The sequence below is a fragment of the Podarcis filfolensis genome, assembly GCF_964270895.1.
Source record: "Podarcis filfolensis genome assembly, chromosome: 1".
In the NCBI taxonomy this organism is placed as follows: domain Eukaryota; kingdom Metazoa; phylum Chordata; class Lepidosauria; order Squamata; family Lacertidae; genus Podarcis; species Podarcis filfolensis.
In genome coordinates, this window is record NC_139604.1 from 77,965,612 (window position 1) to 78,037,700 (window position 72,089).

General features: G+C 42.0%; 1 long non-coding RNA gene across 1 annotated transcript; it reads left to right on the forward strand.

The window, feature by feature from the left end:
* The first annotated feature begins 3,067 nt into the window (after positions 1-3,067).
* On the forward strand, positions 3,068-8,537 carry LOC310748886. Its single transcript, XR_014541404.1, has 4 exons — positions 3,068-3,328; positions 5,093-5,177; positions 6,198-6,338; positions 7,152-8,537. It is a non-coding gene; the product is annotated as an uncharacterized lncRNA (long non-coding RNA).
* Positions 8,538-72,089: the final 63,552 nt, after the last annotated feature.

The following is a 72,089-nucleotide window of genomic DNA, read 5'->3' on the forward strand; positions in this document are numbered from 1 at the left end:
CCTCATTTTCTCTGTAGAATCCTTGTTTTGTATGGTGTTTCAGCATGCGGGCATTTTTTTGTTAAGATTGTGGCCTGATGATCACTTCCTTCCTTTACAAAATTGTCTTTTTTAAAAAAAAGGAAAAAAAAGAAAATGCTTAAATAAAAGAGTAATTCTTTTCTTGCTCTTGCAGCAACAGCTCTTTCCTTCTTATGAAAAATAAAATGTCCCATAGTCAGAGATTATTTTCAAAATGCTTATTTTGGCCTCTTTACAATCCAAATACATCATCCTGCCGTAAATGCTTCTCTTCAGACTTCTAATCAGTTTAAGGTAGTCTCATTCATAGGCTATGGCTAGTACAAACCTTGCCTTCTTAATTTTTACAAAAGTGTGTTTGTCACCATGTAAACCTGTGAATGTAGTCTGAGTTCTTTCTTTCTTTCTTTCTTTCTTTCTTTCTTTCTTTCTTTCTTTCTTTCTTTCTTTCTTTCTTTCCTTAGACTACCAAGTATCTGAAATAGCTGCAATCAGAAAGTTGCTTTTGTCTGTAAGGCGATACAGTTACTTTTCACCTCCTTGACTGATTTTGTATGTTCTCAAAGGGAATGAGGAAAAATCATTCAGGTATACTGTTTTTCCAAAAAACGCAACAGAACATGCTTCCTGCTTCCTGACAGCATTCCTGGTTAACAGCTTGATCAGCCAGAACAAAGTTACATATCAGTTTTCAGTGGAGCTTGCTGAAATGGACTTTCTTTCCTTCCTCTCTGCCCTCCTTTCCATGTTCAAAGAGATCGTAAACATAATCTAGATAGACCATTAATACTAAATAAAAGATCAGAAATGGGTGGTGCATTAATTCCCTAAAGGATATTATTATTGCTATTATTATTATTATCACCCCCAACCTTCACACTAAGGTCCCAGGGCAGGTTACAACAATTTAAACCACAACATTAAAAGCAGTTTTTAAAAACTTACAATTACAGGAAAAAGCAATTACAAGAAATAGGGTAGGTCCTGAAAATATACAGGGGAGGTGTTTCACAACTTAGGGGTTGTCACAGAGAACAGCCTCTCCCACCCCACCCGCAAACTTCTGAGGGTGGTGGAACTACCAACATGACTGATTTCAACTCCCAATAGGTTGTCTTTCATGTATTTAGGACTTTAAATACCTTGAACTGGGCTTGGAAATGAACTATCAACCAATGCAGCTGTTTTAAAACGGGGGTTAGATGTGATCTAAATGGAACTCCAGCCAGTAATTTGGCTGCTATATTTTGGATCAATTGAAATCTACTTTACAGTCGAAACAGTCTCAGGCATGAGCCTGAGATGGACCAAGCAGAGGGCATGTCTGCCCCCATTTCTGGTCGGAGAGAGAGAGAGAGAGAGAAAAGGAACAGGAAATACTTCTTTGATTCTTCCTACTCACCCTAACCCTAACCCTCTCTATCAATTACATTTATATGGTCTGAGTCTCTGCCAACAGCAATACAGCTCTGTGGTCATTAGCACCGAAACATACCAAAAAGCAAGAAAATGCATTGTTGGATTTGACTATAATCTCCCACACTGGATGGGGTTGCACTCCTCTGAAGAAACAGGTATATAGGCTGGGAGTATGCCTTCATCTATCATTGCCACTGGATTGGTTTTTATCGGCTTTGGCTGGTATGCCAGCTCTGACTGTTGCTGGCTAGAGATAACTTTGCTACAGTGCCCCATGCCCTGGTCACCTTGTAATGTGAATCATTGCAATGGCATCTACAGTATGTGGGGCTCCCCTTACATTGGTTTTGGAAGTTGCAGCTACTGAAGAATGCAACCCTTTCCCATTTTGACTCCCAAATTGCTCCCTTCCCAAAATTATTTCCCCTTCCTCCTCCCCCTTTCAACACTCCCCCTTTCACCCTGTAGGTATGAGGGCAAAGAGCTGCATCTGAGGTCTCTTCTCCTCTGTCACAGCTCCTACCTTTATGGGCCAACAGCCAGGTGGACTACCTTCTGGTGCCTGCCATGTTGAAAACCAACTCTGGGTCTGAGGCCTAGTAAAATACCTCTTCAAACTCAGAACCGGTTCCAAATTAGTTTTTAGAATTCTAGTACATGGCACCTGGGCATTCTATTAAAATGTTTTATTCCATAGTCAAGTAAGTGCTAGACGTCTACTGTGAGATAATTGGCTGATTAGTTCAAATAATATTTGCCTCCCTGCCCCCCTGCTTTTTGACAGTTATACTGGCCAACCCACAACAAGAAGAATCCCTTGGCATAGTCTGGATGTAGCAATTAGTCACTCTATATCTTGACCAGCCTTCCTAGTATGCCTTTTCCCCCCCATCAAAGCATATAGCTCCCTCAACCTTAAATGCTTTGAAACTGAATGCTGTGACTCCTTCTCTGATTAGTCCCATTTTTCATTTCCAGTCCCTGCTGTCTTTTCTCTCAAGCAAGCTACTATTCCTTCATGTCCCTCTAAGTCCTTTGCCTGCTCTGTAATCTCCCTTCGACCTCCTTAATTCTAGGTTTCCTGTCCCTTAGCTTCACTACATCCCGGGACCACCTCTCAGTGCTCAGCCTCCCTTACTGGGGGACTTTAATCCCAGCCATCTTGACAGCATTCCCTTCCCTCACAGAAATAAATGGAATGAAGGCTGATGCACTTCTGAAGCAATTGAACAGTCTTTTTCACCACACCAGCTCAGAATTGATGTCACAGGTTTGACCAGCGCTCCCACACAATATGATGCAAATTTGATTAAAATGTAAGGACGATATTAAAATGAACTCTTTTTTAAATCTGGGATTGAGGGGGAAGCTACTCTTGCATAGTTTCTCCTCTAGTTTCTATCAATGCTTGCCTGTTCTCTCAGTACTTTTGTGACATTTTTCGTTGCCGAAGAGTAAGTAAGAGGCATGTGGTTTGTGTCCTTCTCGGCACAATGTAACATTGAAAGAACTTGGAGCATGCATATAATCACAAGGTCTTGAAACAGTTGTTTACTTTGTCAACATTTCAGATTTTGCCCTTTAAAGATAAAACTCCTTGATTTGGCTTTTAACAGGACTCCTCTAAAAGGCTGTATTGTTTTCACTTCATTGTACAGGGAATTGTGGGACCTTAGGTAAATACATTGAAAAGAGATGCCTTTACCTTTCCAGTCTGATAAATGTAGGAAACCTGTGATGCTAAGGGATAAGCACTGGCGATCTCTGGGTTTTTTTAATTTAAAAAATCTTTAAAAGAAAACTTCGAGACCTCTGTATTAGTCAAAAGGCCCTTGCTAGGTTTGTGTTGCTGCCTTTTCCACCCTCTCTGAATATGTGACTAATAAGAGTAAGTTAAGTATCCTATTTCCTTATTCTTTTAATTTTGTGTTAAGATATAATTTTCACCATCTTCATACGTTATTTATTTCCTATAGTGGTTAGCTTGTGGTGATGGTTAGGATGTTTTAATTGTCATTTTCTTATGAGCTGTAAGCACCCTGAAGGTAATTTAAATGAGGCGGAAAGGCAGAATGTAAATATTTCAATACAAAGACGGAAAATAAATTTGTAACACACACACACACACACACACAATTTTACGGACTAGAACCTATTGCAGTTGATACCGAACATAATCCTTGTTTACTGTTGATATTGAATGTCAGTAATTTTTGTGTGCAAATTGGAGGCCACCTAAAATGTAATTATTATTTTTCTGATTAGTTGTTCAAGTATCTTCCTCCTGATTGCAAGGTCATGAAGATCAAAAATACTGAATCTGGTTTTTTGTTTTTTTTTAAAAAAGCATATAATCAAGATACTATGACAATATATTAGTTATGAGTATATCACCATTTTTCACAGAGGTGTATACGACATACATTGACCACAGTCCCATTGTAGTCAAGGAGATCTAGTTATACATAACAACTGGTGGTCTGGAATGGGGGCGACATGCAGCCCCATTTGCATCAAAAGATGCACTCAGCCAGTTCGATAGGATAAGCATAATAATGTTCACAGTCCATCCAGATGAAGATACACATTCAAATCAGCTGTGCACGCGGATCTGCCTTACTGGATCTGGACAAAGATGTACAGCATGGGGCTTCCCATCCCATGAATCTCCCAGTGTGTGCATTTCCCATCTCATACATGGAGCTAAAATTACCATAGTATATTGGGAATATTTCTTTCTTATGGTGAAGCAGAGGAAGGATCTTCAATTCCAGAAGAGGGAGGTGTGAGGCAAAAGTCAATGCTGGACGTTAAGGTTGCAACCCTATACACTTGGGAGGAAATCCATTGTACTTAATGAGATTTTCTTCCGAGTAGACATGCATGGGACTGTGGTGCAAAAGCCATAGAATATACCCCCCCCCCAGAAAAGTAACTTGATCCATTACTGTAAAACGCTGCCTGTTATAATCCGTCCCCCAGGATAATTGTGAATAATGAGGTCAACACTGATATGTTATAAGAAGAATTTATCCTGACACAGAAATAGAGAACTAATACAATTCTCATCTGATCCCCATTAAGCACAATGTGTTTGTTGTGCATCTAGGGATCCCCTTCCCCTCAACTGGGCCACTAGCCACACAAAACAGAGGCTTAAATCGAGCCCAGAATTAAGTTTGCATAACTCTGTTGGCTTAAGTACCCTCATTCTGGGTTAGATATAGACTAAAGTGCAGCGGTTGGAATAAACCTGTTTGGTTTAATGAAGTTCACTGAACTAGTTCAAAAATCTCTGAACTACACCTGAAAATATTTCCCATTATTGCTGGATGAGTTAAAGGTGAATTAAGGTTATTTTGGGGTAGAACTTTGAATTGTTTCTAGTTAATCTTCATGTTCATTCCCCTTTTCCACCCCTTGCTTCCAGTAGGAGGCCTGGAAGCTTTCATACATTTTTTTAAAAGTGTCAGTTGAAAGTTAGAAAACAAAACATGGAGGCAACATTATGTGTCTTATGAGGCAGATATGGAGGTATTGCTGTTGCTATGGTCACTCAGTCACCAAAATCACTGTTGCTAAGCAAAGAAAGAAGGAATATGAGGCATTTCCAGTATCTTCTCTGCTGAAGAGATTCATTCTCTTCCAACAGGTGGAGCTTGCAGTGCGAAGTACAGGTAAAATAACAAAGTGAATGCTGTCTTGTGCCTGCTGTGTAGCAGGCAGAAATTAAACAGGTAAGCCTTTTCCAAGATAGAAATAGAATTATGGGGAAAGACAATTCTGTCTTTTAGATATCTTATTACTTGTGTGTAGCCCCTGATTTACTTTTGGACCCTATACTTCAACTTATCATATTCTGAATGCTGATTTCCCACCTCCAAAGAATTAGTCTTTCATGAACTAAAAAGGTCATTTGGATGAACTTGAACCAAACTAGTTTGTTTTATAAAAGTACGAGCTTTAACTTGAACTAGTTCCTTTTGGGACAGGATGAACTAGAACTTTTTATAAATGAGTTTTCTAAGTACTGCTAAAGTGTGACTAGTACTGGACTGGTGGCTATGGATTATTGTACTTCCATAAAATTGTAGTATGTATTGACTTTTTTTCTTGTATGTTACATCATTCTGAAACTTTATTGTAGAAATCTGAGTAATAAAATTGTATATGTAAATAAATATGATTTATTTATAATTTGATCCCATGCTTCTTAAACTCAAAGCAGTTACAACCACCCAAAATTGCCAAGACCAAAACATTATTTGAAACCAGCACATATTGCATATGAAACGAAACACCAAAATGAATACAACTTCTTTGGAAACCTTGATGAAACTGAGAGGATTTACAACCCATGTGAAAGGACAGTGGAGATGAATCTTCCTTACCTCTTGAGAAGCTCCAGGCCTGTGCGGGGGGCGGGAATGGGACGGGACGGGCAGCTGGGTACACTTGCCCCAGGCCTTGGAGGGCTAAGCTGGCCAGGGGGTCCCATCAGAGACCCTCTGCTTTTTTGTTTGCGTTTATAACTTTATTAAAACAAGACCCCTGTACTGGTCCTCAGACAAGCTCTACACGGGCCTGGAAGGTTTCATGGCTTGGGGCTCCAGTTAAAATGCTCAGTCTTTAGCTGATGATATCTGAAGCTGTCAAAATGACAGTGTAAACAACAGGCCCAGCCGACTTGACCTCAGTTTGTGAGTTTGGTCAATATGTAAAGAAAAGATTTACTCCAACCATATGTTTTAATGCAGGGATGAGAAATCTGTATCCCTCAAGGTAAGCCACTGGACTCCCATCAGTCCCAGCGAGCAGAGTCTCCAGTCAGCATGGCCAATGATCAAAGCTGACAGCAATTGCACTCCTGCAACTTCTGGAGGTTCTCCATCCCTGATGTAAGGGCAATTTTTATAAGAATATATATATATATATATATATATATATATATATATATATATATATATATGTATGTATATAAAATCAGAGTAAGGTAACTAGTGACCTTTGGTCCTGACAGGGACCAAAAGGCACCTTGTTTGGAGTAAAGTACTACAATAAACCAAAGTCGTATTCCTCAGCTCCATTGCTTTCAAGGAATTGAAACTTCAATGGGCCAAGTAGCTGTATCATACCCTACCATGGCAAACCAACTGAGGCAATAGCTATGGTTCAATCTGCCTCTGCCTCAATATCTAGTTTCCCATGAACCCAACCTGTTTTATTTTCTTGAAAGCACAGTAGCTGAGTCTCATTTGCACTGGTCTACAGTAGGGCTTTTGCAAAGTCCCCCTCCTATTTATCTCCACCAATAGTTAGCAAAATCAAGCCCCACAAAGCTTCGTTTTCCTATTTCACTTTGCTACAAATAACAATGCCCCTAACACAGAGGAGCAAAGACCAGCCTTCCAAGAACTCCTTTTCTTGTACAGTTTTTGTAACTCTGAGCTTTGCTATAACAAACAGTCTTTTCTGTCACATCTGCTTAACATACTGACCGAAACAGTCTCCCAAAGAGAAAGTGAGCATTTCCCTCCCCACCACCACCACCACCGACCGCCTTCTTCCTAGCTATGAGATTGACTCTCATGGGTGCTTTTGCATGCGGCCCTGGACTAATTGATGAGCAATGCATTTTGGGAAGTTTCTGTGCTCTGATTTGCTTTCCCCCTTCTTCTCCCTCCCTCCTTTTTCCTTTTTAATTTGTCTAGGAAAGGAAAAGAAAAAGCCCCTCCAGTGTTGTTTCCTGCAAAGACTGTTCTTAAGAGCCCGTTGGACAGCGCGGGGGCTCTTGAAGTGATAGCTAATTGGCAAAAGAAAGGCCCCAATTGTCTTGAGGGGGCTGGAAAGTGCCGCGTGTGCTTCTGAAAAGGACTAGGGAGAAGGTGCCCGGTTTCGCTAAGCAGCTGCTGTTGGAGATGTTTGGAGATTACATCAGCATTGGGAAAAAAGAGGCTGGAGAGAGAGAGAGAGAGAGAGAGAGAGAGAGAGAGAGAGAGAGAGTCTAACTTCACAGGGTGTGAGAGAGAGAGTTTATGGAGGCTCCCCCCCCTTCTTACCCTTCCAAAGATCTTCTGACAATAATGTCATTGTCAATATAAGAGTTGTTAATTCTTTATGAATAGTACATGGGGCCTCTTGACTAAATAGTACATGTCCCAAATCTGTCAGCTGGACTCTTCCTTCACATGCTAGTGAGATCACTTTGATTGGAATGTTACAGGAATGGCTCCATCCGCCACACAGCCCTGAATACGACATTATATAATTAGATCTCCCAGAGCAGTGATAGTAGTAGGATTAGTATCCCCCCTACCCCGTTACCTCATTATTGTAGCTTAAATATGGGATCAGGCCCTTTGATGATTTTAGTGGTTGTAATTATATTAACGCGATTCATTTTATGGTCCTGTTTCAGCGCTTATTTAGATTACAAACTGTCCCGTAGGTTTCCTGAAAAGAGGAAGGACTCTTGAAAGAGCTCATATGCATTTTCAATGAACAAATGGTGCCTTACTGGACAATGTCATAGAACAGGACACTCTTTTTTTAAAAAAAAAAACTTTTCAAAGGGGCTAGTTAATGATTCTTTTCTTCATAGGGTCAACTGAGTTTAGGGTCCATTTGTTTAAATAGGCCTAGATTATAATAAGCAGCGAATTGCAAAGTAGTCCAGTCAACTGGTGTTCATGAAGTTGTTGCTGGAACAGACCTGTAGCCATTTGCTACCTAAGTATTTGGATAGGCTGAATGCAATCTTATTGAATCCAGGCAGCCAATTGGACAATTCCACTGTCTTGACAAAGTGAGATGACTTCCTTCCTGTTGCACAAGTTGCTGACCTGCTGCCTGAGTCTACAACAGCTGCCTATATGCAAAGACTCACCCATACCAACTTGAATCAGGAAGATCAGCATCCCTCTGAAGCACTGATTTAAATAGTTGCTTCTAAAAAAACAAGATGGACATGCTTGGAAGTGATTGTTTAGATCTCAACATTCTAAATGGATCTGGGCTTTGAAGACATGCCACTCGAAAACTGTTTAATTAAAATGAACCTCAATAGTGACTGTGAATAAATGGCTTGGCTTGCTGTATATACTTCTTTTCCTTCCCCATTTGCAGGGATTCAGAAGTTGACTAAGTGGTACAATACCAATGAAGTGATCTTGGTCTGAGTTAAACCATTGGCCCATCCAGCCCAGGACTGCTTATTCTGACCTGCAATGGCTCCCCAAGTCTTCAGGGCAAAGGTCTTGCCCAGTTTTGCTAACTAAAACTAAAATATCAATCTCTGGAAATCCGATACATTGAATTCAACAAGGCTCCTTTCTGAGTAGACATGGTTAGGATTGTGCCGTAATATCCTTTGATATGCCGGTGCTAAGATCTGGGATTTTCTGCATGCAGAGCTTTATCACTTATATATTTGATAGACATTGCCAACATGCATCCACAGATGTCCATTGAATGAATGCCGCCATGATGCAGAGCCTGCTGGATATTCTTTGCAGACCACCAACAGCAACATGCATTTCTTACAGAAAGGTGTAGTGACATATTGCCCCCCCCCCAAATTGCAGCCCTGTTTCTCTGTCAACATAGCAAGGCCCTACACATGAGTAACTCATGAATAAGGTTCTGGTCATTGACTGCCTAAGACAGGCATAGGCAAACTCGGCCCTCCAGGTGTTTTCGGACTACAACTCCCATCATCCCTAGCTAACAGGACCAGTCTTTAGGGATGATGGGAATTGTCTCAAAACATCTGGAGGACCAAGTTTGCCTGTGCCTGGCCTAAGAGGAAAAGATAGGAAGCTGTCTTATACTGAGTTACACCATAGGTTCATCTAGCTCAGCTGGCAGTGGCTGTACTGGGTTTCAGGTGAGGGTATATTTTAGTTCTACCTGCAGATGGTGGAGACTGAACCTGCAACCTTTTGCATGCAAAGCAGATGATTTAACTGCTGTGCTAAATGGTTCTTCATCTTCTAAGATTCTCTGCCCTAGTTACAGTTTTTGAATTGGCCCTACTCCTGTTATTCTTATTCTTATTCTCTGCCTTTTCCCTGACAGAGACTCAAGGCGGCTCCTACTTTTGCCTTCTAATTTTTTTTAAAATAATATTTATTAAACATTTTTTAAAATTATAAAAAAGACAAAACAGAAAAAAAGACAAAACAAAAAAAGAAAAAGAAAAAATACATCCATCATTCTCAAGTTTTTAACTTTGTTACCTTCTTTCTTTGACCTCTTCCTCCCCTTTCTTGTATCCTGGTTAATAATTATCACAGCAAATCCTATCCATAATTCATAATATTTTGTCCTTACATTATCTTAATCTATTTTCATCTTGTCTTATAGCAAACCTTGAAACTTAAAACTTAAATCTTATTTTTACCGACTTCTCATAACCATACCATTAACCTAATTCTTTAAACATTTTTACTAGAACCAAGTAGTTCCATTTCAACATTTTTCTAGCATTCATCAATTATTTTAAAGCAGTCCTAATGATAAAAGAAAAACAAGTAAAACAATCCAATCTTCATCCAGCGTCCCTTCCTCCTGGTTCCGGATTTTGTCAGTCGTTTTTGTCCCATTTATCTAGCGCATTAACCTGGTGTCCTTATATCCGAGGCCCTCAAGTCTCTTCCATGTCCCTTCCGCGGCTCTTCTTCATATTTTCCTTCCACTCGTAGGAACTCCAGCTTAGTAATATTTTTGACCCTTTTCAACAGATCAGCCCCATTTCCATAGTCCAGACTAAACTCCATGTGATATTTAAACACCTGTTTCAGATTCCCTCCAAAATTAAAAGCCCCCACAGCTCCAAACATCTGACGGCCCATTATCAGACTCAGAAAGTCCAAACATCCCGGCATGGGAGGGTCATTCCAACCCCCCATTTCCAAACCAAACCTAACTTTATCTTTCCAAGGCTGGTTTTCCCCCAATTCATTTATCAAGTCCAAAGGCTCATGATCCTGCAGGGCCGCAGCTCCCTCCATTTCTGACACCCAGGATTCAGCAGTATCCTCTTCACTCATCCGTGCTGTCATAGCACACTCCTGTTTTAGTTCCTGGGTAGGCTCCATGTAGTTTCCTACTGCCTGTTCAAAATTTCTGGTCGCATTAGTCATCAAGTCCGTCTTCTGGCTTAGCTGATCCAATAGGGCATTTATTTTACAGAAAGCACCCAACAGAGCTTCTGAAAACATTGTCCTGCAAGGTCACAAGTCCTTTCCCACGATTGTAATCTGTAACAGCTGCAAGCTCATGAAGTTGGTTACAATTTCACAGTCTCCCTCTAGGGCAGTGTTTCCCAACCTTGTGCCTCCAGCTGTTTTTGAACTACAACTCCCATCATCCCTGACTAGCAAGACCAGTGGCAAGGGATGATGGGAATTGTAGTCCAAAAACAGCTGGAGGCACAAGGTTGGGAAACACTGCTCTCGGGGGACAACTTGTTTATTCTTTCTTTTAAGAACAATAGCAACAAAGTTTCTTTTTTAAAATATTCAGTCAATATTTGTTCCTTTGAAATGCGAAAGGAAACAATGGAGTCACTATGTTACTTTTCTTTTAACTATCTGTCAGAAACATTTGTCTCTGGTCAATGAGCTTCAAACGTCAGTCCTGACACTCCGCTCCAGGATCAGGACGGTGGAAAGTTACTTTACTTTAAACTCACTTCTGCAGGTTTAGACAATCCAAAAAAAGGTCCCCCTTCTTCTCCTGCTACCGAAGGGGGGGTTCCACGGTTTTAAATGATGAAAGCCAGTCCTTTAAAGGGGAATTTCTATGCTCTAGTTACGTTATCTTTGCTTTATTCTGACTACAAAGAAACGGAAGGCTGACTTCCTGTTTAGACCTTCCCGTTTCAGTACCAAATTGAAATATATTTTAAGTCCAATTCCTCTCTACTGGCCAATCCTTATTTGAAGTCCAATTGTTCGAGTTTTAAGTACTCACGGGTGATTCTTTAGATGCCAAATTGTCCCAGGAAAAAGGCAGCGCTCTCCGGCCTTCTTAGCCTGTTTCTCAGGGCTCACTCAGAGCTGTCTGATACTCTCCTTCCCTTATTCCGCAAGGGCATTTCTTTCTCTAGGTTAGACTTACCCTAGAGAGTAATCATAATCATAATCTCTAATCATAGAGAGTCTCTAATCATAAACTCTAATCATAGAGAATCATTTTCCCCTTGATTCAGAAAAAAGAGACAACCACACATCTGCCTCACAAGTGAGTTGTGCCCATCAAAAAATATCTTCAGGGTGGCTCCCTACCAAAAAATTAAAATAAATAAATAAATAAATAAAATACTATATATAATAATTAAAAGAAGCAACAAACAATTAGAGCAGCAACAGCAGATCTTCCTTGCTCCATCAATTTCTCAGAGACAAAAAAGATGTTAAAATGATTTTAAAAATATTGAAAGGCACAAAAAAGAAGTATTTGCCTGGCATTGAAAATACAGTGATTTAGGGGGCACTTGGAGAATAGTCTCTGATGATGATCTTGGGGTATGGTTAGGCACCATTCGGTACTGAGATAGGACTTTATAGGTCAAGACCAGGACCATGAATTGGACCTAGAAATGAATTGCAAGCCAGTTCAGGTTGAGAAACTTATAATGTCACATATTTTGGTTTCGATAGTCATCCATGAATGGTTTGATATCCAAACCTTGCTTAGAATCCCTTTCCCAATGTCTGGCACAGAAGATACTCTGTCTGATTTGTAGCTGTTGTCTCTGTCTGACCTTGATTTTCTGGCAGAGAAGCATATGTACTTGCATTAAAAAATACCATTCAGATAAGAAAATGAACAATAGAGCTCCATGAAATTTCCTAATCGCAGACTATGGTGTTACATAACAGAGGAGCAAGGCATGTAGGACTCATCCGGAGCCATGGCAGCAAATTCCCACATTGGCAAAACAAATATTTGATATGCCATAAATCTCATGGAATGCAGTTTGTGTGACAAATGGCCCTAGGATTTAGTTATCTACTGGGTTTTTTTTAAATAAAATAAAATAAAAAATAAACTAAGTCCCATTGAGCTCAATAAATTGTATTCAATGCTAGCTTCATCCAGAGTAAACCCATTGAAACAGATATGACTAACTTGGATCCATTAATTTCAGTGGAGCCGCTCTGAGCAGAACTGAGACACATTAGCACTAATAAGAAACTAACACTGTATATACAAAGCTGACAATTACAGGAGCAGTGCAGATAACAACCTTTGATATGCCAAATTTCTCCCATCGATGCAGACGTTTGTGCACTGGGTCCAGTTTGTGCATGAAGTCCCACCAAATGGCTTAAAAGTGTTCTGGGTTGTCTGTGCCAGTGGAAACTTTTAAAGGATTTGTATATATATATTTAATTACAGTTGCCCACACAGTCTTATACCAGAGCGTGATTTGCTAATCCTTTATGCCTTTCCATTTTCATGCAATTGAAATATGAGTTTCAGTCAGCATCTATGTTACTAAATCCTTCGTGAATGGAGTACCCACAAGCCCATCCCATAAATACCACACAGCAATCAGTTTCTCAGACATTAGATATTGCTTTATAGACATCAGACCAACATTTGGGCATTCCCACCATAAATGGTGGAATGTACCTTTACCTCTACATCAGCATCAGCAATTTGGTGAGAGTCCCTGATGTCATTCGGGAAAGTTGCACCACTGTGCAATGCCCCTGTGGGTGACTTTGAATGTACTCTCCCTTCTGTATGCTGAAGCTGACCAATACAGTCTAGATAACCATAGTTTATGCCACCTCTTTTCAGTTATATTCATCTGTACAGTGGTACCTTAGGTTACAGATGCTTCAGGTTACAGATGCTTCAGGTTACAGATGTTTCAGGTTACAGACTCCGCTAACAGAAATAGTACCTCGGGTTAAGAACTTTGCTTCAGGATGAGAACAGAAATTGCGTGGCGGTAGCACAGCAGCAGCGAGAGGCCCCATTAGCTAAAGTGGTACCTCGGGTTAAGAACTTTGCTTCAGGATGAGAACAGAAATTGCGTGGCGGTAGCACAGCAGCAGCGAGAGGCCCCATTAGCTAAAGTGGTACCTCAGGTTAAGAACAGTTTCAGATTAAGAACGGACCTCCAGAACGAATTAAGTTCTTAACCCGAGGTACCACTGTATATCCATTTCCCAAACACTTTAAAGGCCTAATAAAGGCCCTGTGAAAACTTCCAAAAGTTTACCTTTGGGAGCTGACACCAGCCCCTTCCATTGATTTAGGAAGAAAGCCTTGAATCCAGTGACAGTTCTAGATGCTTCGGCTTTTATGGATTGGCTGGCTAGAAGATAATGGAAATGGCGTGTTTGCAAACAGATTAGAACCATTGTCTCCATGGTATGTTATGGTTGGTGTAAGGTCATTTACCTGTGCCGTTAGTGCAGACGTACCATAATCTAAATAACTATTTAAGAGCATAACAAGAGCCTGCTGGATCAGGCCAATGGCCCATCTAGTCCAGCATCCTGTTCTCACAATGGCTGAACAGTTGCCTATGAGAAACCAGCTAGCAGGATTTGAGCACAAGAGCACTTTCCCCTCCTGTGGTTTCCATCAACTGGTAGCATTCCCTTCCCTGGAGGAGATGGAATTGTGCATCTGGTCATCCTCTGGATGGTGACCCAATGGCAGCCGTGGTGAACCTAGACATAATCTTTGTATCCTCCCATCCCTTCACTATTTACTCTTCCCTACTAAGGATTGTGCTGATATCATTTAACTTTCCATATACCCCCTAATGAACAGCAAACAGATAGCTCAAACCATGTAGAAATATGAATTTCATTGTAGATATTTCTATTTTGACATTTGCTCTAAGACTAAGAAAAATGCGAGCTGGAAGAGTACATTATTGTAAAAATAAACTTATTTTCAAATGCACAGATTTTATAATGGGCTTAAAATTGGCATTAAGCGCCTAAGGTAAAGGGTAACAAAGCCATGAACTTATACTCTAGTGAGCAAGTTGTTATTATTGATTAAAAGAAATCTACAACTTTATTTACAATGCTATCACAATGGCATGCTCTTAAACAATTAGTGTCAAACCAAGTTACTGAGTGTTCAGCGGGGCTTCCATAAACAGAACTGGCGATGCAACAGGTGGCTCAATTACTTTAGGTATGTCCATTACAACCAACCAACAGCAAAGAGAGGCTGAAGATATTAGAGTGGGGGGGTGCAATTATGTTGACTCATAGAAGGAATCTGAACAGCTGGGGGCCTAGTGTCTTGTCTGCCAACTGTATACAATAAACTCCCCGTCACAAATGAGAGCTTAAGGGGAAATGCTGTAACTGACAAGAGCTGCTAACATATATGAGAAGTGCTTTTAATTCGGATATTGTCTCAGAAACTTGGAGCAGAGAAGTAGATGCTGTTACCCAACCAATGAAAGACCATTGTCTGCAATGTTTCTTCTTCTTTAATATTTTTTATATCTAATACTTTTAATATAGAGACATAAAATTGTTCTCTCTCTCTCACGCACACATGCACACACTTTATATTTTAAGGAATGTGTTCTTACTTTATTCCAATTCTCCAGCAGTTGTGAAGGCATTGGGATCTTTTTGGATGCATGGCGTCTCTGAGGCCAGTCTAGATCCACATTCTCTGAAGCGGATTTGTTATTAGTTCCTTATGGGATAAAATATCTAGTAACATGCACTTAGTGGGGAATACAATTTGTTCTTTTTCAAAATATTTAAAAGTGCTATTTTCCATCTTAAGTGCATTGATATAGGCTTATATAGGCAGATGTAGCCAAGACTGTAACCTCCATCTGTTGATGGACTACATCTCCCATTAGCCCCAGTCAGCATGGCAATTTGGCAAGGATGATGGGATATGTAGTCCAACAGCATTGGGTGAGGTACTACAAATCCGGTATCCCAGGTTTAATGCATGGTAATGTGTGAAAAGCATAAATGCAACAATTCGATCCTTTCAATGCTTACACATAATGTGCAAAATTGCTTTTGATTGAGGCAATTGCTTTATGGTTCACAGTAGCCACTTTCCCCAGTAAAATCTCAATTTATAATGCAAGTAACAACAACAAAAATTACTGTGGATTATGACCAAACGTATTGTGAACTTTGGAAGCACATAAATGGATGAACTCACTCTCCGGAAGACATGCAGAAGCAGTCAAAAAGGTGAATTCCAGATAAGGGATCATTAGGGAAAGGATTGAACATAAAATCTCAGATACCATGAGTCTATTACACAACTCAATGGAGCGACTGCACTTGGAACACTGTGTCCAGTTCTGGCTGCCTCACTCCGAAAATGATACGGTAGAGCTGAAAAGGTTTCAGAATATGGTAACCAAAATGATCACGGGGCTTGAGCAACTCCCCAAGCAAAGGTTACAACATCAGGAGACTGTTAGTTTAGAAGGAAAAGGTCAGCAAGGACTTACTAAGGAGGGACACAATAGAGATGCCTAAGGTTGCACATGGAAAAAGTCAGTAGAGAAAATATTTTATTCTCCTGCACACCTAGAACTCAGGGTTATCAAATGAAACTGAATGTTGGAATATTCAGGACAGACAAAATGAAGCACTTCTTCACACAGTGCATAAACTATGACATTTGCTTCCGCAAGAGGTAGCAGTGGCCACCAGTTTCGATAGCATTAAAAGAGGATTGGACAAACTGCTAGGATGAGGGTATCACTGGCAACTAGCCAAAGTGACTAGGTTCTACCTCAATAAGGCTACACATGCAGGTACAAGAAAACATAAAATACTATAAAAATGACACAAAATAATCATTAAAATGTCTGAATAATTGAAAATTACTAGCCTGCCCTACATTCACATATTCTTTTTTCTTCTTCTATGGACACTTTTTTATTTTTATTTTTAAAGCACGAACTCTGTATTCTTTAACAATCACCTGTGGAATCGCTAGGACTAGTGTAACATTCTGAACCTCATTTTTTCTCAAAAGCTTCTTAGAGAGCTCTCTGTTTATCATCTGGCTAGCTATGGATGAAGGGGGTTACAGAGGAATGTGGTAAAATCCAACGGACCGTGAAGAGTTCTCAGTACTGCTTCTATATTTGCTAATGGGTTTTCCTTATGTAAGAATGTTGGGATGATCCCCAATTTCATTTATAAAGACATGAAAGAAACGTTTAATAAAGAAGGGTTTTTCTCCAGTGATGCAAGAGACCCAATTTCTGAAACTGGAGTACCAACAGAGGGGTGAAGTTATTAAACAGGGATACACAATAACCACAGAATCCTAAACTACTAGTGTCATCACCTTAGTAACAGACAAACAAGTTTGGGTGTTGTTGTTGTTGTTGTTGTTGTTAATTCAATTTGTATACTGTCCTTCATCCAAAGTTCACAGGGCGGTTCACAACATAAAAATACAAAATGAAAACACAAAATACATAATAAAACAAAAGCAAAACAAACCAATAACCCCTTCCCAACTCTTGCTGTGTTTTAATAGGATGCAATAGGCTAAAGAATATAAATTTCTATATATAGCTAAGTAATGAAGCAGATATATTGTTCTGCTGGGCCTTTGTAGACCAGCTGGACTTCCTGTTTATCTTATGTGGGGAAGATAAACTCTCCTGTACATTCAACTGTTGTGTGTTTGAGTGGTACAAGGGATTGTCAGTTTTGGTTTCTCCCTCGTTTACAATTTTTCCAATTTTAGGTTCACTTCTCCACATTTCCACATAATTTCCATTTTAAATTTTTTTTTAAAAAAGCCCTCATGAAAATTCATCAACATTTTACTGTGACTTTCTCCTAATGTACACACTTTTGTATGCCATTTTGCCTCATATACACATATTTGGAGAGCCATTTCCCTTCAAATAATGCATTTTTGTACATTACTTTGACAAATATATGAATTTTAATGCATACTTTATGCTAGCGTATGCATGTTGTACACCTCATTTGGCTGGAGAACTGCATTGTAAAACTCAGAGACATGCACATTTCAACGGATGGCTGTGTTCTAGTTCCTGTATGGTTTCAGAAAGTGTGAATTAGGTAGGTTTGCCTTTGAATGCGAGCTGCATTGAATTTCTCTCTCCTACCTAGTGGGAGCAGAGTGCTTGAAAATAATGAAGTCCCCAACTTTACAGGATCAATGAGAGAGGAAAACAATGTATTGGAGAATCCTCTTCGGGGCAAGGAAACATGTTACTTCCAAGACACTGTGCATCTAAACGATAAATAAATGGGGTAAGGGGATCACAAATTGCCATGTGACTGCAAGCCCTCCCTTCCTGGGATGTCTGAAAAATAGGCAAATACCACAGTGCTCTCTCTCTCTCTCTTCTTTATATCCTCTTATAATTGGGTTGTTGCTGGGAACTCTGCATTCCAGCAAGAGCGCAGCTTAAAGCACTAGGCCCAACAACAGCAAACCATCAATCTTGATGCTATCTATCTTATCTACAACCATTTGTAACAGCCATTAGCTGTGTGGCAAGTCTAAATCTCAGCTACAGAGATCAGTTTTCAAAGAGGGGAAAACATTCATTAGATCTCTCCATTCTTCCCTCTGTTTCTTTGCCGCTTCCAGTCCATTATTCCCTTGGTGCCTGAAATGAAACCACAGGTTCATTTGTTGCCATAATGTTCATCATGGTACATCAAGAGAAGAGTCCACAAAAGCTTTATTTTGAATGCGATCATTCATGGCAGATAGCTTGTAATTTATTTTTTCAAGCCATTTTTTAAATGGCTAATTTTTTAATGCCAAAGTGTTGCATCTTTAATAATAATAATAATAATAATAATAATAATAATAATAATAATAATTTATTATTTATACCCCGCCCATCTGGCTTGGTTTCCCCAGCCACTCTGGGTGGCTTCCAACAGAAGATTAAAAATTCATTAAAACATCAGTCGTTAAAAACTTCCCTAAACAGGGCTGCCTTCAGATGTCTTCTAAATATCATATAGTTGTTTATTTCTTTGACATCTGATGGGAGGGCGTTCCACAGGGCAGGCACCACTACCGAGAAGGCCCTCTGCCTGGTTCGCTGTAACCTCACATCTTGCAGTGAGGGAGCCGTCAGAAGTCCCTCGGTGCTGGATCTCAGTGTCTGGGCTGAATGATGGGGGTGGAGATGCTCCTTCAGGTATACAGGACTGAGGCTGTTTAGGGCTTTAAAGGTCAGCACCAACACTTTAAATTGTTCAATAATGAGAAGTGCATCAGTGTAATTCTGTTCATTTTCAGGCCAATTTTTCTACATGCAGGGATTCCTTTTTAGCAAGTCCAGATATGCCACCAGCATGTCACAGAAGCCCTGATGTGTCACGGATAGACTAATGACACATCCTATACATGATGACTTATCCCGTTGCATTCAGTGACGCTTACTCAAAACGTCAACAGTCAGGCTCGCGGCCTGCAGAAGAAACAGCAGTGGGGAAGTATGGAAAGAAAGAGGATTATATCATGCCCAATTTGGTGTTAATTGCAGTGGTGCTGTTTTAATGAGCATGCTCCTTTCACTTTGTCCAGCTGTTGGAGGGAAAACACATGATGTGGCCATTATTTTTATTCGCTCTGTGCAGAGCTCCTGTAAAAGTTGCATGTGTGGTCTGCCAAACAGAATCTACTAACTGCAGACATTAGCTCTTGGATTGTGGACATGACCTTCCCCCTTGGACCCAAAGCGGTTGATTGGAAGACGCAGCCTCCCTTTTCTGCACCCCCCATGGCTCCCCCAATCCATTTATTCCAGCGGAGAGACAACACATCCTGTGTGATGTCAGCAAGTGCAGTTGGCTCTCCCGTGCTTTTTCCCAAGGTGAGGATTAGAGAGCATCAAATGCTGTTGGAGGGAGAGAGGAAATCTCGTGTAATGCTTTTGTTCTGCTAACAGCTATGTAAAGAGCTGCCTGGGAGTTTTGGAATGGAATCTGTCAGCACTTTAATCCTGTTCTAGAAAATTGTGATGGAGACAGCGCAGGGAATGATGTCATTACAGACCCGCAGTAGACGAGCTCCCCCCGCTCCAGCCATTTTGCTGTCCAATCGATTCCCTTCTTTCTCAAACGCCGGCTCGCAATTGGCCGGGCTGTAGACTGGCATTAGGGTTGCCCCTCCTATACAGCTGTGTTAAAATTTGAAACCCAGATATATGAGGAGTAAAGCTAATACAGAAGGGAGCCTGTTCAATGCTATCCACAGACTTCAGAGGCATTTTTGTGCGCTCTGTCTTTGGCACTATGTGCAGGAAATTCCTCTCTGGTCTGTACAATGCAATAAACAAGCCTCCTGTGTATCAGCTTAAGCTTTTAGCACTTCCATCTCATCCTAGGGAGAGCAGTAAATCTGCAAAGAATATGCCCATTCGCTTTGTCAGGATCAGGCTGCACCCTTATGCATAGGCTGCATTCATTCAGCACCTGTTACTGCGTGAGGCCTTAACCCTGAAATATCGCTGATAATATATGCACATCTAAGCCATGATTATTACGTTTGGAGACTTGCTGATTGATTACATGTGTGAAATAGTAACACCGAACATAAGGCTATGAACCAAGAATTCCTGCATTCTAATTGTGGCTTGGTTAAAGCTTTACAGCTTTGACTAAATACCATATTGAAACGGTTTCCCATGCATCCTTGGGTAGAGCTGAATCATGCTGTTCCATGGGCAACTTGGTCTTCATTCCTCTTCCCTCCGGGTCCCTTGCCCACAGATTGCATCATATATTGGCTCAACTCCTTTTGGTTGAGGATTTTCATTTATTTGCGTTGGCTTTTTAAAAAACAACAACAATAGCCTGTTGACTTTTAGGCTCCATTCAGACTTTATTCCATCTTCCTGATTTTTCCTTACCTGATCATTTCCACATTTTATGCAATCTTTCACATGATGTAAAAGCTGCTTCTGGAAATCTAGAAGAAGTTTAGCTCTCATTTCCATGCTAAATTTCCCCAGAAAACAAATCCACTTGCAACACCATGAACTCAGAAAATCGCAGGAGTTTTGTGTTGCGATTTCCACCACCGCTCACTTGACACAATTTGGTGTAATGTCCTGGTGTGCAGTTCTTTGCTGCTGTTTAGAATTTAGAGTGACACGGCGGGTATATTGGTCAAAAAGCCACTGCTCCATGATGCAGCAGAACTGCAGTCTAAAAGGAAGATTAGAAATTAGGACAGAAGCATTAGCATTATACACAGTAACATTAAGGCAATAAATCCCATGTCCGAGTCTTATTCAGTTCTAGAGGATTTATTTCCAAATACATTCTGGGTCTTGCAACTCTTTTTGGCTGAAATTCAGTAGTAATAGTAGCAGCAGCAGCAATATGCATAGGATTGCATGTTTTAAGATGTTTTCAATTTTTTCCCCTATTATTTTATCACTGATGGGTTCAATTCCCCCCCCCCCTTTGGAAGGAAGGGGTAGATAGTATTGTAATTATTCTATTATTATTATTATTATTATTATTATTATTATTATTATTATCTGTCATGCCTTACATGTCTGTTCTTCTAGTTAAAAAAATCTCTAGTAGCTTCACCAAGAATTGCTGCTTAGCCTGCTAGCTGTTGTTCAGCATTAACAAAGATGAAAGAAATGTGTAATAGACAACCTATCACACATCATAGGCTAGCAATAGTTCACCTGGTTTTCCTGTATGCAGTCATCTCTACCACTGACATTTTGAACTGGTGTGGTCTGTGAGCTGTTCTAAAGGCCACCTCTGATTTTATAGTAATTGATGGAGAAGGCAAAAGCAAACTTAGACAAAAGCAAACTTAGACTTCCGGGTTAGCGCCATTGGCGAAATGGCGGAGTTCCTCAGGTCGGAGGAACTGGCTCCGTGGAAACTGGGTCTACCCGCCACGGCAAAGGTGGGGACCCGCTAGAAATCCCAGGTGGAAGAAGCCTGGGAACGTGGGGTTCGGCAGAGCACCAGGAGCGCCTCCCCTACTCGCGGGGGACCCCTTCTTGGGACTCCGGAGTGAAGTGGGGTGATTGGTGCGGTGCTGCGAACTGACTGCTATTTTCACGGAGGGAAGCCGCATTGCCATTGCCGGAGAGCGCTGACTTTTTCCTGTCGACAATTGGACTCTAAACAAGTACCCATGAGTAGAAACGGAAAATTGGATCAAGAAATATCTTAATTTGGCACCGAAGTGGGAAGGTTCAAAACAGGAAGTCCGCCTTCCGCTTTCTGTCAATAGATTGAAGCAAAAATCTTGTAAGCTAATAGCCTGGAAAGTCCCTTTACAAAGGTCGAAATTTCCTTCATTTATAACCATTAAAACCCCCTTGGAAGCAGGAGAAAAGGGGGGGGAAACTAAATTGTTCAAGCCTGCTGGAGAGGGAGTAAAGGAGAATAAGTTTCCACCGTCTCAAACCTGGGAACGGGGTGTCAGAGACAGAAATTATCGGAGACGTCCATTGACTGTGAATGGAATATTTTGACAGATAGTAAGAAGAAAGAGAAACAAATTGATTCTAATGTTGCCTGTTGCATTTTAAAGAAACAAAATATTCAAAAATTGAAAGTAACTTTCTTTTGTTGGACATGATTTAAAAAAGATGGACATAAATAGAAATTGTATCCTCTAGAGGGAGCTTGTCAAATTGTTGCTGCAGTTCACTTGGAGATTTCACAGCTGCGAGATTAACATCGTGGGACCAGACTGTGACCTTGAATAAAAATGTGTTTGGAAGAAGTCCTGGTGCTTGCTTTTTGCAAGACAAGTGCTTTGTTGGAGCAGTTGCATGAGAAGGTGGATTTGATGAACGAGAAGTTGGATTTGATGACTGTTGTAAACAGTGAATGTGGACAAGTAGGGAATATTGACATAGAAATCATACAGGGACCAATTCAGGAAACTGGTTCGACTGGGCAAATGCAAGGGCAGACAATAATGAAAGAAGCTACGGTGCTATCTCAAGCAACACAAATGGAGAGACCCGAGGCCCTGCAGGAGCATAAGCCGCTGTTTTGGAAGAATGAACTTGAACTAGGCCAGAGGGAGTTGGGAGCTGAGGAGGCTCTCAACTTTGGAGAGATTTTGAAATATGCTGTTAAAGATCTTTTGGATTATATTGATGACTGTGGGGAGTGGGACTGTGGGGAATGGGCTGGTCTGATGCGGGGAGATGGACATGAGTATGGGTGGAAATTCCCCGGAGACCTACTCCCTAAGGAGAAAGGAAAGAAACTAAGAAAGAGACCAATAAAAGACAAGGAAAAGTGCAAAAATAAACAAGAAGAAAAAGATCTGCAGAAGGGGCATGGAAGAGACTTAAGAGCCTCGGATATCAGACTACCAGGTTGATGGACTAGATGGAATGGATAGCAAGGACTGACATAACCCGAGACCAGAAACAAGGGACGTTGGATGAAAATTGGAAGAGTCTATAAAGAAAATTTTTTATTTTGGGAATTAGTGTAAAATTAATGAATATTAGGGAGAATGTTGGAATGAAATTGTCTGGCTTTAGCAGAAATGATATAAGGATAAATAAGTATTAAGTTTTTTAAGTTTTAAGGTATTTTATGGTATTTTATGGTAAGATTAGGTCAAGGTATTTTATGGTAAGATAAGGTTAAATAAAGTAAGGTAAATTGAATAACAGAATATGGTGAAAGATGGATAGGATATATAGAGTTAATTAATTGGTTATAAGCTAAAATATAGAAAGGGTTTGCTGAAACAATGATTGAATCAGGATACAAGAAGAGGGAGGTGTGAGGAAGTCGGGGAAATAGGCAGATGAAAGATAGGATATGGAATGACTGATTTGTTTTTAATGATTTTTATTCTTCTGTATTTTGTATCTTTTTGTCTTCTTTTTCTTCATTTTTTTCTTTCTTTCTTTTTCCTTTTTTTCTTTTTCATATTTTTGTATTTCCTCTGAAATTTTAATAAATATTATTTAAAAAAAAGACAAAAGCAAACTTAGTCTTCTGCATCAGTTTGAACTGAGTACTAGTTGTTATTCTGATAGCTCTGCCCTCTCTTTAGCCAAGAGAAACTGAGCAGATAGCGGTGGGGTGAGGATACAAAGCAGCCAAGAAAAGCACCCCTCATCCACCAGAACATGTATCTCCTCTTTGTTGTTTGTAAACAGAAGCATTATATATGTAAAGAAATGGCTCTGAACATTAAAATGTGGGCCAAGGCCTCTTGATTCTAAACCTGGCACCATTATAGCTTTCTGGTTGGGTGATGAACTGCAGACAGCTGGTTGGGTAAAAACACTATTCTGTTGTGCAGACAGCGGTGGGGAGCAAGATAAGTGAAAGCTCCTTTTCACTAACTGGAAACAAAATTCAATGAAATGCTCAGAGCCAGGTTGGCTTTTTGTTCAAATGGTTCATCATGGTAGAATGTACATTAGCCTAGTATCAAGAATCACTTTGGACAGGAGCTGCCTTCATAGCATTTCACCTATGGATGGTCCTGTATGATTGACCACTAAGCACTTATAACAACAGGATTCAGTGAGTGCAAAAATTATTTTCCTGCCCCAGCTAATTCTGTGCATATTTTTGTCCAGCTTGGGAAACAGTGTCCAAAAATGTGCACATTTTGTAGCAATCTGATGTTCGCTTTAGGTGCAATTGCAGGACATACGCTGAAACAACAGTTGATACTTAATAGTGTGGCAATAAGCAAATAATTCCCCACACTTCCCTGTGGAAAAATTAGGGATAACAATTTTTACTACTGAAGAATGTTAAGGTGAAGGAAAGTGTGTGTCTTCAGTAAGTTTGCTTTATCATGTGTAAAATCCTGGCCCCACTGAAATCACTGTCAAAGGGTTCTTTCATGTTGTTTTAAGGAGACCAAACTTGCCCTTGGAAAAAGAGCTCCTCTCTACTAACTGGAAAGAAAATCCATTGCATTGCCCAGAAGTAACTTGACGCTTCCCTCAAAATGGCACCTTAGTGGGACGCACTCTAAGATAGAATGTACTGAGTCACTCTGTGTTGTTTTTTTTAATGCCCTGTGCAGAAAATGATAGCTAAAAGGGTTCACTGTTTAGAATATTAGACCGGTCTTCAAATATTTGAACTTTCCAACCCTTTAATAATCCCTTCAGACATTTATGGTCCCACTAATTATTTGCTGAAAAACTCTTGTCAATGACAGATATTTTTCTTCAGACGGCATTAATTCCTCTTTTTGCTTTCCACATGGCTGAAATTTTCCCTTTTGCTTTTCTCCCAGGGCTGCATTTCACTAGGAAGGTTAAGCAGCTAACTGGGAATCCTCAACAGAAAAACTATTAAAGGGTGATAAATCACCGGAGAGAAACCCAGCATGCAATTTTTCAAAACTGCAGCCACCAGTGGTGGCCCATGGGGCTGCAGGTATCAGTGACAGGGAGCAGGGGGAGGTATTTGGCATTCCAGAGGCCTACTCAGGGCACAGAGGTTTGTTTATATTTCTGTTCCACTGACTCCTGTGAAATGCTCTCTGTCTGAACAAGGAACACACATTGAGCTAAGGAAAGCATGCCTGGCATTTCTTGGAACTTCAAGGCTCTGATGCTCAAAAGGTAATTTGTGGAGAGAATTACATGGGATTACAGAGTCACAAGTCCAGGGCTGATTGCACCAATCAATGTTGTATAATTATACTGAGATCATTATTACAATCCTTTTGGCAGCAGTGGATCAAAAAGCTTAAAAGAAACCCGCACAGTTCACCTCTGTATTCCATACCTTCTTTTCTCTGAACTTGCTCAGCTTACAATCCTCAGAGTATGAGAGTGAAGAAGAATATATGAAGCTGACTCATACCAAAGCAGGCCCTTGGTCTATCGAGCTTAATATTCTCTACACTGACTGGCAGCAGTAATCCAGAATTTTAGACTGGGAACATCCCCAACCCTAACTGAAGATGCTGGGGATTGAACCAGGAACCTCTCAAATGCAATGCAAATGCTCTATCACTGAGCCACGGCCTTTTCTCATCTCTATGGCAAATATTTTGATGGAGTGAAGGAAAGGAATTGCTCGCTAGCTGGGAGAGATGTTCAAAAAGAGAAAGACGTTAAAAGTTACTCTTATGTGTTTATTAATTGTTTTTGATACCTCTACTAAAAATAAATAAATCAAAGTGGTTTACAACCATACATCTACACAATAAAAACCACATAAGATTTAAAGTCATCCACTATTACAGTGGTACCTTGGTTTACATACGCTTCAGGCTACATACGCTTCAGGTTACAGACTCCGCTAACCCAGAAACAGTACCTCAGGTTAAGAACTTTGCTTCAGGATAAGAACAGAAAATGTGCTCCGGCGGCGCAGCGGCAGCAGGATGCCCCATTAGCTAAAGTGGTGCTTCAGGTTAAGAACAGTTTCAGGTTAAGAACAGACCTCCAGAACAAATTAAGTTCTTAACCTGAGGTACCACTGTACTGATATTTTCTTAATTGCCTGCATAAACTTGGCAGTATCAAAAAGTTTACAGCAGACATGTAAGGGTTAAAACAGAAGGTGCTTGGGCCAATGACACCAAAGGCTCAGCTTTTTGGTGGTAACAGATGAGCCTCATCAACTCTGGAGATGTTCAATAATGGTCCTGCAGAAGACTTACTTGGTTTTCGATTATTGCTGCTTGCTGTCTTGTGACAGAGTGCTGATCACTTTATGAATAACTTGAAAAATGGTTTTAGGAAGCAGCTACATATCCCAGGCAGAGCCAGACCTGCTTAGCTTCAGCAAGTTGGTGCCCTCATGTGCGTCCAGACTGTAACCTGGAACCACGTAGACAATTACCAGGATGAAAGGCCAATGATATGACTCAGCATAAGGCAGCTTTATATATTTATGATTTCAGGTTTAGCTTCCCAAAGTTTATTGCTGATACAGGGCCCTGTTGTGTACCAACAACCCGGTCAGTCATGCTCGCTTCAACACGGTTTCCAAAGATGACTGTAAAATTTCACTGGGCAAAAGTGACTTGTAATGCCTGTTGCTACGGAGTATAAAATAGAGTAGAGGTGGACACACCTTGTAAAGATGGGGGTCATAAAACGAGGCAGTTGAAAGGAATCTGGAGAACGGAAGTCTGATAAGGACCTTTAGTCAACTTGCAAGCATTTCAGCCGGAGTGATGATTTCCAGATGCTCACTCTTCCAGATGTTAGGATTTCCAATTACGGCCTAATTCCTGTTCTCTGTATATGTGGGGGAAGGAGGAAGGAAAGAGAGGCTTCCCGTAGCCCTGGATGCTTTTAAAAATGAAGCCAAGAAACACCCAGATCTTTTGCTCTGCACCCATACAAAGTCTTATGAGGGTGCAACTAGACAGGACAGCAGCAGGACCAGCCAATTGCCTATAAAGTGAGTGGCCAAGGGTGGAAGTTAAAGCAAATCAAGACAGAGCAGAGGGGTATAATACTTCCCACACTCACAAGTCTGTGTTTTCCCACCTTGAGCAGTTAAAAAGCAGTTTGTCTTTTGGCAAGGGTGATTTTTGGCCTTTGGGTACCATTATGCACCCCTCTTCATCAAAAGTTTATAGGAAGGAAATTATGGACAAGGGAGAGGTCAGTGTCTTACTCCTGCCTGCCAATTTATTTATTTATTATGTTACATTTATATCCTGCCTTTCTTCTGAGGAGATCACGGTGGCTAACAGTGTCCTTCCTCCATTTTATTTTCACAATAACTCTCTGAGGTAAGTTATGCAGAGAATTGGTGACTGATCTGACTGACTGGGGATCTGAACCCAGGACTCATCCGTGCTGGTCCAACACTCTAACCCCGGCATCCCATAAGGATTCAACAGCAAACACTGTTGTCTGCTTGAGTCTGCCACATCCCTCTTAGCCCCGCTGTTTCAAATTGTGTGTGCGCTCAACATTATTTATTTACTTACACACACACACACACACACACACACACACACACACACACACACACACACGTCACCTTTTCCTCCCGTCAGTCTGCATGGTTCTCCCCTCCCCATTTTATCATCACAACACCACTGGCATGTAGGTTAGGCTGAAAGGCAGTGACTGGCCCAGATTCCATTAATGTTTTTCTATGAGACACATAAAGGTGGGTTATGTTTTTTTTTTTGGGGGGGTGAAATTTGAATTGGAAAGCTGGCATGAGGGGAAACGATTTACCACTTTTTCTTTCATTTCTGTGTGGCCCAATAACTGAAGTTGCGATAAAAACAAACAAACCAAGATTATACGATAATACATGCACATGAACTCTGAAACAGCAAAATAGCACAATGTAAAAGAGAATATGATCCAGTGGCAGAGGAAACAGCAATACAGCAGATCTAGAAAGCATGAAAACCCATTTTCCAAAAGGTACAGGAGAATTTGGGGGGAAACAACAACTTTATTCACGTGGTGCCCCAGGTGCCTTCATCTCAATCAAAGTTCCCTGCAGGTTGAAGTCACCCTTTTAAAATAGCGACAGAGACCTGATTGTTAGGACAGATGAAAGAAAGTACTTCTGCATGCAGTGCATAGTTAATCTATGGAATTTTCTCCCACAAGCGGCAGTGATGGCCACCAACTTGGAGGGTTTTAAAAGAGGTTTAGATAAATTCATGGAGGTAAAGGCTATCAATGGCAATTGGCTATGATGCCTGTGCTCTGCCTCCAGCAATGCTTCTGAAACCACAGGAGGGGAGAGGGGTCTTGTGCTTGAATCCTGCTTGCTGGTTTCCACAGGCATCTGGTTGGCCACTGTGGGAACAGGATGCTGGACTAGATGGGAGTCAGCAGGCTCTTCTTATGTCCTTACCACAGAGCAACTCCAAGCTCTCTTGCCTAGACTCACCCTTAAATCTTGTCCTTAAGATAACAGCAGCACCATTTCAGGGTCGAGTGGTGGGAGAAGCTTGTTTATTTTATTTACTGAGAAGATGGGGAGGCTTATCATGAAAAAGAGTGGATAAGAGCGCACAAAGTTTTTCTCTTTGCGTCACTGGAAGAAATGAAAAGTCCGGCCCTGAGATATATTTAAGATTAAATTGGGTGAACAAAGGAACATTTTGGGGGGGAGAGGGGGGAAATCATTTGTTGGAGCCAGGCTGCAATCCTAAACCCACACACTCAGGCACAACTGCCACTGAATTCAATAGGACTTACTTCTGAGTAGGCATTGTTAGGATGGTATGGTTTCTCACTTTCAGTGACTCATAGATGCCTCTCCTGAGGGAGGGCTGCTCCCCCACCCTCTCTGTGTGACGCTCACCCCCTCCACATCTTTGCTTAGAGGGCAGTCTTTCAGGGCAGAGGGCATGACACTTGTGGAAGGGCTGAGCCCCTGCACCTTTTGCTTTTAGAAAGTAAGGCCAGGCGGTACAATCCCATAATGAGCAGAAGCCTTGAGAGAGGCAATATCCCCTCTTGTGATCTGGCCCTGTTATTGATAAAAGCTGCCTGTGGACACGGAAGGTCAAAGCAGTAGCTCGGAAGTAGACCGGGGTCACTGCGCAGGCAGGAGAGACCTCTTAGAATTACACTTAATTTAGCAGCAATCAGCCCCTAAGTAGATGACAAACAGGAAATGTATCTTTAGGCGCAACATGAAATAGTACGGCTGTCACCTTGAATGAGAAAAGCCAACATTTTTGGAAGCAGCGACACATTTAAACAGCCCGTAGGGTCAAACGCTGCTTCCTTTGGTCCTCTGATAGCTCTGCTGATAGTGGTGACTGCTCTATAAATACCCTCAATCAATAAGGCTCTATCGCTGCTGAAAGCAGGCGTGTTCCCATATCACAGCAGATGGGAAGGGAGCAAATAATATTTGTCTTGCCTTTCAAATTGATTTCCTGTTTTGAGCGAGGCAGAGTGTGTCCATATGTTAATCAGATCACCAGGAGAGATAGCAAAGTTCAGGTCAACAGCCCACCACTTGACATCCCATAAAAGCGGAGGATGAAAAAGGCCTTTTATGACCGTAAGGGATCCCTGAAAGAAGAAGTTTTAGATATGGCAGAGGGTGGTGTGAGATGATCAGCTCTCCCTGGGCCAAGCGAGGGCTGTCCTACAAGACACTGAAAGCCCCTCATTCACAGTGATATACATTTTGGCCCCTGGGGTGGGAGAAAGCCGGTCTGAATTCATGGCCATTTGGCTGGTACAGTACAAAAAGCAGTACCATTTAGTGGTGGCAGCTGGGAGGGTGCTCTCCCCATACCCTCCAACATATCTCAGATGAAAATAGGGACATTATCTTATTTTATTCTTTGGTAGATTTATAAAAAGAAAAACACACACCAATAAATCAATTTTAGAAAGGGGCAAGATAAGATGTGGACGCACAAAGTATTATTATTTTTGAAACCAAGACACCTTGCACTCTGCTCTGCTCCCCCGTTCTTCCCATCCAGGGTGGCCCTGCTCTCTGCATGCTCCTCAGAGCCGGTGCGTCATGTGGGGCTGGACTTCAGTGGCGGCAGCCTCTGTTCCTCATTGCCCACTCTCCAGCAGCCGCTAGGTGCTGCCCAAGGGAGGAGGCTGGCAGCAGCAGCAGCAGCCCCGGAGAGGCAACAGGATGCTCCTTTGCTGCCACCACTGCTAGGGACAAATGCTAGCTCATTCTCTTATCCAAGCTCAGTGGCGGCAGCACTGGCAGGGGAAACAGGGCATTCCGGGATCAAATCAGAAGCCAGAATGGCTTTTGTAATTCTGAGACTGTCGCTGGAAAATCAGGACCCCTGGAGGTTATGCCTCCCTACTCTGGAGTCTACAGCTTCATATATGGTATCTCTTTTCCTCACAACGCATGAAGAACGAAACATTCCATGACATGTTGTGTGAGAAAGCCCCTGTCATAATGGGAGAATGCCAGGCTTCAGTGAGACAGTGTCATTCGCCGCTGCAATTTATTCGCCTAGGCCTGCATTTCCCATGGTGCTTGGCACGGTTGCTATGATGGTAAGCTCGACAAATCAGCTTTCCACAGCGAGGGAATGACTGAGAGAGACCGAGAGAGAGCAAGAGCCACCTGCTTGTCATCTGTGGGAAATTTCTGAAAAGCATATTCTGTTCCCAGGCTAATTTGTCTGACTAGGCCTAATAAAGTAGGGGAGCATCGAGAAAAAGATAGATGGAAGTCAAATGCAGCAAAGTATTCCCAAGCGATTGTGCCTTTTGCAAGAATGTTTCTCTTGTGGAAATTCTTTCTCAGATAAAATGCACTGATGCAATGAGGTTATAGCAAGGGCATATTTGCATTACAGGAAATCCCTGGGCTGGTTTGTGTCGTTTTTGGTACACAGTGCTTTGCTAAGAGCCCATTTCAGTTGTACTGCCTGTCCTCTGCTCATTTTTTCTTCCTTCCTTATGTCCATGAATATTGTTGTGTTGGGCCTCTCCTGGGATGAGGCTGACCCAGGAGAGTTGCAGAGAAGGGCCAAGGGCCAAATGTGAGGCTTGATTCATGGGATTTCAGTCCACATACATTTATTTATTTTTTTGGAGATGAAAGATGAAAGTAACTCTTTCCTGACTTACACTGTTTTTGCAAAGTGGCCCATCTGGGCCCAAAGTGGTGCCCAGATGCCTTCAATGGAGGTTGCAAGGATCACAGAGGATGCTGCAGAGAAGCTTCAGTTTGACACTAGCCTATGAGCACAGACGTTGCTCAAGCATGAGCACCCATCATTTTGATGTGTGATATCCCTGAACTGATTGTTCTACGCATGTGAAAAAGCAATTAGGCTTAGTACAGAGCACAGACTTCATATGAACGTGCCCACACATTCTGCAGAGGTGCAAGGAGATTTTTCTTACTGACCATGCAAATGTAGAGGGTTGCCTCCAACTGCAGACCCTCAAGTGTTCCTATTTTCCAGGGACAGTCCTGGATTCACAGAAGCCGTCCCAGCTTCTGATTTGATCCTGGAATGTCCCACTTTTCCTTAGGACGTCCTTATTACCACCAGAGAAATGTTGGAGGGTATGGAGTTATGCGACCCCCAAGCCAAGGAGATAAGCAACTATACAACCTTTAGAAGACATCTGAAGGCAGCCCTGTATAGTTTTATTATGTTTTTAACTATGCTGGAAGCCACCCAGAGTGGCTGGGTAACCCAGTCAGATGTGCTGGGTATAAATAATAAAATTTATTATTATTATTGACCAGGACATTCCTATTTTCATGGGATAAATGTTGGGGTGTATGCAACTGTTTGTTACTATGTTAAGTATTTTTGTGTTTTTATACTTAAACCACCCTGTGATCCTTGGATGAAGAAATTTAACAAATAAAAAATAGAATGGTTCAGAGTAGAACCATTGGAATTAATAGTCCTAAATTAGCCACACCCATTAATTTGAGTGTACAGGATTCCTTGTCTCTTTTTGGTTTCTGGTGTACGAAAGGCTGTTCTTGGAGGACAGCCAAATACTTTGCCATCTAAACTAGAGAAGAAGAGAGACTTCTAAGGGAAAGTGTCTTGCCCACAAAGGCCGCAACATACTCTCACCAGTTTCCTGACTTTCCAGGGCACACATCTCATTTTGTATTCCAAATCTCACTTTCGATCCAGACTTTCAGATTGTGGTCCTGACTCCCTTCAGTTTTGCATTCAGAGGAAGAAGAACCAGGGGGAGGGTGGGAGAAATCACATATCGATGATTGGTTTGTGTCTGTCAGCATGTTTGCTTGTGCCACTGCCTATGTAAGTCTTCCCAGAAACGGGGCCTGCAGTTCTCTGCTGATTTATACCCTCCACCACCACGATGCCCCCTGCAGTGGATCTGCTTGTTGCTAAAAGGAGAAAACAAATAACACAATTATACTCGGCTAAAGCAATTCCATCAAAAGGATTGTCTCAATTGCACAAATGGCTAATATGAATTAAGCTGCTCAAAGGGGATGCATTAAGAATAGGGGATGGTTTTGGCAAGTTGAGAGGAGACTAGGTGCTTCCTGGGCAGAGCAATCCTGGCTTGGGGGTGGGGGTTGAGAGAGAACATGGCAGAGAAGTTGCCATTTCCAAAGCCCTTCTGGGCTTGCTCTGATCAGGGCAGAAGGTGTGTGGCCTTCTTCCTTCCTTCCTTCCTTCCTGTTGCTTTTTCTTTTTCTTCATTTCCTCTCCCATTGATTTCATCTTCTGGGAACATGACCAAGGAATCAGGAGGGCTTTAGATTAGACAGATATAAAGCGGCCCCTGACATGTCCCTGAATTGCTCCATTTTGGACCCCACCACCCTCAGAACACTGTGGGGAGTGGTGGTCAGCAATGACAGTGGAGCTTTCCATGTCTACGTTGACCTCTATCCATTGATCATCTTCCTTTCCTACTATTGAAAGAGATCAAGATCTAGAACAGCTACCTTCCAAGGGATTTCTCTCTTATGAATGGATTAATTAAAATGCTCATATTTCACCATTTGGGTTAAAAAAAAAGAAAGAAGTCAACAGGGGAACTAATTTCATCATAATAAGCATAGTGCCATGTTGAATACAGTGGATGCTCGGGTTGCAAACGTGATCCATCTTTCAGAATTTGCCCTCTGTGGTGAATTTGAACCACTACAAAACAGCACCCAATAATTTCAAGGTGGTCTAGATTCTAGAAGGTAGCCCAGGTTGACAGCTCAGGACAGAATCGGGTCATCTACCAGAACAGCTAAAGCATTTTCCACCCCCAAACCAGATCGGAAGCCAGACTGAAAACTCTCTAAATAATTATAATCCAAGAATCCCTTTGTTTGTGACACTGTGGCCCACTCCAACAACTTACCTAAATCAGAAAGAGTGGAAACTGGTCTGAATTTCTTTCAAGGCAATGGATCCAATGACAACTTTCTCTGGGTACATACAAGTATGATTCTGCAAATCCTTATTCTGTTGTACGTTTCATTGATGTTGAGCCAACAATATTATTTACAGTAGTTACGATCTAAAATACGGAAGCCATTTTTATTCTTATTTGTTTATTCTTATTATGTTGTTAATAATAACAATAACAAAGTCAAATCATCGCAAGAGGTGTTGAAATTTTGGGAGGTTGGATAGTTACAATGGGACGGTCTCAGTGGTGGGGTGCACATTTTTGTTTTTATTTGCTTATTATTTTATCAAAATAAAAATAAAATAAAATATGGAAGTGCCTCAAAATTACATGTAGCAGATAAAACTTCTCAAGTTTTGAAAGAAGCTTCATAATTGGTGCACATTAATTTTGAAATGATGCCACAGGCTAACAAATATAACATGAGAATGATTTTGGAATCCCTTTTCCCGTGTGTGTGTGTGTGTTAAATTAAAGGCTCTCCCCCACAAGTCCAGAAAGAGGCTTTTTGAAAGCGACCTTTTTTTTAAACAAACTTACCTTTACATTGCGGGTGATTTTAATCGATATGTGAAGGGCACATGCGGCGCCATATGCTCCTTGCCATCCATTAGTGAGTAGCAGGTCATTAAACTCCCACTAATGTTTCCTAACTATCATCATTGTGGTAGGTTGCCTGCCCCCCCCCCCACTCCACCTGCTTTGTAGCATATGAGCGAAGAGGAGCACTGGTGGCAGATTGCCTTGAAGACAATACGAACTCTCATGCAGGGTGCTTGTTTGTTCAGGCGCAAACAATAGAGACGTTTTGTGGTTACCATTTGCCAGCTACCCAAGGGTTTTGCCAGCCCCCACCCCACCCCACCCCTTTCCTCCCTCCTCCTCCTTCTTCTCTTTGGTGCAAAAATCCAATCTTTCTTTTCCAGTCCCCTTGAATTGACCTGTGATGTTGCAGTGTCATTTCGAGGAGAAATTATTGGAGTGAGAGTGGATCATAACAATAGGGGCCTTGTGCCAAACACATGACAGGACAGGGAGGGCTGTTGGTGGCTCTTACTGAGGAACAGGACGGCGCTCTGGCAGGTGCTCCCATTGTTAAAATCCGCCCCCGCTCATAGACAGTGGTCACAGATGAGTTGATGTCGTTTCATTCAGATTCTTTCTGCATGGAAGTTCTGTGATGTGACACTGGTCAAGTGTCCAGCCTAGCCTTTCTGATATCCGCAGCATAGCCTCTTCTGTAACATAACCCCCCCGCCTCTATTACTAAGATATGTCAATGTTCTGCTAAGCCATATGGCTCCAAGCTAAAGTAACTTTTATACTTTCTGAAGGGAACATAATAACTTAATGTTTACTCTGCTAATATGGGCTTGACAGCCGCCAGTGATCCCGACATTACGCCTTTAAAATGCCATTCAAAAACCTACTTCAGTTCATTGATATAATGCTTATTAATTAATTTCACTAACATTTTTTTTAAAAAACCAACAACACTAGGGATTACTGTTTTTGAGCAGAGAGCTCTTTCTGAGTGCAGCAACTCCAACAAGTTTTGCTACAGCCCTTTATTGTAAAAAATAAAAATCAGTACTGTCAAAATAACATGAAAGATTTTGTTTGAAAAAACAATTCAAGCCCAGTGAACACTATTTGTTAATGTACTGGCTTTACCCAGTGCTGCTTCTGTTATGGGAGCGAATAAGGTCATGCCATAATACATCTGCTTCTGTTTTACTCATTGTTTTGTTCCACTTTTCATTCTGTAGACACTTGCCTTCCTCTGAACAAAACCAAGAATCCTCTTTGGTAAACAATCATTTTGTTTTGTGCAGTCAATACATGATGAGGAATTTAAACTGCGCTTTCATATGGACACTGGCCATTTTCAGCACGAAAGGGAATGTAATCCAATGAAAATGAAAAGCATTGAAAGATGATTACTATTTAAACTGTACGTGGTACCTCGGGTTAAGAACTTAATTCGTTCTGGAGGTCCGTTCTTAACCTGAAACTGTTCTTAACCTGAGGTACCACTTTAGCTAATGGGGCCTCCCGCTGCTGTCACGCTGCCAGTGTATGATTTCTGTTCTCATCCTGAGGTAAAGTTCTTAACCCAAGGTACTATTTCTGGATTAACGAAGTCTGTAACCTGAAGTGTCTGTAACCTGAAGCGTATGTAACCCGAGGTACCACTGTACTTCTTCAAGGAAAGTTGTGTCTTAGAGCACATCTGTATTACTGGTTGGAAGCAGTGTATATGTGTGTGTGTGTATGCAAATTAGGGTTCCCTAGTCCCATCATAGTATTACAGTTTGCAGGATTCTTTGTTCAGGACCCATGACAATTTTAATCAAAGTAGGTTAAATTGGTAGTATAGAATCATAGAACTGTAGAGTTGGAAAAGACCTTAAGGGTCATCTGGTCTAACCCCCTGCAATCCAGGAATCCGGCCCACAGCCATTCCTTGGTCGGCATGAAGCACCAACCTTCTGGTTAATAGCCAGACATAGTCACCCGTTGCACCACAGGGACCAAATGCAGATCATTATCATGGCAGCAGCAATGTAATCATTATAATAGCTTAATGAGAGGGACACAGCTCAAGCCATACTCCCATGTGTACATCACAGTTCCTGCCAATGTAACCTTCCTGGCAGAAGGGGATGGGGAAACTGCTTGTGTGCCGGAGCCCCTGATCCATGCAGTGTGCTCAGAACTGCATGGCCCAGTCTTTGGAGTCCTGGAAGCATTAAAGCTGTGTGCTGGATCAGATACATAGCTGTTTTCACTGATGTTTTCTGCAACTGGTCAACCACTGGAAGCCTGCAAGTGGGACTTGAACATAACAGCATTACCACCAGTTGTGATTTCCAGCAATTGCTATTCAGAGACGTGCACATCTGACAGAGGAGGAGGCAGAACATAGCGTTGTGGCTGATAGCTCCCTCCTCCGTGAATTTGCCTAATCCTCTTTCAAAGCCATCCAAGTCGGTGGCCATCGCTACATCTCGAAGCATCAACCATGTCTCTTTGTGCAGCATTCATAGAAGGACATGTCAGGCACAGCGAAGGCAGGTTAAACAGTTGTGATTTGGTGCCCAGCTTTTCCGATAGAATGTTTTGGAGGTTGTGTGTATTTGCATTGGCAGGAGGTTCAGTCAGTTGGCTTTGTCTTGTTTGGCAGACATAAATTGCCACTGTAGCTGTGATAGCGCAAGCCAACTTTTCTGTTGCTGCAGCTATGGGGATCGAGGGAACTGGGCTTTAGAAAAGGGAGGAAAATCCCCAAATATCTGAAACATATAAGAAGATTAAAGAAGAGGAGAGACTGAAAACTGATTAAGGGGTATTATAGTTTAATGACTATTAAAGTCTTCCAAATGCAGCTGGATTTGACAAATGCAACCGAGGAGGTTTTTCTTCTTCTTCTTCTTCTTTTCCTCCAAAATTACAATAATTGCATAGGAGAATGCTCTTACATCAGTGCCGAAAAACGGTATCATCTGTAATTGGAGATACAGAAGTATTAGCCATAGCCAATGAACTGTAAAGAGAGTTTGGGTGGATTTTTTTAAAGTCCATGTTTCCAATGCATTTAATTATAATATATACTTGGGTAATTAGTACCTGTCACATCAAAAAATAGAGAGAAATTCAATGGCAATCACCCTCACCCAATAAGTGGACAATTAAGGTACATGGTTAAGGGTTGTTTTAATCCCATACACATGGAAATATGCTTGGATTGCTCAATTTGAGAAATAAGTCTATGAGCACCTGGTAGGGCTCTGACCCATCCAGAGTGTCCAAAATGGACCACAAAGGCAAAGGCCATGGTGGTGCTTTGTGAGCTACAGGATCTGAACATCTGTGATTGTGGGCATCTGGCCTTATCCAAAGAGCAGACTTCCAGCCATGACCTTCTTTTTATAGATGAGAATGAAATGCTGCTAATCTGGTTGTTCCAGTTCTCAGCAGGTTAATGGGGTCCACTGGGAATCTGACATACTGGAGGAAAGGAAGGGAGGCAAGCTGTATTGATCCATTACCTACTATGCGGAAAGCCAGTATGGATGAACATCAAGAGGTAAGAGGAACAGGGGGAATAAAGTTGGGATGGGAAGCTGAGGGACTGAAAGTTGAGGGTAACTGCTTTCTAGGAGTGCTGTGGCTAGACAGTCCATGCCAGTTCTTTCCTGGACATGTTCATGATGAGGACAGTTGACCAACCTGGCCTATATATATTAGCTTATTAGCAACATCACAATTGTATATGTCGGCTGTAAAGTCATTCTATATCTTTAGGCACCAGTTGAAACATTTATTTTCCACCAGGCTATTGACTTTTAATTATCTGTGGGTGGGATGTTTTAATTTTGTCTTTAAAAAAATATTATTGTCTTTTACATTTTTATCTGTCTTGCTTTATGCTGGTTTTATTGTATGTGCTTGTTTGTTTTAAGTCACTTTTTTTAAAAAATGTGTCCAGTAAGTTTAAATGATAATGGTGATGTAGCTTTTTTCCTGTACTATCATCCTGTGATCATTTTCATAGAAAGGAATATAGGCACAGCTGCCTTATACCGAACCAGACAATCAATTCATCTAGTTCAATACTGTCTACACCATGGGTAGGCAAACTAAGGACCGGGGGCCGGATCCAGCCCAATCGCCTTCTAAATCCGGCTTGGGACAGTCCAGGAGTGAGCGTGTTTTTACATGAGTAGAATGTGTCCTTTTATTTAAAATGTATCTCTGCATTATTTGTGGGGCATAGGAATTCGTTCATCATTATTTTTCCAAAATATAGTCCCCCCCCCCAGGTCTGGGGGACAGTGGACTGGCCCCCTGCTGAAAAAGTTTGCTGGCCCCTGGTCTACACTGAATGGCAGTGACTTTTCAAGGTTTCAGAGAGATATTGCCTAGGACTGGAGATCTTCTGCATGCAGTGCAAATGTTCTTCATCTGAGATACTGGGATTTCCCAAAGATATGCTAAATCTTCTCAACATATTGTTATATTTCAGTAGGATCTCATCTTGAGAATTACTGTGCTCCACTTCAAATGCTGGAAACTAGATGGTTCTTAGAAATCTGGAGCACGAAGAAGCCATCTTATTAATTTCTGTAAGTCCAGTCAATAACATTTTCAAATCCCCACTGCATTCATGGCTTCTAGTGCTGCTTAATAGCCATAAAACTGTTGAAATATCTGTTTGTGTACAATAAAAATCAACTATATATGTTGGAAAGTGGTTTGTTTGTCTATTTTGTCTTTCTGTTCTCCATAGGTTTAGCTTCCTCTCAAGATATCATCACCAACCTTGGCATACGTTTTCTGAGCTGGGGTCATTGCTGACGTTTGGACACTGGCCACCATTTTAATTCAATATGGCAGATCTAAATGGGACTTTGGCATGACTTCATAAATATTTTGGCATGGGCACTCACTACTTCTAGAGGTTCCATCACTAGAAGTTTCCTGAGGTACAGTTCTGAATCAAAATGCCAGACCAAAATGTGAAACAAACAAATCACACAGCCCGTTTAAAAATCACATTATCTTTGGGTTTCTACAAATTCCCTCTGGGCAGAAATCAAGGGATGCATATGTGAACCCATGCCCTGTGCCCACCCATGTGGCTTGCGGCTGCACGCATGAAGTTGGCCTGGGAAGCCAATGACACTAAAATCTAGCTTGATGAGTGGTTTGGCTGGATTGATCATGCTGCCAACAGATGAAACGTGCCAGTTCATTTCACTAGTAGAGTGAAACCTATGAATATTAAGTACTAGCTAGTAAATATGGTACATAATCCTGGCAATGCTCAATATTTTAAATGCTCTGGTCTTGACACATTATCACATTGGGGATACAAACACACACACACGAGTATATTCTAGACAGTGCAAAGGCATGAAATGAAAACAGAGAAGAGCATATGAAAAGCTTATCATCCGCAATGCAGAAAGCAAAGTTTCAAAATGGGTTTAGAAACACTAGATGCTTGCTAATTTTGGGGATGGGAGAGGGATTTCATAAACGAGAAGAACCACAGACTGGACAGGGTGAAAAGGTTGCCCATAACTAGACTTTTTGTTCCTGAAACGACCGGGACCATTACTGAACAACAGACAAAAGTGAATAAATGGTGGGCATCGTTGCTTTGTTGCTGCTCCCCAGTTTAAGGATACTCTTGTCCTCCTTCTGCCCCATCTATATTTGACAAGTTTGCTTTCAGCAGATATGACAGGCACTGGTGGGGGTCACTGGCCCAGTTCCACATTTCCACACTTGGCTTGCTCCGAGTTCACTGGCCTGAACTAATATCTCCAAAGGAGGTCGTACTACTGAACATTATGAGTTTTTGCACATTAAACATGCATTGGTGGCTCCCCTCTGCTGATCTGACAGCTGTAGAAAAATAAAGAAAATTCAGTTTGAACTTTTTAAAAAGCAGGGGCTTAATTTATGTCCAGTACTTTTGTCCCCCAGTTTCTTTTTCATGTGCCAATTGCAAAGCTCAGGGGAGATAATAACATGGAGGGGTTTCTGCTCTCGGCTTCCACGTGCCTTTCTGAGCTCGTGTCTCAGGGGCTGAGCCAAATCTACAGCGAAGAGAAGAGTTTTCAGATGGAAATTGGATGAAACAATGCAATCATCTGTCTCACAATCTGTTTTTTTTAATATATATATATATATATCTAAATATCTATGAAGAAAGTATTTTTTTTTTCCTCCCCCAAGGGAATTTTTTCTTTCAGAGGGTTTTGTATAAAAAGGGAGGCTCATGAATGCTGATGGAAAGGGACGGGCACCTTTGTGATTTCTGTGCAGCGACGATAAAACGATTTAATAAAATCAGAAAACACAGATGTTGCTTTGAGCATGTTTGATGTCTTTTAAAAATAGCTGGGAACAATTACTTTTTTCAGATCAACAATAGGAGCTCATGACAGACAAAGTCGGGAACGTTCAATGAAGCTGAATGTTGGAAGTTTCAGGACAGACAAAATAAAGCACTTCTTCACACAGTGCATAGCTGATCTACAGAACTGGCTCCCTCAAGAGGCAGTGATGGCCACCCTCTTGGGTGATGACTTTAAAAGAGGGTCAGACAAAATCATGGAGAATAAGGCTATCCGTGGCAGCTTGCAACAGCAATAGGTTCTGCCTCCACTATCAGAAGCTGTGGCTGGGAAACACAGGAAGAGAAAGTTCTGTTGTGCTCATATTCTTTTTGTGAATTTCCCATGGGTCTCTGGTTGCCCAGCATGAGAACAGAGTGCTGGGCTGCATGGACCTTATGCTCTTAAGGGCTCTCCAAAACCTGGAGCTGGCATTGTAAAGGTAAAGGTAAAGGGGCCCCTGACCATTAGGTCCAGTCGTGGACGACTCTGGGGTTGCGGCGCTCATCTTGCTTTATTGGCCGAGGGAACCGGTGTGCAGCTTCCGGGTCATGTGGCCAGCATGACTAAGCTGCTTCTGGCGAACCAGAGCAGCGCACAGAAACGCCTTTTACCTTCCTGCACTTTGATGTGCTTTCAAACTGCTAGGTTGGCAGGAGCAAGGACCGAGCAATGGGAGCTCACCCCGTCGCGAGGATTCGAACCGCTGACCTTCTGATCGGAAAGTCCTAGGCTCTGTGGTTTAACCCAGAGCGCCACCCATGACAAATCTTCTTAGAACTGCATACAATTTTTCCTCCCATCCTTCCTTCCAGTAAAACAAGAGGTTGGGAACGTAAGTCCTAGGGGCCAAATGTTGCCCTGTACACCTTTCTGCCTGATGCTTGGGACTCTCCCTAAGCCACACCCCATCTCCAGTCAGATGCTCTTTGCCTGGGCCATATCTCTTGTTGCCTTGTTTCACATCCTCCTTGAGTGTCTTTGCCTGGCTGGAATGGGCCCTTGAACTCTGATAATGACTCTTGCTTGCCTGGATGAAGGACAGAGAGGGGTGTGTGTAGAAAACTAACCGAATGAACAAAGGCAACATTTATATTCATTGCTTAGCTTCCACACTTGGTAGCTAAGAACTATTCCCTGTGTTGGTCTTTTCCTCCTCCCTCCCAACCCCTTTTCCTTTTGTGTTGTGTCTTTCAGAGCCTGAGGGCAGGGAATGTCTTCTTAGTATTCATCTTTGTAAGCTGATATGGTGGCTTTCATTTCCTCCCCTCTTCCATAGCGCCTTGAATATTGCATTGTTTGGGGGCATTCCAAGGGGAGGAAAAGCCATTAATCGCCCCCCCTTTTCTTTTCCCTATTCCCCCATTACAAAAGAAAGAAGAAGAAAAAAGGAACATGAGGAATTAAACAGATGGCAATTGAAGAAAGAGCGATGAAATGAACAAGTCTTTAAAAATAATGAAATGATTAACGGAGTAACAAAATGAACGTAGAGGGAGAGAGAATGAGAGAGAATGCTCATATAGTGACAAACTTCGTCACCTTTCATAGTGCATCACATTCTCATGAACGTTGCCTTTGTTTGTATTTAATTTATTTCTTTGAAAGCTAATCCCTTTCCCTCAGTAGTGCTGGAGAGCCCATCTACACTGGCTCCCTCCCTGCAAATGAGACAAAAACCTGTATAGCTGACACACCTCTAAGAAACCCATCTCCCCATCCATTGCATGTGAACTGTATCTATGATGCTATTTGGGGGCTGTGGAGCTATGACCAAAAGGCTAGAATGCGGATGGATAATCCTCACTTTCTCCTTCCCTGTAACAATCATACCTGATGCAAAACCAAACACTCAGCTAAACACAGAGCAGCTTTTTGCCAGCTTTTTTTTTTTTGTCCTTGTGCCTTTTCTCTAGTCCAAGACTACTCCTCTGCGGCCACCTGTTCACCCCTGTAGTTTGGTCCTCCTCCATCTTTGCAACACAAAAGCGTTTCAGAGCTATAAGTGAATAACAAAAGGTCATCAATCCACTCAACTGCCTTAACGACTCTCTGGGTGCCACTAATGTGAAGCGTCTTAACTTCCCTGTGGGGTGGTTCACCCTGGGTGATTGTGTCATTATATTCATGGCAGGCCATTATTTTATTATCATTTATTCATTAGGCTGGCACAACCTAATCCTTAACTTCTAGAACAGGTTATAAACAGTCTCGGGATGTTATCGTCCATTGGTAGGAGAAGGGCTTGTAACTGTCCAGCGTATTTAATGTTAATATACTGAATACAGTGTTGCTACTTTTACAAGGGCAAATGACATAGCCGATCATTGTTTAACACATGAGATCTGCAACAAAATGTTGCAGCATGGAGTGCTCTTATTCAGGTTTCCAGTTGCAACATTCTATTGTCCACCCCATCTTTTCTTGCCTGGCCCTCAGTCTATCAGCATTCTGTGACCAGTGAGTATTCTCAGTCCTCCTTGAGCTGTTCTGGTTTTCTTTCTCCTTTGGATTCCCACCCCCTAAACTTTTATTTCGTACTTCTGAGAATCCTTGGTGTTACCTCAAGCCTGCAGACACGTGTGTGTGTGTGTGGTGCTGTTTTGTCTACCTAAGTGCATAGATAGCATGACAGGGCAGCAGCGACACTCACTTGACCTTTGTTTGGTTATGCTGCTGCTTTATGGGAGGTAGGGAAGCAGGTGGCGCTGTGGTCTAAACCACTGAGCCTCTTGGGTTTGCCGATCGGAAGGTTGGCAGTTCGAATCCATGCAACAAGTGAGCTCCCATTGCTCTGTCCCAGCTTCTGACAACTTAGCAATCTGAAAGCACACCAGTGCAAGTAGATAAACAGGTACCACTGTGTTGGGAAGGCAAACGGTGTTTCCATGCACTCTGGCTTCCATCATGGTGTTCTATTGTGCCAGAAGCGGTTTAGTCATGCTGGCCACATGACCCAGAAAGCTATCTGTGGACAAATGCTGGCTCCCTCGGCCTGAAGCGAGATGAGCACCGCACCTCATAGACACCTTTGACTGGACTTAATCTGCCCAGGGGTCATTTACCTTTACCTTACCTTTATGGGAGATAGAATGGATGGGGCAAGGAGGTACCTAGGTCACTGTGGTGCAAACACATCACTGGGAGCACTGGATTGGCTCTGCTCGCGTTTGCACCATGCCTCATTCCCCACCTCCTGGTAAGCTGCAGCAGTGCAACTGTCTGACTTGAGGTCAGGCGAGCATTGCTGCCCCGCCATGCTGGCTGCTACTGCCCACTTATATTTATTGTTACTAGACATGAAGGGTGTGTGGGCAGGGCCAAATGGAGGAGGGGGAGGAGGAGGCAGATGTCATTGTAATTGCCCAAGTGGTCTTGATCAATGTAGCATCACTATAGGGCATTGTGGGAATTGCAACAGTGGTTGCAGTACACTCATTGGAGTCCTGGTAAATGTTTCTCAGCGCAGTGGGGCCAGCCATGGGGTCTTGTGTCTTCCTTTGAGATGAGAAGGAAAACGTTACGCTATCATATAGTTAATAGGATGCTGTTTTGCAAAAGGTATCTGGACTTCTAGTGTCTTTCTGGCTTTTCACGTATCATTTATTTGTGAATTGCATTTATATTCCACCTTCTTCTCCAAGGAGCTGCAGGTGGTGTACATGGTTCTCCCCCTCCTCACCTTGTGAGATAGGTTAGGCTGTGAGATAGTGACTGGCAGTGAGCTTTAGGGCTGAGTGGGGGTTTGAACCTTGCTCTCCCATGTCCTAGCCCAACACTTTAACCACTACACCACACTGGCTTTCAACAAACTTCTTAAATAAAGCCCATTTATTGTTTCCACACAAAATTTGCTACTCTGCAGTGTCTTTTTCTTCTTCTGTGGCGCTCACTTGTAGCCAAGTAAGATTGTGTTCCATAAACTGGTTTTAACAGTGAGTCCATAAGTGACTGTGGAGGCCAATTCTGGATCCACACGTCCTTCCACAGTAGGACCATACCGTATTTTTCATTCTATAAGATGCACCCGACCATAAGACGCACCTAGTTTTAGAGAAGGAGCTGCGCAGCACCTCTCCAGCAAAGCGAAGCCAGGAGAGCAAGAGGGATCGGTGTGCACCGACCCCTCTCGCTTTCCTGGCTTCAGCGAAAGCAACATGAAGCCATGGAGCCTGCATTCGCTCCATAAGACGCACACACATTCCCCCTTACTTTTTAGGAGGAGAAAAGTGCGTCTTATAGAGATAAAAATAGTGTAGGTTTCCAGGTGGTAGTTGATCATGGTGAGGATTTGCCAAGCATGCTTTTCTCTTAGCACATTTCTCCCTTTCATCCTGAGTTTGAGCATTTTCAAAACCCACGACACCTTTGGTGAAGACTGTTCTCCAACTGGAGCGCTTGCAGGCCAGTGTTTCCCAGTTGTCAGTGTTTATACTACATTTTTTAAGATTTGCCTTGAGAGAGTCTATAAGCCTCTTTTGTTGATCACCAGCATTGCGTTTTCCATTTTTAAGTTCGGAATAGAGTAGTTGCTTTAAAGTCTATATGGATGAACAAATGGAACAGAAGCACCTTCTGAATTACAAGAGAACTTTGTAAGTCACAGACGAATTGGAGCAGACCCCCCTAGCTGTATACATTTATTTATTTTTGGCAAAGTAAATGGAGAATCAGGTGATAAAGCGAAATCAACAGATGGGGAAATTGGGGAACAGCTAAAGGACAAACAAACAAAACAGCAAACAAATGGCAGTGGCAAACAAACTTTTGGAAGAAACAGATTTTAAAAGGCGTTTGCCAAATGAGCAAACTTTTCTTTCTCTTGCTGGGACATATGTAACCTGTTTTTCTGTCTATTTTTGGATGCGAAGAAGTGAACACATGCTGGGCTTTAATAAATCTTGTTGCAGCCACAATAGGCAAGGACCAAACTTGATGCACGTTTGCTTAACTGACCAATAGCCTTCATTTCAACCTTGTTATCCTTAAGCTTTAAAATAAATGTTCGACTGGGCTGCTGTTGGTGGGCAACTAGGGAAGTGTACAGAGGAACAGAAAAATGGACTTTGCATTTATGGACATCTTTCCTGCCTCCCCGTTTCCTTTGCAATGCCTTGGACCCACCAAATGTGCTGCTCCTGGGGGCTGGGGGATCTTTGTGAGTATTGTGGGATATAATGTGTTTGGGAGGCCATAGATGGAAGGAAATTGCTCCCTCCTTATTTGAATGGAGGAACAACTTAAGGTCCAGTCCAGAAGGATTGTCTTGTGGGACCAGACCAAAGTTCATCCAATCCAGAGTTTTGTTCCCCATCACAGCTCACCAGATGTTTCAGCAGTGGCACAAATTGCTTCTAGGTGATATAGGAATGCCCTTTAGTTTCCCATAGGCTGTGTATGTTTGGACCGAAGCATATATTAAGGGTGTCCTGCAGCTTGGTGTGTACCCCATCTAAGAAGACAAACAACTGTGATTCCTGCATTGCACAGGTTGGGTCCTTCCAACTCCAAAATGCAATGATTCTATGAAATAGGGGGGATTTGGGTCATTATCTTACATTACCAAATTCAATCACACCATGAATGAAGACAGTAATGTCTGCCCTTGTGGGAGAACTGCTGCATCTGCATTTCTGAATTTTGGCTATATCCTGGCCTTTTTTCAGCAGGAACTCACTGGAACTCAGTTCCAGCACCTCTCAGCTGGGTGCCAATGCCATTCTAAGAAAATGAGGGAGGTCTTCATGGTGAGTTCTGACATCTCTTTTTCTAGAAAACTAGCACAGGCCATTTACCGTATTTTTTGCTCTATAAGACTCACTTTTTCCCTCCTAAAAAGTAAGGGGAAATGTGTGTGCATCTTATGGAGTGAATGCAGGCTGCGCAGCTATCCCAGAAGCCAGAACAGCAAAAGGGATTGCTGCTTTCACTGCGTAGCGATCCCTCTTGCTGTTCTGGCTTCTGAGATTCAGAATATTTTTTCCCTTGTTTTCCTCCTCCCAAAACTAGGTGCGTCTTGTGGTCTGGTGCGTCTTATATAGCAAAAAATACGATGCTTTCTGAAAGGGTCAACCATGTCCACAATTTACACCCAGTTCTGGCAGAAAACAAAGATGTTAGAGACATTTTCTTTAAAAAAACCCAATCAAATAAATGTACTTTGAACCATTACTTGAATCTGCCTGACATTTATTTATTTGTTTATTTATTTAATTAATTTATATACCACCCTTCATCAAAAGATCTCAGGGTGGTTCATGGAATGAAATGCATTATAAAACACAAGTAAATAATTAAGCCAAGACAACAAAACAATACCCCCCCCTTTGGGAGTTTTAGTCCGCTCTGGAGGGGGCACCTCACATCCACTTATGTGAAAAGAGGGGCAAATATGATAGCAGTGTTTAAACTCACCATTACAAACAACAGGAACAAAACAGAGCTTCAGATTTAACAGAAAAGATTTGGACCTGAATAACAAATCAAATGAGAATGATGCAGAACAGAATGTCACAGATTGGGGTGCTTTCAAACACTACAGATACGAGAGGAAGCTTGTTGCTTCACACCAAACATCTCAAGGGCTTTCTCATCTAAACCCTGAAGCATTGCCTGTGGAACATCTCACTGATCACAGAATTAAAGGTAAAGGTAAAGGGACCCCTGACCACTAGGTCCAGTTGTGGCCGACTGTGGGGTTACTGCGCTCATCTCGCTTTATTGGCTGAGGGAGCCGGCGTACAGCTTCTGGGTCATGTGGCCAGCATGACTAAGCTGCTTCTGGCGAACCAGAGCAGTGCACGGAAATGCTGTTTACCTTCCTGTTGGAGAGGTACCTATTTATCTACTTGCACTTCGATGTGTTTTTGAACTGCTAGGTTGACAGGAGCAGGGACTGAACAACAATCCCATTGCGGGGATTCGAACCACCAACCTTCTGATTGGCAAGCCCTAGGCTCTGTTGTTTAACCCACAGCGCCACCCACGTCCCTGATCACAGAATTGGGTAGCATCAAATGATGGGTTGGGCCCAGACTAGGAGTGGACCCACAGTTAGTCATGCTTAGAGTAGACCTACAGAAAAGCATGACTGTCTTAAGGCTCAGTGATTTAAGTGGTTCTGCTCTAGCCCATTATGTACAGAGTCATCTTAGCTTCACAATGGTAGGTTAGAGTAAGTGCTCTGTTATCTTCTGGCAACACTTAGGGTGCACTTAGACATGAGGATTATTGCATTATTTTCCTGTAATCATTTCCTATAATGAGGCTAATACTTTTGTCCTGCTTTCTAACATTCTTTTATACAGTGGTACCTCGGGTTACATACGCTTCAGGTTACATACGCTTCAGGTTACAGACTCCGCTAAACCGGAAATAGTACCTCGGGTTAAGAACTTTGCTTCAGGATGAGAACAGAAATCGTGCTCCGGGGGCGCGGCAGCAGCAGGAGGCCCCATTAGCTAAAGTGGTGCTTCAGGTTAAGAACAGTTTCAGGTTAAGAACGGACCTCTGGAATGAATTAAGTACTTAACCTGAGGTAGCACTGTACTGCATTACCAGTTGCACTGTGGAACTGTGGCTTTTTGACCAATATACTGCCATGTCGCGCTACATTCCATTCACACCAGTGGGAATGATGTGACACACCAGCAGATGTCATCGGACATCTCTCCGCTCCTCATGTGCATGTGTGCTTCTCTTCTCCCATTATTTCCCCCTGAAAACATTGGGAAACAATAGTATGCTGCCACATCACCCAAACTTTCATCCCATAATTTTACGGGTTAAAGGGGTTGCAAATGGATTTTTTTCCCTGGAAGCAATTAGCATGGAAATAAGCACCAAACGTCCACTAGATCCTGCTAGATTTACAAAAGCGGTTTTTATGTTGTGTAAAAGATCACATAAAACATGACAATTATCAGGAAAGGAAACAGGAAAATGCAGTCTTAGAGATGATCTTTCTGATCCCAGCTGGATGGAAAATGCATTGGCCCTGTCCCTGGTCAAAAATGCCTTGATCACCAGTTACTCTACTTTTGTCATATTCTGCTGTTGACTCTATGCTTCTACAGTCATACCTCAGAAGTTGAATGGAATCTGATCTGGAAGTTCGTTCGACTTCCAAAACATTTGGAAACCAAGGCGTGGCTTCCGAATGGCTGCAGGAAGCTCCTGCAGCCAATTGGAATCCGTGGAACCCGCGTCGGATGTTCAGGTTCCAAAGAACGTTCGCAAACTGGGACACTCACTTCCACGTTTGTGGCATTCGGGAGCCAAAATGTTTGACTTACAAGGTGTTCAACTTCCAAGGTATGACTGTACTATGTTGTATACTACTCTGAGTGCTCCCTGTGCACACATCAGAGAATGCAGCATAAAAATTATATGAAAAAATAATTGAACAAATAAATTTCCAAAACAGAAAGGTCGCTTGTGGTAGAATCCAGCTCAGAAATCCAAACTAACAGTAAACAGCTTGGAGAAGTCCACTGGTAACCTCAAGGCTAGATTACTGTAATGTGCTCTGTGTGGGGCTGCCCTTGGGTCTAGTTCAGAAGCTCCAGCAAGTGCTAGATGCAGTGTCCAGATTGCTGATGGGGGAATCTGGCTCACGCATGTGACACCATTGTTAAAGCAGCTGCACTGGCTGCCCATCTACTACTGAGCCAGGTTCAAAGTCCTTGTATTAATTTACAAAGCTTTGAACAAATTAGGTCCTTGGTACTGTCGGAACCCATATATTACAACTCGATCACTGAGATCACCTACAGGAGCGTCGTTGGTCATTCCCCGAGTTGGCAGGGCTCAACAACAAAAAACCAAGGCTGGCTCTAGACACATCAAAAAAGTGTTTCAGGAAAACACACTGTAAACTTCATAAAGGGAAATCATGTTGGCAAAAGATGGGACTCTACAGCACCATCTGGTGTCACAGTGGACCCTCCGGATATGAACTTAATTCGTTCCGGGGGTCCATATGTACCCCAAAAAGTCCACAACATGAGGCGCAGCTTCTGCGCATACGTGCGGTGCACAGAGCGCTTCTGTGCATATGCGCAGTGAAACCCGGAAGTATACACTTCCAGGTTTGCCGCATTCGCAACCCAAAAGTTATGTTACCCAAAGGTAATGTAACCTGAGGGTCCACTGCAAAGCACTTTTTCTTTACTAATGTAGTTGAGTCCAGAGTATTTCGTTTCATTGGCCTCATCCTGTGGAATACTCTACCAATAGAGATCTAGCAGGCTCCTTCTGTTTCAACTTTCAAACGTCGACTTAAAACTTTTCTATTTCACCAGGCCCGTGCATGCAATTAACAACCTATGTCTTCATAATAGTTATCAAATTTTAATTGTATGATTTTATGTATGGTTGTTTTGAACTGCATTGATATTTTCTTTATGAATTAGTGGTATAGAAATAGTTTTAATAAAGAAAGAAAGCCATGAATAGCAGTGAAAATCATAGCAAAAAACAGAAGCATTTGGATATCAGCTTTTGATATTCCTTTGTAGCTTTCAGATTCTGCAAAGCTCTACACACACACCTATACATAGACCGAAAACATAATTTCAGATATAAACAATTTGGCAAGAGCAGTGGAGCCCTCTCATTGTATAGTCACATTAACACACACACCCCGCCGCCCCGGTCAGCATGATAAATTGCTAATTTTGGGCCATGCATTTAACAGAGCAGAACAAAACAATGACACCATGGAAAATCCGAAAGGTATCTGGGGGACTGAGTTTATATTTACATTTGGCACTCTCAGGAAGCAGTCATTAGGGTGGAAACACCACTGAAGAATATTAGGCTATAAGTGCAGTACTCGGCTGTGTCTCAAATCCATAGATGCACTGTGGATTAAAAACAAGAATAAGCGTGTTGGGGGAAAACACTCCTTAGTTTTTAGATTTCCACAATTCTTCCTCATCTGGCTAGTTATTTCCTGCCGTTTTAGAGTTCTTACGTATTTGGAAAGGCTGTTTGTTGCTTGGAAGCAACTACTAAATTTACAGAAATAGAAAATCTTGCCGCTGCAGTTGTCATAGCCTAGAGTAAAAGTACTTGTACACCTCATCAAATCCCTTTTTGTATGTTACTGATCTGTAGAGGCAAATCAAGTTAGCCCTATCCCAACAGTCGTGCTGGTCCTCTTGACCCCACTGTGGTTGTTGGGCTGAGAATAACACATTCAGTGGGGAGCCTTTTTATGCAGGGAGGCGCAAAATGAGCCATTTAGAATCCTGGGCAACCTGTGCTTTAATCATAGAGAGAGCCTTCATGTATAAAGAAGGTTCCCCACTGCAGAAATTATTCCACAGCAGTAGAGTTAGGAGGACCAAATGTGACTTTGCAGGTGGGACTAAATCCCAGAGCCAAAGCCCCCTTCAACACACTTCCCCTTCACGCTTGAGCAATGCATGAGGAGGGCTTAAACCATCTGAAATGATTTCATAGCTAAAAGGAAAGGCCCATTCGTTCAGCTAGGGGATGATCTATCTGAGACCTGGTCCTCACCAAGAGAGTAGAACCGATTGATGAACAGGAAGTACTGGGGACCTTGGGAGGAAGTGATCATGTCCTCTTGGGTTTCATCATACAGAGGCAAGGGAAAGCTGAGTGTAGTTGGACATGCACTCTTGACTTAAAGAAGGCCGATTTCAAAAAGCTTAAGGAGCTAGTGGGTGATATCCCATGGTCAGAAATACAGTGGTATCTCAGGTTACAGATGCTTCAGATTACAGACGCTTCAGGTTACAGACTCTACTAACCCAGAAATAGTACCTCGGGTTAAGAACTTTGCTTCAGGATGAGAACAGAAATCATGCGGCGGCGGCGGCAGCAGCAGGAGGCCCCATTAGCTAAAATGGTACGTCAGGTTAAGAACAGATCTCCAGAATGAATTAAGTTTTTAAAGCCAAGGTACCACTGTACTTAAAAAGAAGAGAGTCCAAGATGGAAGGGAGATTCCTCAAGGCGACAAATGCAGACAATTCCAACAGGAAGAAAACATCGGAGACATATAAAGAAACCAGTGTGACTGCGTAAGCAGCTTACAAGGGAAGTAACAGTACTTCTCTGTTCTGCCTTGGTCAGACAATGCTTGGAGTACTGTATCCAGTTCAGGGTGCCACAGTTTAAGAGGGATATTGACAAGCTGGAATGTGTGTACCTTTCATAGTATTTTTCTTTGTATTTTGAGATACAAGCACCCCTCTTCAACACTACTTTTAGGTCTAGTTGAAGTGTCAATGAATATTTTAGTAACCTCAGATTTGATTTGATTTTTGGAAAAAGCATGCGAACCATTGCAGTGCACTCTGCACTGCTTCAATCCCATTAACACTTACTTAGGAGTAAGCCCCATTGAACTTAATAGAACTTACTTCTGAGATGACATGCTCCCTTGGTTAGGTTTTTTTAAGTATGTTTTGCTGTTAAAATACCATGTATATATAGTTTTCTATCCTGAGTGATCTAGGATCTGTAGGTATGGGATATAAATTCAGCAGTTAAACAAAGAAGCAAACATAAAATTTTAAAAATCTCAAGGTGGAAAAATTGCAGATTAGGAAATGCTGACCTACACCCAACTGTTGACTTGCAATCAGTGCCAGTCAAAGCATATGCAAATCCTTGTGGATGGTCTAGTGAACGGAATTAAATTCCTGTGCCCTTTGATTGTGATTAACATAGGCTCCCTTATCATTGAGTCCTTTATGGAATTAGAAGCACAGTGCTTCTTCTATAGACCTACACCAGCTCTCCTATGCTAGATTTTTGTTTTGTTTCACAATGGGTGAGATGCATTTAATTTATTGTAGGAAACTCTTAAAGATGCAGGATCTTTTAAGAGCCTTTTACAATAGACGTGAAGCACTTATTTAATCCCATTGAATGGGGACTAGATTTACTAGCTGAGCCAGACATGATTTTTGTTCGGGAGTCATCCTGGAGTACATCGAAGTTTAAAGAGCTTTTTAGAGAAACCGAGGCGAAACAAAAGAAGTAAATTTTGAGAAAGGACTTTGTCAAGAAGGTTTAGATGTTAAACACAGAGAGAAAAGCACGGTGGCTTGACTAAAATGAATGTTGGGGTTTGCCGAATCGCTGCTGATACTGCAAGAGATGCTAATGAAGCACTTTAAATGCAGGCCCGGTGTACAGAAAAGGGGCAATTTCATACGAAAGTGCAGCAAGGTTAGGGAATCAAAGAAGGTGCACTTCAGAGCTGCAAAAAACGACAACGCTCCATTGTAAGGCCTTTTTTTCTTCTGGCTTCAAACATGTTTTAAGTACACCATTTACTAACTTGTACAACCTAGATTGCTCACTGATTAAGAATTTATGACCAGAAACAAACCTGTTGGGGAGGATGGGGGCGGGGGGAGCAAAGTTTTGATCCTTACAGTCGCAACATAGCACAGTTTGAATGAACTTAACCTGGGCACTGTGGGGGGCGCACAATATGTTTTTTAAGCTCAGGGGCCTAGCGCTGGAGCTCAAATGGAATCTCGTCTTTCAATAACAATTAAAACAAAAGCAAGGGGGAAGCGGTGGCTGGGGGGGGGGTGGAGAGGAGAAATGTTGCAGACCATCTGTGACCCATCAACCTGCCACAATGCGGGCTGTTTCATTTTGGGCTTAATTTATCCACTTATTTCTGGATTGTGCCCCAATTGACCTTTTTAGCTCATGAGCTTCCCCCGCTCCCTCCCCATTTTTTCCAAAAGCTTATATATATATATATATATATATATATATATATATATATATATATAACTGCAGGGATGCTTACGGCAATCCTGCTCAGTAGACTGACTGCTGGTGAAGATGTCAATGGCAGTTGAAGCCCATCAGCCCCAGTTGTCTTCGTGCTGTACTGTCCCCAATTCCCCAACAGTGCGGACGGCTCTCACTTTTTGCATGAAGCACCTGAGCAGCTTAGAACAGGGATGGGCAATTCCACTGATTTCCATTTCTCATGTTTCTAGTCATAAGACCAGCTCACATCATCATTTTGCTTTTTTATTTTTTATTTTTTAAAAACAGTCATTATAACTGGTCAGCATTTTGATGTTTGTTACTAAAGGTGTTTTGAGAACAAGTTCTTGGTCCTGTAGCCTCTCCACCAATTCATTTTGGCAGGCAGAACACTTGTCTCCCATCCTTCCTTTGAGGAACTCTGAGCTTTGCACACATAGCTTGCCATGCCAGAAAAGTTATCCTGTGTGTGTGTTAACCATTCTACTCAGTATACCTGAAGGAGCGTCTCCACCCCCATAGTTCAGCCCGGACACTGAGGCCCAGCGCTGAGGGCCTTCTGGCGGTTCCCTCATTGCGAGAAGTGAGGTTACAGGGAACCAGCCAAAGGACTTTCTTGGTAGTGGCACCCACCCTGTGGAACGCCTTCCCATCAGATGTCAAAGAAATAAACAACTTTCTGACATTTAGAAGACATCTGAAGGAAGCCCTGTTTAGGGAAGTTACACCCAGTGTGTGTGTGTGTGTGTGTGTGTGTGTGCATGCTTTTTTTATTCTGTTGGGAGCAGCCCGGAGTTTCTGGAGAAACCCAGCCAGATGGGCAGGGTATAAATAATAAATTAATAATAATAATAATTCTCCATCAATAGATGAGAAAAGAAATTGCATCTGAAAATGATCAAAGTAGAGAGAAAATTTCACTGAAATTACACTGGGGTGCAATTCCTTTGTTGCTTTGACCTTGCTTTTGAAATGAATGAGGAATGTTTGCAAAAGCATGCGCAGGGAAGTCGATAGATGCAGTAATGGAAGCCGGTTTGGATGATGACCAAGCCACTGTAGGGCTCACCAGAGGAAGGAGCTGCTGACATGTTATCAGTTTAAATACCACCACTGTGGCCCAGCAGAGGATGGTATTGCCACTATTTTTGCAGGGGTCCAGCCATAGGATAGGCCAATGATATTCCACTTGGTCCTCCATGGCTCTTGACTCTGAGCAGCTCCTTGACCCGAGATGCTCACAGCCTCCCTGCTGATCAGCTTAAAGCTATGCAGTTTCCTAACATTGCTACCTACTGCCTCTCAGACCACCAGCCATGCCTGTGGAAACAAAACATGAGAATGCAAAGGTCCTGAAGATCTGCCAGTTTACAAGCTTGATCTGAATTGTCCCAAATAGTTAGAATTTCCAGATCTCTGATGTTCATTTTGCCTCCCTTTTGTGTAAAAGCTGCACTCAGTTGTGCTTCCCCCAGTTGGCTCCCAAGTTAGCTATGTCCTATAGCTGCTTTATTATGTCAAGCATTATCCTTTAAAAGGGCTTATGATGGCACATGCTTGTTCTGTTTATACATGTTACAGAATGTATATGGTATGTGGCTAAAATTAGCTTCTCCTAGCTATAGCAATATATCTTCCTGGAGTTGGGGAAACAGCACCGTCTAGGTGGTTAGAAACAAAGAACTGGAAACTAGATGGCAGTATGAACTAGTCCTTAAAGGCTCTCCGCAATCAACCTTGTGATGACTCATGCTCCACAGAGGAATTCGAAGGATATAGAACTTTGCATAAGCTTTGCATGCTGCACCCAGCCAGCCACCTCTCCCCTTTAAAAAGACAATTCAGAGGACTAAAAGTTCATGTAGATTTATTTACTTAGACAAAACATTACAATGTGTTCCCCTTCAACAAACAGCGGGGAGGAATAGTGGGATCGGAAATGCAAATCCCAAGAGAAAAAACAAACATAACTGAACTAGTAAAAATCATGCATATTTATTTATTAATTTGTGTAGTTCCTAGAACACTCTTCCTTCAATAGGAGGTCTTTAGAATTCTCTCTGTGTGTGTGTGTGTGAGAGAGAGAGAGAGGAGGGGGGATGCTTTCAGCCAGTAACAACAAGAATAATTATTTTGGTTAACTTTGTATTAAAAAGGTAAAGGACCCCTGACAATTAAGCGAACGACTCTGGGGTTGCGGCACTCATCTCACTTTACTGGCCAAGGGAGCCAACGTTTGTCCACAGTTTTTCCGGGTCATGTGGCCAGCATGACCAAGCTGCTTCTGGCGAAACCAGAGCAGCACACAGAAACACTGTTTACTTTCCCACCTGAGCAGTACCTATTTATTTACTTGCACTTTGACGTGCTTTCAAACTGCTAGGTTGGCAGGAGCTGGGACCAGGCAACGGGAGCTCATCTCATTGTGGGGATTCAAACCACCAACCTTCCAATTGGCAAGCCCTAGGCTCAGTGGTTTAGACCACAGCACCACCTGTGTCCATAACTTTGTATTAGTGCTATACTAATGGCACGGGTGGCACTGTGGTCTAAACCACAGAGCCTAGGGCTTGCCGATCAGTCATGCTGGACACATGCTTGCCCGGAAGCTGTCTGCAGACAAACACCGGCTCCCTTGGCCTATAGAGCGAGATGAGCGCGGCAACCCCAGAGTCGTCTGCGACTGGACCTACCGGTCAGGGGTACCTGACCTTCCTTCCTTCCTTCCTTCCTTCCTTCCTTCCTTCCTTCCTTCCTTCCTTCCTTGTCATTTGGTTATAGGTTCTGCAACACTTCATGGAAGGGCAGGAGAGAAGCCTTAAAAGCAGGTTCAAGGGACACTTCTACCCTTCTAAGAAAAAACCCACGCCACCCTCCCACTATATATAAGGGTCGGGTGACTTCTGTTTCAGTGTATCTGAAGAAGTGTGCAGGCACACAAAAGCTTATACCAAGAACAAACTTAGTTGGTCTCTAAGGTGCTACAGGACTATTTATTTATTTATTTATTTATTAATTATTTTATTTAGTATATATTTTGACTGCGTCAGACCAACAAGGCTACCTACCTGAATTCAGTCTTTGTCTCCACCATATATCAAAGAGTGAATGGTCATGCTCATGTGCTCTAACCATTCTTATAGCTTGCTTGACAAGTTACTTCTATGTTCTCCTTTGCTGAGTGGCATGGTGTAAGAGGTGGCGGCTGGGACAGTTGCTGCAGTGAATGAGTTTAGGGAAGGGTGGTGGGGGAGAGATATCTGGCAGGCAATTCTATCGATGACCCAGTTTGAAGAAAGGAAGGATTGGGTGGTCCACTTTTTGGGTGGTCCACCTTCCCCCTGCCCCGGCAGCTGTCTGTACCATTCCCCTGCCCACCATTGCTGCTGCTCCATGAGGTAGTGCACAAGAATATACATGCACATCAATGTTGGAGCACACAGTAATGATTAATTTTTTTTAAAAAAGATGGTGAAATTGGCAATGCCCCCGCCATAGTCATCTTGTCAGTTTCACTAAAGGGGGAGCAGCGCTGTGAGGTGGTTCAGGTAATGGATCAGGCAGGTGCAGGCAATCTAAAAAGACCAAATTATCCTATTAATAAAGATTCCTCATGGACGATTTCTGTGTATAGTGCATGAGAGGAATATTTTTGGCTGCCATTGAAATCAGCAGGCTTAAGATTGCTGGAATGTGTGTTGAATTGTGGCAGCCGAGTTTGGGAGCAAAATGAATCTGTAGTTAACAAGATTCAAAACATCCTGATTATTTCTACAAATTTCAGAATAAATCCTAACAGAAACATTTTGCTTCATTTCTATTTTTTTTAATTTTTAAAAAATATGTCTGCATTTTAGCATTGACTTTTACTTTCATATCCATTCATTCATTATCACTTGGATAAAGCTTAGCTTGAAGGAATATATCGGCCAATAAGAAAGCTATCCCCAAACCCTCTGAGATATGCTGGCAGTGATCAATTTATAATGCTTAATTATAGCTGGAATTTCAAGGTGCTCTACTCACCACAGTATGATCCTAATCTCCTTCATATCCTGTGATGCTGGTTTCACTTTTCTTTGAAACAATTGCAAGGTCACATTTAGTATCATGACAAACTTTAGGTAAAATTCTTCAGTCTCAGGAGTAAAAGCTTACTTTAAAACCTGGGCAATTTTGGCCATAGTTTCACCTAAACTTTGGTAAAAATGTGTCAACTGATAAAAGAATTTACAGCTGATTAAACGTTGCCTCTTAAAATCAATCAATTATTCTGTTAATATAGTTACCCTTTTGAGGTTTGCAAATTAATATAAACATTATTAACAAGTTATTATTAGAATAAAAGTAAATTTTATTATGTGCACTAATGATTAGAAGTTGCCTTAAATGACTGACTAATGGCCAAACCAGATGTGTGTGTTTGGTTATTTTACATCAGGTGTAGGAAACCTTTAGCTCTCCTGATGTTGCTGAACTACATCTCCCATCATCCTATGATTTCTTGTTTATAAGGTGAAGTGGAGGGTTTTGCTGTTACCACCAACTGGAGAACATGGTTGGTTATGAAGGCAAAACTGGTACTTCCCCTCTAGTCCAGTTCCAATCCCAGAAGTGAGGCAACTGAGGGAAAATGCCTTCAAGCAGTGAACTGCAGAAAGGGAAGGTGGGTGCAAGTTTGCTCACCTCCTTTCTGAATTCCATTTAGTGATAATTATTTTCTGATTTATCGTCTCATATTGCAGTGCACTGGAAATCCAAAGGAAGACACACACATATAAAGGGAAAGGTCTGTCAATGAATTGATTGGGTCAAATTGATTAATTAATTGAGCCAAGTTGTACTCAAAGGATGTTAGACTAAGAAGCTGACAATGTCAATTTGATCTTAGGCTGCTGTGCAGCGTCAGATGTGTGGCTCAAACAGATTTCATTTCCATTCCTCCTTAACCCCCAAATATTAGGGTAGGTCCATGTGAATTTGTATGTGCAAATGGCCATTTTTTTTGTTGGGAATTCTATCCCTCCCGTGCTGCAGATGTGTGGGATTGTTACATGCCACATGTCTGTTTACATTCCAGCACTGATTGTTGGAGTCTTGTGAGCGGAAAGGGAGATACGCTTTTTCCGCTCTGTAGAGCTATTGCTTTTGCAGTGCTCTCTCTGAGGTAGAAAGACAGAGAGAGAAGCCATGTTTTTCTTTCTTCTGTTACGTTTGATTTAATTCGCAATAAATTAGGCTTAGATGTTACACCTCAAGGCTAAGTATCTGTTTGGACTCTGCTAGCCGTGTGCTCATGTCCTTGGATATGGGTCACATCAGTGTGGCGGGAGACCGGAGGGATGAATCCCGGGCGATGCTGTGTTGGTGGGGAGGCACCGGCCTCGACGTTATCACCCAACATTTTCAAATGATGGTGAACCCAAGCCCACGTTTTGTGTGGTTACAATAAGAAATCTCCAGTTTGTGTTCACAAAGCCTAAGGGCAGAACCTGATGTCTGTGAGGATATTTCAGTTTTAGGATGTAATCTAATAAGCTTACAACCCCTCGATTTATTTTTGCCAATTTTGTTTCTGTGTATTCATTTTGGATCACAGAAAACAGCAATAGTAGCTGCAGTAATAATCATGGACAGGAAAGCTTTGATAATTTGTTTTGATGAAATGCACGCAAAACAGATTTTCCACAATACATAACATAATATGTATATCCTTTTTGTTGCTCCGCTGGTATTGTTGTTCATGTGCTGTAAGTAAATAAAATACCACACTTTCCCCTCAAATGAAATAAGTTGGAAATGTGTATTTAATACAGTGCCAACGACTGACAAGATCCCACCAAACTGATGTCCCATTGATTTCAAAAGGGAAAATTAAGTGTCTGTTCAACTCTCGCCCATTGAAATAGCTTGATGTATCAGACACAACATACAGTGGTACCTCGGGTTACATATGCTTCAGGGTACAGACTCTACTAACCCAGAAATCCTGAACTTTGCTTCAGGATGAGAACAGAAATCATGCTCCGGCGGTGCAGCGGCAGCAGCAGGAGGCCCCATTAGCTAAAGTGGTGCTTCAGGTTAAGAACAGTTTCAGGTTAAGAACGGACCTCCGGAACAAATTAAGTACTTAACCCGAGGTACCACTGTATATCAGTGGTAAAGTTTTTATTTCATTTTGCAAATCATATTCTGCTTTGAAAAAAACAGAAGCCTACACAACCTTTCCTACAAATTACTTGTGTTACAGATCATTCATTAGTGCATTTCCATTAGGGCTCTGATTCACAGATGCATTTACAGGCTTTGTCAGCCGTCTGCATTGCTTGGTATTTAATATCATAGGCTGAAAGCCTGAAACCTCTTATTTTCTGCTGCTGTGCTGAAATCTGAGGCCATAATTTTTAAGTAGGAAGGTTTTTTTTTAAGGGATATAAAAAAATCACACTTGTTGAACTTCAATTTGTTTTGTATTTCTCCCTGTTCCTAGATAGTTTTGCTCAGCTTTTTAAAACAACATCAGAACTAGAAAAGATGTGTGATGAAGTAAATCTATATTTATGTGTATAAGGCATTTCACAGGTCTTTTATCTTTGCAAACCTTCTGTCTAGTGAATGGCTAAGCCCTAAAGAAGCAACTTAAACGGCATAAGCAGAGGGATAGAATAACAGCCAAAAGAAAGATATATTATTACTCAATGTGGTATTGGTTGGGCCCCATCTGGAGGGCTATGGTTCAATCCCAATGGAAGATATGCTAAAAGATCTTTGAAATCCTTAGGGACAGGTGTTCAGAGTACAATTGCAGTCTCCACCCCTCTACTTGCCCTTTGGAAAGATTATACAGAAGCGCTCAGTTATATGTACATATTTTTTATTTTCGTTCTTCACACACACAAAAACATTTTTGTCAGTACTCTGAAATACTCGGGGTGGGTGGCTGGGTGGGTTCCTGATGTCAAAGGGTGGGATCCTTAAATGGTGCCACTGCACTGATGCTACCCACCAAAGCAGTTGATCCACCCCTCTGTTTGCCCCATCTCTCTGCAATTAGCAACAAGTGGCGGAACTGATGTGATTGGCTGGACCATTAGCAAATGCTCCATGCCAGGTATGGAGCAACCTGGAGCTTTAGGCATTTGGCCATTCAATATGGTGACCTTTGCCATTGGTCACAGTGGTGTCAGGTGCTGCTGCATGGCCTGTGGGTCATACGGTATCTTGACCCCAGTTATATGTGGGGTTTTCTAAGGCTGATGGGGCCCAGGAGGGAGCCACAGCAGGTCACAATGGATCATGCCCTAAATTTTGAGTGACATTTTTTTGTTTACTGTTTGTTTAAAAATTTGTTTACTGTTGAATGGCTCACACACTGCTCACAAGTCTCTGGGCTGATCTTGCCCTTTAAATTGTCCAAAGGTGTTCCTGGATTTCATGATTTAGTGCTGAGAAACTTGGTGCTAGGCACAGTACTCAGTATCTGGAGAAGCTCAGCTTTCATTTTTTAAAGTGTACAAATTTCCATCACTCTATGTGTCTGTGTGTGTATGTGTGTGTGAGAGAGGAGAATTTCAAGTGATAAGTTGGCAATTGCAAACCAAGTACCATATTTTTCGCTCTATATGACACATTTTTTCCCTCCTAAAAAGTAAGGGGAAATGTGTGTGCATCTCATGATGGGCTGCCCTTCTCCCTCCTTGGGGAAAAGCCCCCAAGAGCCGCATACACGCTCCACGCGGCTCGTGAAAGGGAGCGCTGAGCAGAGCCTGGGATGCATACAGGCTCTGCTCAGCGTTCCCTTTAAAGAATATTTTTTTTCTTGCATTCCCCCTCTAAAAACTAGGTGCGTCTTATGATCAGGTGCGTCTTATGGAGTGAAAAATACGGTATATTACATTTCTCCTTACAATGCTACATTCTGCCTATAAGAAGAACATATCCTCCAATGCACGTGACTTCAGCTTTTCTTGCTGCAGAATTTATGTATATTTTGCAGAAAAATTGGCAAGTTAGACTTTACACATTTGGGGAGCTGTGTGGGGTATATAAAGATTCTCCAAACCTTTACAGTTTGATGGCATTGGAAGTATAATTCCCTTCTACTTCCTTCACAGGCTCAAGTGCCGAGTAATCAAATATAGAGAAATCAAGCAATAATCACACAAATATGAAAAGCCCTAAGAAATTGGGGGGGGGGGGGAGCCGCAGTCTGTTCTGGGGTTTGATAATTTCCTTTAATACAGAAGTGAATACATACTTGATTTCTTTCATATGTTTCTATAGCATTAATTTAACACTTTAAGTCTGAAAAAGCTTATTATTCTGGTTTTAGAATAGCAAATCCTTGGATATGCCCTCCTTCCCTCAGCTCCCCGTTGTCATGAGATTTCCATCCTACTTGTCCAGAGCCAGGTGGTCTTTGCTTAGAAGATGTGATGTTCATAGAGTCTTATCCAAATGGAACTTCCAAGGGCTGTGAGGTTCCTCTCTTGTTAAAGTAGGCGAGGAAATGCTTTTAATTTTGAATGAAGAAACCATTTGTGGGTCTTTGCCTGCCTACCCCCCTCCCATCCTAGAGCCTCCTCAGAAAAATGCAGAGCATGCCATACATGTGAAGCTCATGAAAGATATGGATGACTGTATAATCACTTCAGCCCCTGGGCGGATGGTTTGAGAGTTGCTTCCAGGGTCACGTACATTGTCTTGAAAGGCTTATAGGCCTGCCTCTCCCATTATTCATTCTCTAATCATGGCATTATTCTCAGGGGGAGATTTCTTGTTTGATGAATTCGTGCAGTATGTTTTCATCTGGAGTAAGTTTTAATGCAAATTCCTCTCTAGCCTGTGGGTCCTTCAAAATGGGGAGTTCCTACGATTGTAGGGATTTCAAACCCGCCTCCCCCCCCCTTTTCAAGAAAATTCAATGACTTGAAATGTGGGAAGAAAGGGGCCTAACTTCACATTGTTCATAGCCAAGGAACAGATAATCTGTTCCACAGAAAACTTCAGCCCGTTATTCAATTCAAAGAACCACACACACACACACATCTAATTAAGAATACTCCTTTTGGGAAAATAATCAGACTTTGGATTTCTGTAGATCACTAGATGGTCTCACAGCACACTTAAACCACATTCCTTAAGGAAGCCCCAAAACACCCCCAGAAAGGAGAGAAGGTTTTAGAAAGAACCAGTGCAGAGCCAGCTAGAACGGCAGAGTAGGCCTAGAAAGACTAGCTGAAATCCCTTCCCACCACTGAAAATCACTGGGTGACCATGGGCAGTCACACACACACCAGTGTGGTGTAGTGGTAAAGAGCGGTGGACTCGTAATCTGGTGAACTGGGTTCGCTTCTCTACTCCTCCACATGCAGCTGCTGGGTGACCTTGGGCTAGTCACACTTCTCTGAAGTCTCTCAGCCCCACTCACCTCACAGAATGTTTGTTGTGGGGGAGGAAGGGAAAGGAGAATGTTAGCTGCTTTGAGACTCCTTCAGGTAGTGATAAAGCAGGATATCAAATCCAAACTCCTCCTCCTCCTCCATCTAACGTGGGTTTAGCCCAACAGGGATTCTGTGAGGACATCAGGGTTGGAGAAGCAAATACGTTGCCTTGAGCTCCTTGGAGGTAACTGTCTGGGATGTAAACCACCAGACTGTGCTTAAGGGCCTGGTACAGGTGTATGATGCCTTACACAGCTTGTTGACAGCATACCTAAGAACATAAGAAAATATTTGCAAAGGCCCACCTAGTCCAGCATTCTGTTCTCACAGTGGTCAAGCAGATGCCCATAGGAAGCTCCTAAGCAGAACCTAAGTGCAGAAGCCTTCTCCTCACCTGCCATCTCTAGCAACTGGTGTCCAAAGGCATATAGCCTCTGACAATGAAGGGGCAACAAAACTTAAGAGCACAAGGAAAGCCTGCTGGATTTGGCCAATGGCCCATCAAGTCCAGCATTCTATTCTCACAGTGGCCAGCCTGTGGGAAACCCACAAGCAGGATTTGAGCACCAGAGCATTATCTGCTCCTGTGGTTTCCAGCAACTGGTATTCAGAAGCATTGCTGCCTCCAGCTGTGGAGGCAGAACACAGCCACCATGACTAGTAGCTACTGACTGCCATTGACATAGAATTGCCTCACCTATTATACACCCAATCAGTCAGTGCACTTTGAAAGAGAGGGTTTCCTGCAGAAACTATCACATCAGGAGCTCTGCTCTTTGGACATAGGAAACAACTTTTTAGTTTGGTGACACCAACCCTTTGAAACTCCCTTCAATTACATATCAGACAGATCCTTTCAGCACTTTTTTCAACTGCATTTTTATATTTTGTTGTTGTTATTGTTAATGTGAAATAGCTTTATTGAAGTGAAAAAAAGTATGGACTTGATAAACTGCATAGAGATTTGGGCTTGAGAATCCATGCGAGAGCCAGGCATAGTGCTGGACCTGAAATGTAGAAGTTATATTCAGGCTTCCTCAAGACGGTCCATTGCCCTACACCCTCTTAAGATAACAAGTGTATAAAAGCAATCAAGCCTTATTATTGCTATAATACTTGTTAATATACAACGTGTACATTACAGCACATGTTGCACATTAACAAGTATTATAGCAATAATAACACAGGAACTTTATCATAGTCAGTAGTTCTCACAAAAATCCCCTCTGAGGGCTTATCCAGGCATGATCCGCGATTTATAGCTCCATGCCTGAGTGCCCACCCCCTTTTTTGCTCCACAGCTTTCCCTGTGAAAACCCGCTCTTTAAAATTCAATCGGAGGAAACATAAATCCATGGAAAACCCAAATGGATGTTTTCTCCGATTCAGCTTTAAAGAGTGGGTTTTCACAAGGAAAGCTCAGGGCAAAAAACAACAGTGCTCAAACACTGAGCATTAAACCACAGACCTCTGCTTGGAAAGAGCAGGGCACAAGGTGCAGCCCTCAATGTTACCTCCCTTGCTCCCAACAGATGCTGCCCCAGATTTGGGGATGGGGCACCGGCTGCAGAAGGAAGGGGGAATAAATAGAAAAATGTCTCCCAGTGTCCCTTCATGGAAGCCTCCACAGGATCAAAGAGCTTCTATGAATGTTTGCAATTGGGGGGGGGGGACCCAATGGCTAACATGTTTTGATTTGAAAGACAGTTAAATTGATCTTTTAATCTACTCCTTGACAATACCTGATGGGAGCTTATTTTCATATGTTTTATTACAAATATTGTGTGTTTTAAATTCTATTTTCGCTCTCTGATTATTGGGTGGGAGGTACTGGGTTTTAATTTGCTAATGAATTTTGTGTTTTTATATTGTAATTTTATCATGTGAACCTCCCTGAGACCTGTGGGTATAGGATGGTTAATAATAATAATAATAATAATAATAATAATAATAATAATAATAAACAGACCCTGAGATGTGGTGTGGACCCCAGCTTTCCTTCCATTTTCATGGAATGGGGCTTTCCTTCTCTTCCCCTTCATCCTTTTATGTTCCCTCCAAATTTACTCATGGAGTCAGAAGGTCTTTGTGAATGGGGCTGGATATGGGACAGGACTGCAGACAGAGGGGCAGGTTGTCCAAAACCACACCAAGCTTTTCATATTAGGAAACTACTGGCCACAGTGGCTCTGCTGATGGAGGCAATGTGCTTCTGAATACCAGTTGCAGGACAGGAGTGTTATTGTGCTCAGGTCCTGTTTCCAATGGACGTCTGGTTGTCCATGGTGAGAACAGGATGCGAGACTAGATGGGCCACTGTCCTGATCCAGCAGAGTTGTTCTTATGGTGTCTTATGGTGAGTCAGATCATCTAGTTCAGAGCTTGTTCTGCACCTAGAAAGCATGGGTCTGAGCAGTTTCCTGCTTGACTCACACTTCCTTGGCACAGGTCTGAGTGATTTTTCTCCTGCCCCATTCCTTTCCCAGAGAAAACCTGCTCCTTAAGTGCTAAACAAAGCAAATGGCAATCTGGAGAAAACCGGAATTGCTGTTTGCTCCGATTGAGTACTAAAGAGCACTTTCCTCCTGAGGGAAAGCAGCGAGACATGTGGAAGTGTGGATGAGCCCTCAGTATTGTCTGCACTGAGTGACAGTGGCTCTCAGCCCTATCTGAGGATGTCAGGGTTTGAACCTGGGATCTTCTGTACGCAAAGCATACACACCATCAGATTCAACTGTAGTTACACCCCTAATAGTCTCATCTTGTAGTCAGTGAAGTGAGGCCATCACGCAATGGCTTACCCAATACCACTCATGTTTATGGGTGATAAGGAATGTCCACCAATATCTCTCTGGTATAGGCTTAGTACTATGAGAGCTCCCGTTCCCCAAGCCTGACTGAAGGAATAGGGTGGGGGAAGAATCATTGGGTCAGTCCCAGAGTGAAGTGAGCCCGGCTGAAGTTGTGTGTGTGCATCAGCTGGTCTTAGGGCAGATCTTCATGCCAGACTTCTGCCAGGTCTTTGTGGCTCCCTTTCTGGAAGAGGCATTGTAGGTGTTATTTGGTTCTCTGGGGCTGAGTATAAATCTTGCCTCCCCCAGTTAGCCTGACTGAGCTTGATTGAGAGGGAGCCAGGTTAAATAGGTTGATCTCATGGCGGTGATTTGATTTGGGGGAAAGAAAAAAAGGAAGCACCTTTATGGTGAAAGAGGGATTCCTAATATTTTATGCTAAAGTAAGGTTACCAAAGGAGGGACGCGGGTGGCACTGTGGGTTAAACCACAGAGCCTAGGACTTGCCAATCATAAGGTCTGCGGTTCAAATCCCCATGACATGGTGAGCTCCTGTTGCTCGGTCCCCGCTCCTGCCAACCTAGCAGTTCGAAAGCACGTCAAAGTGCAAGTAGATAAATAGTTACCGGTCCGGCGGGAAGGTAAACGGTGTTTCCATGCACTGCTCTGGTTCACCAGAAGCGGCTTAGTCATGCTGGACACATGACCCAGAAGCTGTACGCTGGCTCCCTTGGCCAATAAAGAGAGATGAGCGCCGCAACCTGAGTCGGTCACGGCTTGACCTAATGGTCAGGGGTCCCTTTACCTTTACCTAAGGTTACCAGATTTTTTCCCAATAAATCCAGGGACACTTTTCAACTTCAATGGATTTTGTATGGGGACTGATTTGTAAATCCAGGGACTGTCCCCAGGAAACAGGAACGTCTGGTAACTTTATGCTAAAGGTATGTGTGGCTCAGCGATGGAGAATTGGACCTCCTCTGGGACTCACCCAGAGCATGTACCTAAAGTGTTGGGGCTTGAGGAAATTGCGTGTCAGAAGGGTTTCCCTCAGCCAAGAGGTGGCAGGCCAGGACCATATCCTGCTTGAGCTCAGTACAGGGTTAAGCTTACCTTTAAGACACAGGTAAGGAGAGAGTAGCAAGGCTACTCCTGTGTTCACAGTAGCCTGCACATAAATGTATTGATTTGCAGTTTCTATCCTGCATCTTTGACATAGATTTATGTTGCCAGAGTGGCAAATAGAGTAGTAAGCAACAAGAGTTCAAATCGTGCACCCATTAAAACAGTATACTAAAACAGTGAAAACCAATGCATATAGATGGTCATCAAACAGTTCTTAAAAGTCTGGGGAAACAGCACTGTTTTTGCCTGTCACCTAAATGATAGTAATGACGCCTCTAGGCAGGCCTCCCGGGGGACGGGCATTCCAAAATGGAGGAGCCATCACAGAAAAGGCTCTTAAGTTGTGGACCTTAGTTTACCCATCACACATATCTAGCCTCTTTTTTCTGGGCTCTGGGTGCCAACATAACAGCGATCATGTGTTCTAATTCTGTAATAACCAATGGACAAGTCACACTTCTTACATAATACAAATAACAACTTCAGCATAAGTGGTTTGGGGATTGTGGCCTTACTGCACTTTGCCCCTCATGTATCCTTTTTGCTCAGTTACCTCACTGTTTGTGGCCTCAAATCCCTGCAAGTGTGCTATACACAGGGAGAAAGAACATAGAAAAAAGACAAATTCAGACTTGTTTTATTCTTGGTAGATCACCTCATTTGTTTAACAGCACGTCAGTTATGTGTACAATTTCCAGATATAAGCCATCTTTGATTTAATAGTCGTATGAGTCAAGAAAATTCTACCTGTCCAATTTATTTTGAAGTTGGATTCACACAGTCATATGTTAGGTCATTAGGAAGGTGACTTTTTTGCTGTGCATTTGTTCCTATTGCTGTGGATAGTCCAACATTCTGAGGACTTCTTGTGAGGTGGACATAGGTTGAACCATTCTGGAAAAGAGATTGACATGCATCATCCCTGGGACAAGTCACAACACCCTAGGTCCATTCATCAGGGCATATCCTGCTAAATGCAATTCAAAATAGAAGTCAAAAGAAGATCCACAAAACACCTGGACATCATACCTCAAGTTGAGCAGAAATACAGCATCTGACATATCTCAGGGTAAGCTTTGCAGCATCTTGACTAGACTTTATTTGTGCTCTGGACCCTCATAAACAGGCTACACCATCTTGGTTTTAACCTCCATTACAAACTCTGGAAACACAGGAGAATGAACTCCAGGCTTCTTCACAACACCATATTACAGGCTTCTGTAATTATGCTTTTAATATTTTAGGGTATGTGAAAAGCAGAGTGTACAATTTGCACCCCATTTCAGGAACAAAGAAGAGCCTGACCCCACACAATATTTAGTCAGCCCACTTTTAAGTCAGAAACTAACCATGTATATAAGTGATTGTTCTTTTATGAACCACCCATAGCAGATACTGAAGAACCTTGCTCTGAAATCTCGGCCATTAAATGTATATCTACTGTTATAAAAAATGATTTTCCATAAACTTTTGCCATGCTTTTCTTTGAAGTTACGGAACTTGGTCCCAGTAAACTGTTTATCGCACAGATAAGAAATCAACTCAAGGATATGCAGGGTGCATTGTAAAATGCTTCAAAGGATATCCCCAATAAACTTGATTCTTGCAAGTACATTGCTTCTACAGTTACTAAAGTGGGATTCCGGGAATGGGCAGGCAATAGAAAAATAAGGTCTTTAGGATATAGAAAGTGTAAGTGTGTATTTATTTTTATTTTACAAATGGTTTGATTAAAAATGGTATTTGGAGATAGATGTCATTGGACAGAATTTAGTTTATTTCTCCAATGTTCTACATCTTTAAGGTTCAAGAATGATCATGTGAAAGGAATGAAAATTCTCTGCTTAGTCCAAAGGCTGTCCTACAACTGCTAACAGAAAACAGAAATTAACAGACTTTGTGTGTGTGCAAATAAAATGTTGCCATTGTCAAACAACTAGCAAACAGTATGCAACTTTCCCTTTTTGCCATTTCAATCTGGAACTGGCCATATAGCATACATGTATTCATTTATAGAAACATAAAGTGTTAACGTGTAGGTCTGCTCTTGTAGGGTTTCCTGCCCCCTTATCCAATATGGTTCTTGAACCATGAGTAATACTATAGGTGAAGAACAATATTAGGTGGGTTTTAATTCACATAGGAGCTGGGGAAAGGTTACAGGTATGGGTATTGTGCGTAAGCATTCCCAGAATTAATTGTGCCTGACAGCTCAAGAATTATGGCCCGTTTTCAGTGCCCAGAGTGAAGTTTGGAGTCAATGTTTGCTCTAGACAAAGTGGAGCACATTTTGGTCAAACACTGAAATCTTCCCCATTGTTTTTTCACATTGCTGAAATGGGAAATAGAAATTATAGAAGGTTTAGCAAAGGTAAGCCATGCAAAAGGACAGAACACATGCTATTAAGAGCATCAGCCATACTCACCAGAAGGAGTTCTTGTTTCAGTGCCTGGAAAACCTACATGCTTTTTTCCATCCTAGTTGCTTCTATGAACAGAGATTCTCATGCTAAAGGAAAGTTGCTTAGAGAAGAGACTGGCAGCCTTTCCCGACTTGGTGCCCTCCAGGTATTTGGGACTACAATTCCCATCATCCTGACCATTGGCTGTGCTGTCTAAGGTTGGTGGGAGATGGGAGTCCAGCAACATCTGGAGGAAACCAGGTTGGGGAAAACTGCCCTGGTTCAAGTCAGGACCACCCAGAGTGATCTGGGGCTGTCAATGGAGGAAGGAAGATATTAAAACATGCGGGTGGCAAGGAGATGGGCGAGAAGAGAAAAGGAGATGATGCAGGCAAGACTGTTCCTTGCATCATCTCCTTCTTCCCCTCTCTTTACCGCCTGACCCTAGGGCTGTGCAAGTCCCCCAATTCAGTTGGGGGTCCAGAGTGATCCAGCCTGAATGGGGGCCCAATCAGGATCTCCAAATTGGGGCCCAAACTAAACTTGCACATCCCCCATATAATCCAGACCTCCTTTTCCTCTTCAGAAGGAATGCAAGAGAATGACAAAAATGAGATTAATGTTCCTGCTTTTCAAATTGCTAACAGATATATAATATAAAACATAGCAACATCAAGTCATGGGATTATAGAGCTGGAGGGGACCCAATGGGTAATCTAGTCCAACTCCACCCCAGAAACAATTTATTCAAGCAACAAGCAGAAATGGATTCCATAATTATTTTTTTACCCCTTGCATTTCTTAAAAATAAGAGGAGATAAGGTTTTCAGCTTTTTTTGCAGCTATTGTGCCACCACTGAAAAGGCAATGTTCCTGGACCGTCCTCCCTTCCCTATGAATGTTTCATTACAACAAGCAGAAAACCAGTGCCACTGATATGATCTTAAGGCTCAGGCAAGTTCATGTGGGCAATGGTCCTGGTTGACCTTGTCCTAGGTCACTTTGGACTTCACATCTACACTTTAAACTGTGGCTGGCAACAAATTGATGACTGATATATTTAATGTAGAATTGATGTAAACCAGTGCTTTTTTCTAAATAACATGTTTAGGGGTACTCTCATTTTCCTGCTCATATTGAAATACCGCCCCTTAATGAGGTCAAACTTAGATTCACAAAATGTTTAGGGGTCTCCCTGAGTCCCCTGCAGAAAAAAAGCACAGGTGCAAACAGTCCCAATTTATTCAGGGACTCATTTCTTTTCTTCCATCCATTTTGAGATTTCGATTAACTAGCCAGTTGTGCAAACAAAGAATGCAAGTTATGATATTTATTTAGCGGAGCCCAATGATCATATGCAGAAGCCCAGAGTGCCCCATGCTCTTTTCATAGGTCTTATTATCAGGGTTGCAATTCCAGCACATTGTTGTGTTTGCATAAATCCTATTGATTTCAGTGGGACTTCTGTAAGCTTATGGTGAAGGATTTCAGTCTTGGATATGTTATTCTGCACTGGAGGGTAAGTACTGTATATGAGTTAATGGTAGCAGCAGGATGAAGGAACGAAGAGAGATTTACAACCACGAAAAGTGCCTCCCTCCTTTTTTCTTTCTTTTTCAGATGCAGCACATGAATCACCAGGAATCTCTAGGAAAAATGTAAGACCTTGGAAGCATTATCCTTCGCTTCTTGGTATTTGGTTTTCATTAATTTTTTTTTTGGGTGGTGTCTCCCTGATCCTCTCTTAGATTAGAAATGCACAATATTCTCTTCTCTTGAGCTCACGGATACTCTTTATTGCAGTATTTCCTCTTAGTAACTTACTCCACATGTTGGATATCCTCTGTGTCAAGCTGCTCTGTCTAAACTCACTTTGTGTTCCCAATTTCCCTAATTTTAAAGTTACATCTGTTAATGCTTGCCCCTATATACTCATGTTTTTTCTGTTTTCCATCGAATCATGGAAATTACAGATGGAGAAATACCAATAAGTCACACTGATTCCATCTGGCCTTGAGACACTTTTCCCTTTCTTCACTTGTTTCTCACTCTTCTGCTCCCTCACTCTTATATGTGTGGCTAGTCTGCATTTAATCACAAGTCTTTGTTCCTTTGCCTTTGTCACCATTTTCTTTCCATTCTCAACAAGCCAGGAAATTGTTAAAACGGGGTCCAGAGATGACCACTCTGCTATATCTTCCATTTTGAAAATGGAAATCTGATTCAAGTTAAGGAATCATCACATTCACATTTTTTTGCTTTTAGAAATCTGCTTTACTGTCCCCCCTTTCATGTTTGCAGCAAATTGGTGACTCCTCCGTTAGCAGCCTGTACATGGAAGATAGGCCTGTTCTATGCTTTTTGCCACAATATCTAAAAAGAACCTCCATGTTCAACTACAGTGTGCCTCTGAGTATTGGACACTGTGGATAAACAACAGGGCACAGCTGTAACCGTATTTATTTATGTTGCACCATCAGCATGCATGGTGTTTTATGAAGTACAAGAGAACAGATCTCTGCCCTGTGGAGATCACAATTAAAATGTGATATGGGGGGACAGAGGAATGGAGACCAGGTAAACTGAGCTGTTTCCAAAGCTGGAAGCAAACTGCTGGACTAAAGGATTATATTCACCCTGCACTAGCAAGATGGTCCCTGCTACCAACTTTTTAGAGGCAAGGGAAGTGATGTATTCTTTGTCACTAGGCATTAGGGAGAATTTTAATTCAGTTCACATTTAAAGGCAAACCTATGTCACTTACACTTTCCCAAACAATTCACGAACAGAAACACAAGCCATCCTTCAAGATTTGCACTTCTCTGAATTTTTCAGTGCCGTTCTCCAGCCAAGTAATTTGTACAAAAAGGAAGTACTAGGGTAAAGTGTGTCTGCAGATGTATGGAAATAACATACAAAAATGCGCTATATTATGAAAAATTGCTTTGCAAAACTGTATATATTAGGATAAATCCCCACAAAAATGTTGCTGAATATTCACTGAGACTTTTAGGGGAGTGGGAAATCTGATGTGGAATTGTGCAAATCTGAATTTAAGATTGGAAAAGTGTGGAATGGAGAGAACTCAAAACTGACTCCTTGTCACCTAAACCTTGTGGATTTTTTTTTTAAAAAATATTTATTGAAATTTTCAAAAAAAAAGAAAAAACAAAAAAGATAAAAAAAACAAAAAACCACACATATAGTTACATTCCTTTCTTTCAATAACATATTTCCTTGACTTCCCCACACCTCCCCTTCTTGTATTCCAATTCAATTTTTAGTTCAGCAAGTTCTTATCCCCAAATTTTACCTTATTATATTTAAATCCTTTTGGTTAACCAATTTTAACATAAACC